The following is a 72,089-nucleotide window of genomic DNA, read 5'->3' on the forward strand; positions in this document are numbered from 1 at the left end:
CTGGCCTAATAGCTAAGGTCTTAGACTCGTACTCTGGCCTAATAGCTAACGTCTTAGACTCGTACTCTGGCCTAATGGTTAAGGTCTTAACTCTTACTCTGGCCTAATAGCTAAGGTCTTAACTCTTACTATGGCCTAATAGTTAAGGTCTTAGACTTGTACTATGGCCTACAGGTTAAGGGCTTAACTATTACTCTGGCCTAATAGCTAAGGTCTTAGACTCGTACTCTCGCCTACTGGTTAAGGTCTTAACTCCTACTCTGGCCTAATAGGTAAGGTCTTAGACTCGTACTCTGGCCTAATGGTTAAGGTCTTAACTCTTATTCTGGCCTACTGGTTAAGGTCTTAACTCTTACTCTGGCCTAATAGCTAAGGTCTTAACTCTTACTCTGGCCTACTGGTTAAGGTCTTAACTCTTACTCTGGCCTAATAGCTAAGGTCTTAGACTCGTACTATGGCCTACAGGTTAAGGTCTTAACTCGTACTCTGGCCTAATGGTTAAGGTCTTAACTCTTACTCTGGCCTAATAGCTAAGGTCTTAGACTTGTACTCTGGCCTACTGGTTAAGGTCTTAACTCTTACACTGGCCTACTGGTTAAGGTCTTAACTCTTACTCCGGCCTAATAGATAAGGTCTTAACACTTACTATGGCCTAATAGCTAAGGTCTTAGACTCGTACTATGGCCTACAGGTTAAGGTCTTAACTCTTACTCTGGCCTAATAGCTAAGGTCTTAGACTTGTACTCTGGCCTACTGGTTAAGGTCTTAACTCTTACTCTGGCCTAATAGCTAAGGTCTTAGACTCGTACTCTGGCCTACTGGTTAAGGTCTTAACTCTTACTCTGGCCTAATTGCTAAGGTCTTAACTCTTACTCTGGCCTAATAGATAAGGTCTTAACACTTAGTCTGGCCTAATAGCTAAGGTCTTAGACTCGTACTCTGGCCTAATAGCTAACGTCTTAGACTCGTACTCTGGCCTAATAGATAAGGTCTTAACACTTAGTCTGGCCTAATAGCTAAGGTCTTAGACTTGTAATATGGCCTACAGGTTAAGGTCTTAACTCTTACTCTGGCATAACAGCTAAGGTCTGAACTCTTACTCTGACCTAATAGCTAAGGTCTTAGACTCGTACTCTGGCCTAATGGTTAAGGTCTTTTCTCTTACTCTGGCCTAATAGCTAAGGTCTTAACTCTTACTCTGGCCTACTGGTTAAGGTCTTAACTCTTACTCTGGCCTAATAGCTAAGGTCTTAGACTCGTACGCTGGCCTAATAGTTAAGGTCTTAACTCTTACTCTGGCCTAATAGCTAAGGTCTTAGACTCGTACTCTGGCCTACTGGTTAAGGTCTTAACTCTTACTCTGGCCTAATAGCTAAGGTCTTAACTCTTACTCTGGCCTAATAGATAAGGTCTTAACTCTTAGTCTGGCCTAATAGATAAGGTCTTAGACTCGTACTCTGGCCTAATAGCTAACGTCTTAGACTCGTACTCTGGCCTAATGGTTAAGGTCTTAACTCTTACTCTGCCCTAATAACTAAGGTCTTAACTCTTACTCTGGCCTAATAGCTAAGGTCTTAGACTCGTACTATGGCCTACAGGTTAAGGTCTTAACTCTTACTCTGGCCTAATAGCTAAGGTCTTAGACTCGCACTCTGGCCTACTGGTTAAGGTCTTAACTCTTACTCTGGCCTAATAGCTAAGGTCTTAGACTCGTACTCTGGCCTACTGGTTAAGGTCTTAACTCTTACTCTGGCCTAATTGCTAAGGTCTTAACTCTTACTCTGGCCTAATAGATAAGGTCTTAACACTTAGTCTGGCCTAATAGCTAAGGTCTTAGACTCGTACTCTGGCCTAATAGCTAACGTCTTAGACTCGTACTCTGGCCTAATAGTGAAGGTCTTAACTCTTACTCTGGCCTAATAGCTAAGGTCTTAGACTCGTACTCTGGCCTACTGGTTAAGGTCTTAACTCTTACTCTGGCCTAATAGCTAAGGTCTTAACTCTTACTCTGGCCTAATAGATAAGGTCTTAACACTTAGTCTGGCCTAATAGCTAAGGTATTAGGCTCGTACTCTGGCCTAATAGCTAACGTCTTAGACTCGTACTCTGGCCTAATGGTGAAGGTCTTAACTCTTACTCTGGCCTAATAGCTAAGGTCTTAACTCTTACTCTGGCCTAATAGCTAAGGTCTTAGACTCGTACTCTGGCCTACTGGTTAAGGTCTTAACTCTTACTCTGGCCTAATGGCTAAGGTCTTAACTCTTACTCTGGCCTACTGGTTAATGTCTTAACTCTTACTCTGGCCTAATAGCTAAGGTCTTAACTCTTACTCTGGCCTAGTGGTTAAGGTCTTAACTCTTACTCTGGCCTAATAGCTAAGGTCTTAGACTTGTAATATGGCCTACAGGTTAAGGTCTTAAATCTTACTCTGGCATAACAGCTAAGGTCTGAACTCTTACTCTGACCTAATAGCTAAGGTCTTAGACTCGTACTCTGGCCTAATGGTTAAGGTCTTTTCTCTTACTCTGGCCTAATAGCTAAGGTCTTAACTCTTACTCTGGCCTACTGGTTAAGGTCTTAACTCTTACTCTGGCCTAATAGCTAAGGTCTTAGACTCGTACGCTGGCCTAATAGTTAAGGTCTTAACTCTTACTCTGGCCTAATAGCTAAGGTCTTAGACTCGTACTCTGGCCTACTGGTTAAGGTCTTAACTCTTACTCTGGCCTAATAGCTAAGGTCTTAACTCTTACTCTGGCCTAATAGATAAGGTCTTAACTCTTAGTCTGGCCTAATAGCTAAGGTCTTAGACTCGTACTCTGGCCTAATAGCTAACGTCTTAGACTCGTACTCTGGCCTAATGGTTAAGGTCTTAACTCTTACTCTGCCCTAATAACTAAGGTCTTAACTCTTACTCTGGCCTAATAGCTAAGGTCTTAGACTTGTACTATGGCCTACAGGTTAAGGGCTTAACTCTTACTCTGGCCTAATAGCTAAGGTCTTAGACTCGTACTCTCGCCTACTGGTTAAGGTCTTAACTCCTACTCTGGCCTAATAGCTAAGGTCTTAGACTCGTACTCTGGCCTAATGGTTAAGGTCTTATCTCTTATTCTGGCCAACTGGTTAAGGTCTTAACTCTTACTCTGGCCTAATAGCTAAGGTCTTAACTCTTACTCTGGCCTACTGGTTAAGGTCTTAACTCTTACTCTGGCCTACTTGTTAAGGTCTTAACTCTTACTCCAGCCTAATAGCTAAGGTCTTAGACTCGTACTCTGGCCTAATGGTTAAGGTCTTAACTCTTACTCTGGCCTAATAGCTAAGGTCTGAGACTCGTACTATGGCCTACAGGTTAAGGTCTTAACTCTTACTCTGGCCTAATAGCTAAGGTCTTAACTCTTACTCTGGCCTAATAGCTAAGGTCTTAGACTCGTACTCTGGCCTAATGGTTAAGGTCTTAACTCTTACTCTGGCCTAATAGCTAAGGTCTTAGACTCGTACTATGGCCTAATGGTTAAGGTCTTAACTCTTATTCTGGCCTACTGGTTAAGGTCTTAACTCTTACTCTGGCCTACTGGTTAAGGTCTTAACTCTTATTCTGGCCTAATAGCTAAGGTCTTAGACTCGTACTCTGGCCTACTGGTTAAGGTCTTAACTCATACTCTGGCCTAATAGCTAAGGTCTTAGACTCGTACTATAGCCTAGCGGTTAAGGTCTTAACTCTTACTCTGGCCTACTGGTTAAGGTCTTAACTCTTACTCTGGCCTACTGGTTAAGGTCTTAACTCTTAATCTGGCCTAATAGCTAAGGTATTAACTCTTTCTCTGGCCTACTGGTTAAGGTCTTAACTCTTACTCTGGCCTAATAGCTAAGGTCTTAGACTCGTACTATGGCCTACAGGTTAAGGTCTTAACTCGTACTCTGGCCTAATGGGTAAGGTCTTAACTCTCACTCTGGCCTACTGGTTAAGGTCTTAACTCTTACTCTGGCCTAATAGCTAAGGTCTTAGACTCGTACTATGGCCTACAGGTTAAGGTCTTAACTCGTACTCTGGCCTAATGGTTAAGGTCTTAACTCTTACTCTGGCCTAATAGCTAAGGTCTTAGACTTGTACTCTGGCCTACTGGTTAAGGTCTTAACTCTTACACTGGCCTACTGGTTAAGGTCTTAACTCTTACTCCGGCCTAATAGATAAGGTCTTAACACTTACTATGGCCTAATAGCTAAGGTCTTAGACTCGTACTATGGCCTACAGGTTAAGGTCTTAACTCTTACTCTGGCCTAATAGCTAAGGTCTTAGACTCGTACTCTGGCCTACTGGTTAAGGTCTTAACTCTTACTCTGGCCTAATAGCTAAGGTCTTAGACTCGTACTCTGGCCTACTGGTTAAGGTCTTAACTCTTACTCTGGCCTAATTGCTAAGGTCTTAACTCTTACTCTGGCCTAATAGATAAGGTCTTAACACTTAGTCTGGCCTAATAGCTAAGGTCTTAGACTCGTACTCTGGCCTAATAGCTAACGTCTTAGACTCGTACTCTGGCCTAATAGTGAAGGTCTTAACTCTTACTCTGGCCTAATAGCTAAGGTCTTAGACTCGTACTCTGGCCTACTGGTTAAGGTCTTAACTCTTACTCTGGCCTAATAGCTAAGGTCTTAACTCTTACTCTGGCCTAATAGATAAGGTCTTAACACTTAGTCTGGCCTAATAGCTAAGGTATTAGGCTCGTACTCTGGCCTAATAGCTAACGTCTTAGACTCGTACTCTGGCCTAATGGTGAAGGTCTTAACTCTTACTCTGGCCTAATAGCTAAGGTCTTAACTCTTACTCTGGCCTAATAGCTAAGGTCTTAGACTCGTACTCTGGCCTACTGGTTAAGGTCTTAACTCTTACTCTGGCCTAATGGCTAAGGTCTTAACTCTTACTCTGGCCTACTGGTTAATGTCTTAACTCTTACTCTGGCCTAATAGCTAAGGTCTTAACTCTTACTCTGGCCTAGTGGTTAAGGTCTTAACTCTTACTCTGGCCTAATAGCTAAGGTCTTAGACTTGTAATATGGCCTACAGGTTAAGGTCTTAACTCTTACTCTGGCATAACAGCTAAGGTCTGAACTCTTACTCTGACCTAATAGCTAAGGTCTTAGACTCGTACTCTGGCCTAATGGTTAAGGTCTTTTCTCTTACTCTTGCCTAATAGCTAAGGTCTTAACTCTTACTCTGGCCTACTGGTTAAGGTCTTAACTCTTACTCTGGCCTAATAGCTAAGGTCTTAGACTCGTACGCTGGCCTAATAGTTAAGGTCTTAACTCTTACTCTGGCCTAATAGCTAAGGTCTTAGACTCGTACTCTGGCCTACTGGTTAAGGTCTTAACTCTTACTCTGGCCTAATAGCTAAGGTCTTAACTCTTACTCTGGCCTAATAGATAAGGTCTTAACTCTTAGTCTGGCCTAATAGCTAAGGTCTTAGACTCGTACTCTGGCCTAATAGCTAACGTCTTAGACTCGTACTCTGGCCTAATGGTTAAGGTCTTAACTCTTACTCTGTCCTAATAACTAAGGTCTTAACTCTTACTCTGGCCTAATAGCTAAGGTCTTAGACTCGTACTATGGCCTACAGGTTAAGGTCTTAACTCTTACTCTGGCCTAATAGCTAAGGTCTTAGACTCGTACTCTGGCCTACTGGTTAAGGTCTTAACTCTTACTCTGGCCTAATAGCTAAGGTCTTAGACTCGTACTCTGGCCTACTGGTTAAGGTCTTAACTCTTACTCTGGCCTAATTGCTAAGGTCTTAACTCTTACTCTGGCCTAATAGCTAAGGTCTTAACTCTTACTCTGGCCTAATAGCTAAGGTCTTAGACTCGTACTCTGGCCTACTGGTTAAGGTCTTAACTCTTACTCTGGCCTAATGGCTAAGGTCTTAACTCTTACTCTGGCCTACTGGTTAATGTCTTAACTCTTACTCTGGCCTAATAGCTAAGGTCTTAACTCTTACTCTGGCCTAGTGGTTAAGGTCTTAACTCTTACTCTGGCCTAATAGCTAAGGTCTTAGACTTGTAATATGGCCTACAGGTTAAGGTCTTAACTCTTACTCTGGCATAACAGCTAAGGTCTGAACTCTTACTCTGACCTAATAGCTAAGGTCTTAGACTCGTACTCTGGCCTAATGGTTAAGGTCTTTTCTCTTACTCTGGCCTAATAGCTAAGGTCTTAACTCTTACTCTGGCCTACTGGTTAAGGTCTTAACTCTTACTCTGGCCTAATAGCTAAGGTCTTAGACTCGTACGCTGGCCTAATAGTTAAGGTCTTAACTCTTACTCTGGCCTAATAGCTAAGGTCTTAGACTCGTACTCTGGCCTACTGGTTAAGGTCTTAACTCTTACTCTGGCCTAATAGCTAAGGTCTTAACTCTTACTCTGGCCTAATAGATAAGGTCTTAACTCTTAGTCTGGCCTAATAGCTAAGGTCTTAGACTCGTACTCTGGCCTAATAGCTAACGTCTTAGACTCGTACTCTGGCCTAATGGTTAAGGTCTTAACTCTTACTCTGCCCTAATAACTAAGGTCTTAACTCTTACTCTGGCCTAATAGCTAAGGTCTTAGACTTGTACTATGGCCTACAGGTTAAGGGCTTAACTCTTACTCTGGCCTAATAGCTAAGGTCTTAGACTCGTACTCTCGCCTACTGGTTAAGGTCTTAACTCCTACTCTGGCCTAATAGCTAAGGTCTTAGACTCGTACTCTGGCCTAATGGTTAAGGTCTTATCTCTTATTCTGGCCAACTGGTTAAGGTCTTAACTCTTACTCTGGCCTAATAGCTAAGGTCTTAACTCTTACTCTGGCCTACTGGTTAAGGTCTTAACTCTTACTCTGGCCTACTTGTTAAGGTCTTAACTCTTACTCCAGCCTAATAGCTAAGGTCTTAGACTCGTACTCTGGCCTAATGGTTAAGGTCTTAACTCTTACTCTGGCCTAATAGCTAAGGTCTGAGACTCGTACTATGGCCTACAGGTTAAGGTCTTAACTCTTACTCTGGCCTAATAGCTAAGGTCTTAACTCTTACTCTGGCCTAATAGCTAAGGTCTTAGACTCGTACTCTGGCCTAATGGTTAAGGTCTTAACTCTTACTCTGGCCTAATAGCTAAGGTCTTAGACTCGTGCTATGGCCTAATGGTTAAGGTCTTAACTCTTATTCTGGCCTACTGGTTAAGGTCTTAACTCTTACTCTGGCCTACTGGTTAAGGTCTTAACTCTTATTCTGGCCTAATAGCTAAGGTCTTAGACTCGTACTCTGGCCTACTGGTTAAGGTCTTAACTCATACTCTGGCCTAATAGCTAAGGTCTTAGACTCGTACTATAGCCTAGCGGTTAAGGTCTTAACTCTTACTCTGGCCTACTGGTTAAGGTCTTAACTCTTACTCTGGCCTACTGGTTAAGGTCTTAACTCTTAATCTGGCCTAATAGCTAAGGTATTAACTCTTTCTCTGGCCTACTGGTTAAGGTCTTAACTCTTACTCTGGCCTAATAGCTAAGGTCTTAGACTCGTACTATGGCCTACAGGTTAAGGTCTTAACTCGTACTCTGGCCTAATGGGTAAGGTCTTAACTCTCACTCTGGCCTACTGGTTAAGGTCTTAACTCTTACTCTTGCCTAATAGCTAAGGTCTTAACTCTTACTCTGGCCTAATGGTTAAGGTCTTAGCTCTTACTCTGGCCTAATAGCTAAGGTCTTAGACTCTTACTCTGGCCCACTGGTTAAGGTCTTAACTCTTAATCTGGCCTAATAGCTAAGGTCTTAACTCTTACTCTGGCCTAATAGCTAAGGTTTTATCTCCTACTCTGGCCTAATGGCTAAGGTCTTAACTCTTACTCTGGCATACTGGTTAAGGTCTTAACTCTTACTCTGGCCTAATAGCTAAGGTCTTAACTCATACTCTGACCTTATAGCTAAGGTCTTAGACTCGTACTCTGGCCTACTGGTTAAGGTCTTAACTCTTCCTCTGGCCTACTGGTTAAGGTCTTAACTCTTACTCTGGCCTAATAGCTAAGGTCTTAGACTAGTACTATGGCCTACAGGTTAAGGTCTTAACTCTTACTCTGGCCTACAGGTTAAGGTCTTAACTCTTACTCTGGCCTAATAGCTAAGGTCTTAGACTCGTACTATGGCCTACAGGTTAAGGTCTTAACTCTTACTCTGGCCTAATAGCCAAGGTCTTAGACTCGTACTCTGGCCTACTGGTTAAGGTCTTAACTCTTACTCTGGCCTAATAGCTAAGGTCTTAACTCTTACTCTGGCCTAATAGCTAAGGTCTTAACTCTTACTCTGGCCTAATAGCTAAGGTCTTAGACTCTTACTCTGGCCTACTGGTTAAGGTCTTAACTCTTACTCTGGCATACTGGTTAAGGTCTTAACTCTTAGTCTGGCCTAATATCTAAGGTCTTAGAATCCTACTCTGGCCTAATAGCTAAGGTCTTAGACTCGTACTATGGCCTACAGGTTAAGGTCTTAACTCTTACTCTGGCCTTATAGCTAAGGTCTTAGACTCGTACACTGGCCTAATGGTTAAGGTCTTAACTCTTACTCTGGCATAATAGCTAAGGTCTTAACTCTTACTCTGGCCTACTGGTTAAAGTCTTAACTCTTACTCTGGCCTAATAGCTAAGGTCTTAACTCTTACTCTGGCCTAGTGGTTAAGGTCTTAACTCTTACTCTGGCCTAATAGCTAAGGTCTTAACTCTTACTCTGGCCTAATAGCTAAGGTCTGAACTCTTACTCTGGCCTAATAGCTAAGGTCTTAGACTCGCACTCTGGCCTAATGGTTAAGGTCTTAACTCTTACTCTGGCCTAATAGCTAAGGTCTTAACTCTTACTCTGGCCTACTGGTTAAGGTCTTAACTCTTACTCTGGCCTAATAGCTAAGGTCTTAACTCTTACTCTGGCCTACTGGTTAAGGTCTTAACTCTTACTCTGGCCTAATAGCTAAGGTCTTAGACTCGTACGCTGGCCTAATAGTTAAGGTCTTAACTCTTACTCTGGCCTAATAGCTAAGGTCTTAGACTCGTACTCTGGCCTACTGGTTAAGGTCTTAACTCTTACTCTGGCCTAATAGCTAAGGTCTTAGACTCGTACTCTGGCCTAATAGCTAACGTCTTAGACTCGTACTCTGGCCTAATGGTTAAGGTCTTAACTCTAACTCTGGCCTAATAGCTAAGGTCTTAACTCTTACTCTGGCCTAATAGCTAAGGTCTTAGACTTGTACTATGGCCTACAGGTTAAGGGCTTAACTCTTACTCTGGCCTAATAGCTAAGGTCTTAGACTCGTACTCTCGCCTACTGGTTAAGGTCTTAACTCCTACTCTGGCCTAATAGCTAAGGTCTTAGATTCGTACTCTGGCCTAATGGTTAAGGTCTTAACTCTTATTCTGGCCTACTGGTTAAGGTCTTAACTCTTACTCTGGCCTAATAGCTAAGGTCTTAACTCTTACTCTGGCCTACTGGTTAAGGTCTTAACTCTTACTCTGGCCTACTTGTTAAGGTCCTAACTCTTACTCTGGCCTAATAGCTAAGGTCTTAGACTCGTACTCTGGCCTAATGGTTAAGGTCTTAACTCTTACTCTGGCCTAATAGCTAAGGTCTGAGACTCGTACTATGGCCTACAGGTTAAGGTCTTAACTCTTACTCTGGCCTAATAGCTAAGGTCTTAACTCTTACTCTGGCCTAATAGCTAAGGTCTTAGACTCTTACTCTGGCCTAATGGTTAAGGTCTTAACTCTTACTCTGGCCTAATGGTTAAGGTCTTAACTCTTACTCTGGCCTAATAGCTAAGGTCTTCGACTCGTACTATGGCCTAATGGTTAAGGTCTTAACTCTTATTCTGGCCTACTGGTTAAGGTCTTAACTCTTACTCTGGCCTACTGGTTAAGGTCTTAACTCTTATTCTGGCCTAATAGCTAAGGTCTTAGACTCGTACTCTGGCCTACTGGTAAAGGTCTTAACTCTTACTCTGGCCTACTGGTTAAGGTCTTAACTCTTACTCTGGCCTAATAGCTAAGGTCTTAACTCTTACTCTGGCCTAATAGATAAGGTCTTAACTCTTAGTCTGGCCTAATAGCTAAGGTCTTAGACTCGTACTCTGGCCTAATAGCTAACGTCTTAGACTCGTACTCTGGCCTAATGGTTAAGGTCTTAACTCTTACTCTGCCCTAATAACTAAGGTCTTAACTCTTACTCTGGCCTAATAGCTAAGGTCTTAGACTTGTACTATGGCCTACAGGTTAAGGGCTTAACTCTTACTCTGGCCTAATAGCTAAGGTCTTAGACTCGTACTCTCGCCTACTGGTTAAGGTCTTAACTCCTACTCTGGCCTAATAGCTAAGGTCTTAGACTCGTACTCTGGCCTAATGGTTAAGGTCTTATCTCTTATTCTGGCCAACTGGTTAAGGTCTTAACTCTTACTCTGGCCTAATAGCTAAGGTCTTAACTCTTACTCTGGCCTACTGGTTAAGGTCTTAACTCTTACTCTGGCCTACTTGTTAAGGTCTTAACTCTTACTCCAGCCTAATAGCTAAGGTCTTAGACTCGTACTCTGGCCTAATGGTTAAGGTCTTAACTCTTACTCTGGCCTAATAGCTAAGGTCTGAGACTCGTACTATGGCCTACAGGTTAAGGTCTTAACTCTTACTCTGGCCTAATAGCTAAGGTCTTAACTCTTACTCTGGCCTAATAGCTAAGGTCTTAGACTCGTACTCTGGCCTAATGGTTAAGGTCTTAACTCTTACTCTGGCCTAATAGCTAAGGTCTTAGACTCGTACTATGGCCTAATGGTTAAGGTCTTAACTCTTATTCTGGCCTACTGGTTAAGGTCTTAACTCTTACTCTGGCCTACTGGTTAAGGTCTTAACTCTTATTCTGGCCTAATAGCTAAGGTCTTAGACTCGTACTCTGGCCTACTGGTTAAGGTCTTAACTCATACTCTGGCCTAATAGCTAAGGTCTTAGACTCGTACTATAGCCTAGCGGTTAAGGTCTTAACTCTTACTCTGGCCTACTGGTTAAGGTCTTAACTCTTACTCTGGCCTACTGGTTAAGGTCTTAACTCTTAATCTGGCCTAATAGCTAAGGTATTAACTCTTTCTCTGGCCTACTGGTTAAGGTCTTAACTCTTACTCTGGCCTAATAGCTAAGGTCTTAGACTCGTACTATGGCCTACAGGTTAAGGTCTTAACTCGTACTCTGGCCTAATGGGTAAGGTCTTAACTCTCACTCTGGCCTACTGGTTAAGGTCTTAACTCTTACTCTGGCCTAATAGCTAAGGTCTTAACTCTTACTCTGGCCTAATGGTTAAGGTCTTAGCTCTTACTCTGGCCTAATAGCTAAGGTCTTAGACTCTTACTCTGGCCCACTGGTTAAGGTCTTAACTCTTAATCTGGCCTAATAGCTAAGGTCTTAACTCTTACTCTGGCCTAATAGCTAAGGTTTTAACTCCTACTCTGGCCTAATGGCTAAGGTCTTAACTCTTACTCTGGCATACTGGTTAAGGTCTTAACTCTTACTCTGGCCTAATAGCTAAGGTCTTAACTCATACTCTGACCTTATAGCTAAGGTCTTAGACTCGTACTCTGGCCTACTGGTTAAGGTCTTAACTCTTCCTCTGGCCTACTGGTTAAGGTCTTAACTCTTACTCTGGCCTAATAGCTAAGGTCTTAGACTAGTACTATGGCCTACAGGTTAAGGTCTTAACTCTTACTCTGGCCTACAGGTTAAGGTCTTAACTCTTACTCTGGCCTAATAGCTAAGGTCTTAGACTCGTACTATGGCCTACAGGTTAAGGTCTTAACTCTTACTCTGGCCTAATAGCCAAGGTCTTAGACTCGTACTCTGGCCTACTGGTTAAGGTCTTAACTCTTACTCTGGCCTAATAGCTAAGGTCTTAACTCTTACTCTGGCCTAATAGCTAAGGTCTTAACTCTTACTCTGGCCTAATAGCTAAGGTCTTAGACTCTTACTCTGGCCTACTGGTTAAGGTCTTAACTCTTACTCTGGCATACTGGTTAAGGTCTTAACTCTTAGTCTGGCCTAATATCTAAGGTCTTAGAATCCTACTCTGGCCTAATAGCTAAGGTCTTAGACTCGTACTATGGCCTACAGGTTAAGGTCTTAACTCTTACTCTGGCCTTATAGCTAAGGTCTTAGACTCGTACACTGGCCTAATGGTTAAGGTCTTAACTCTTACTCTGGCATAATAGCTAAGGTCTTAACTCTTACTCTGGCCTACTGGTTAAAGTCTTAACTCTTACTCTGGCCTAATAGCTAAGGTCTTAACTCTTACTCTGGCCTAGTGGTTAAGGTCTTAACTCTTACTCTGGCCTAATAGCTAAGGTCTTAACTCTTACTCTGGCCTAATAGCTAAGGTCTTAACTCTTACTCTGGCCTACTGGTTAAGGTCTTAACTCTTACTCTGGCCTAATAGCTAAGGTCTTAGACTCGTACGCTGGCCTAATAGTTAAGGTCTGAACTCTTACTCTGACCTAATAGCTAAGGTCTTAGACTCGTACTCTGGCCTAATGGTTAAGGTCTTTTCTCTTACTCTGGCCTAATAGCTAAGGTCTTAACTCTTACTCTGGCCTACTGGTTAAGGTCTTAACTCTTACTCTGGCCTAATAGCTAAGGTCTTAGACTCGTACGCTGGCCTAATAGTTAAGGTCTTAACTCTTACTCTGGCCTAATAGCTAAGGTCTTAGACTCGCACTCTGGCCTAATGGTTAAGGTCTTAACTCTTACTCTGGCCTAATAGCTAAGGTCTTAACTCTTACTCTGGCCTACTGGTTAAGGTCTTAACTCTTACTCTGGCCTAATAGCTAAGGTCTTAACTCTTACTCTGGCCTACTGGTTAAGGTCTTAACTCTTACTCTGGCCTAATAGCTAAGGTCTTAGACTCGTACGCTGGCCTAATAGTTAAGGTCTTAACTCTTACTCTGGCCTAATAGCTAAGGTCTTAGACTCGTACTCTGGCCTACTGGTTAAGGTCTTAACTCTTACTCTGGCCTAATAGCTAAGGTCTTAGACTCGTACTCTGGCCTAATAGCTAACGTCTTAGACTCGTACTCTGGCCTAATGGTTAAGGTCTTAACTCTAACTCTGGCCTAATAGCTAAGGTCTTAACTCTTACTCTGGCCTAATAGCTAAGGTCTTAGACTTGTACTATGGCCTACAGGTTAAGGGCTTAACTCTTACTCTGGCCTAATAGCTAAGGTCTTAGACTCGTACTCTCGCCTACTGGTTAAGGTCTTAACTCCTACTCTGGCCTAATAGCTAAGGTCTTAGATTCGTACTCTGGCCTAATGGTTAAGGTCTTAACTCTTATTCTGGCCTACTGGTTAAGGTCTTAACTCTTACTCTGGCCTAATAGCTAAGGTCTTAACTCTTACTCTGGCCTACTGGTTAAGGTCTTAACTCTTACTCTGGCCTACTTGTTAAGGTCCTAACTCTTACTCTGGCCTAATAGCTAAGGTCTTAGACTCGTACTCTGGCCTAATGGTTAAGGTCTTAACTCTTACTCTGGCCTAATAGCTAAGGTCTGAGACTCGTACTATGGCCTACAGGTTAAGGTCTTAACTCTTACTCTGGCCTAATAGCTAAGGTCTTAACTCTTACTCTGGCCTAATAGCTAAGGTCTTAGACTCTTACTCTGGCCTAATGGTTAAGGTCTTAACTCTTACTCTGGCCTAATGGTTAAGGTCTTAACTCTTACTCTGGCCTAATAGCTAAGGTCTTCGACTCGTACTATGGCCTAATGGTTAAGGTCTTAACTCTTATTCTGGCCTACTGGTTAAGGTCTTAACTCTTACTCTGGCCTACTGGTTAAGGTCTTAACTCTTATTCTGGCCTAATAGCTAAGGTCTTAGACTCGTACTCTGGCCTACTGGTAAAGGTCTTAACTCTTACTCTGGCCTACTGGTTAAGGTCTTAACTCTTATTCTGGCCTACAGGTTAAGGTCTTAACTCGTACTCTGTCCTAATGGTTAATGTCTTAACTCTCACTCTGGCCTACTGGTTAAGGTCTTATCTCTTACTCTGGCCTAATAGCTAAGGTCTTAACTCTTACCCTGGCCAAATGGTTAAGGTCTTAGCTCTTACTCTGGCCTAATAGCTAAGGTCTTAGACTCTTACTCTGGCCTACTGGTTAAGGTCTTAACTCTTAATCTGGCCTAATAGCTAAGGTCTTAATTCTTACTCTGGCCTAATAGCTAAGGTTTTAACTCTTACTCTGGCCTAATGGCTAAGGTCTTAACTCTTACTCTGGTCTACTGGTTAAGGTCTTAACTCTTACTCTGGCCTAATAGCTAAGGTCTTAACTCTTACTCTGGCCTAATAGCTAAGGTCTTAGAGTCGTACTCTGGCCTACTGGTTAAGGTGTGGTAAATAAAATAAATATTACCGGACTGAATTTCATGCGGAATCTTAAATTAAAGTAAAATAGCTCAAAATAACGAGAGGCAGAATCCGTGGTATAAGAGGTTTCTAATGGGCTTTATTCCATTCAAAATGGCCGACTCGAGTCGCGGCCCTCAGGTTCCGTCACCACGAAGGTTCAGGAAGTGAAGTACAATAATTTATTAACAGACATGTATTTTTATAATAAGTACATTACAATGAAACGAATGTAGAAGGCGTAACATTTGATAAGAAAAATGACGTGACAGTGACATAATCGAAACTAGGCGTAATAAGGAATAAAAGAAACATGATTGGTTAGAATTATCAGACATAGGTGGATCTATAAGATAATACTTGGCATAGATGCGCGCGCGGCAGCATGACGTGTAATTGACGTGCAACTAGGGGGTGAAGGGGACTTGACATTTAGCTCTACATGTGGAGACGAGAAGTCTGGGGTCAAGTCATCCTAATCCCAAATCATATCTAACATCCTATGTTTAAAGAACTATGTTATCCACAAGGAAGAGACTCTCGGACAGAATCTATTCTATACTGACTGTGTGCGTGTACAAGCGTCTAAGTGTCTATATGAGATGCGAGGGGCAGAAAACTTTCCATGGCAACAGGGCTATGAATCACTTGCAGGAGGACGGAAAGGCTGAGTCCTTTGCTTGTGAGCTAAAGGAAATGTTTACCTAAATCACTGGACAGGAATGCATCGGCTGAAGAGCAAAATAGATAATTCGAAGGTGAAATACAACTTCTTGGCAGACAGGCGAAAACTAGCCGAGGCAGGCACCGTTAGCTGCACAGGGAGTAGGACAAAGTTCATGGATACAGATGCGAGCTCAAGCTGAAGCTGTCAGAGACAGAGAGCAGGGAAAGGCTTTGAGGACAGAATCGGGCCTACTCGCCTGAACTGTAAAGATGAAGTAACTTAGCCATATAAAGTCGGTGGCCTTTTATACTTAGGAATGGAATATCCAGCCCATTGATGGCGGATCTGACAGAGAACATGTTGACGGTAGACACACATATGTTTGCGTCTTAGAAACTGGAACTGGAGGGAACATACATGTACTTGTAACATGCATATAGAACCGTTGGGGTCCAAGATAGGGGACATAACTGATCAGGAAAATCCACATTTCCACATTCCCTCCTTGTCCCCTTCTTGCCCTTCACGAGACATCAATCTTCATCATTCCATTGATTTGCTCATGGAGCATCATTTCTTCTTCTTTCTTCTTCCGGGATCTTGAGCGAAAACCTTGATGTGGGATACACGATGTGGCACACAGACCACAAATCGCTGGTCCACATTGTAGGCATAGACAACAACTGAAGAGCATAAGAAGGCCAATACCTAGGAAGGATAGAACTCTCCATCCCCAGGCTGATATCACACTCCAAAACCACCCGGACCACGTCCAAGTGCCTGTATTCTCGTGTATCTGGCTTACAATCTTATGAAGGCGTGTTATAGCTTTATATACAGATGGCGAATTTTCTGGTATGAATATGCAGCAGCTGGATCCGATGACCCTGCAAGCTCCGCCCCTATCGGCCAGGATGACGTCAAGGACAAGACGATTCTGGAGAACAACAATTCTCATCACTGATTGTTCCTCTGTCAGATTGCCTAGGGCGGCTATAGTCTCGTTTACTACAGCTTCAAGAGTCTTGGTGAGTCTGCGTATCAGCTTACTATTTGATATAGTACCTATATAGGGAAAGATACCTTTATTGAAATCTACATACTTGTCCCATGATGTCTCAGTATAATCGACAACTGGGAGATCTCTTTGCTCTCTATTGTGTACTAAATGAATATTTCGATAATAATCAGGGGGAGCTAGGAAAACAGGTGGCAAAAGGAATGCTATGTAACAGGTACCATCCCAATCTAGAGGCAGACGCATATATGCAGTCTGACCACATATGAAGTAGGAATGGCGAGAAGCTCTAAATGAAGATTTACCTTGATCACTATATTCTACTGTAGTAACGCATTGGCTATGGCCCATGTGTTTGGAACCAACTTTTCTAACACATAATTCACCTTTAACTGGAAATACTGACATAGTGGGCAGAATTAGTTCAACTTCGGATTTGACATTCAAAATCATAAGATTAGGTGTAAAATTACCTAATTTATACACTTCATTTTCTAGATCAGTTCCTGTTCTACTGAGGTGACCCTCCTTATTAGGGTGACAGACTTTGAATAAAACTAGATTCAGATTTCCCCATATCCAATGTTGTTGATAAACTGCTGTGTCTGGGTCTATGGAATTTAATAAACTAAACCATGCTCCACAGGAGCCATTGTGTGTGAACGGATGTGGAAAGAAAGGCAGAACTCCTTTGTTATTCTGATAGGGAGGGAGTCGGCCACACACCCAACAATTGGTCGCATTACTAGTCTGATGGGAATGATGTAACATACTAATAAATGTGTTATTGCGCAGCGCAAGTCTATAGGATAATTCATGTGGCGGTAGGTCACTAAAAGAATGTTCATCAGTTATATTGAAAACACGTTTAGAAACAGGATAATACATATGCAACAATATACTTGCAGTAACTATTAAAAAACTCAATAAAAACAAAATTAATAATGTCACAATACAGTGGTTACGCAGTAATTTACAATAAGCATGTCGTTTCATTATGATTCTGGACTCTACATGATTCAGACCTAAGGGGTACATGTCGGGACAGATTCAACCGCTTCACCTTGGAGAGGACTTAAACAATCAAATCGTCCGACAGTTTAGATCTGGACCTGAGTTTCTGTTTATAGAGTTCGGTGCTACTGGCCTCAGCCAAAGGTAGCTTTGAGTCTATGGGGGAAGACACACGGGCAGTACTGTCTGTGTCAGGAGGAAGTCCATGAAATTTTTTTACGTGACTGGAATGAATCCACCCTTTTCGTCCCTCGATCTTCACGGCTGTTCTTGTGGTCAACAGGACCAACTTGGGTGCTTTCCACCTGGGCTCCAATTGACTCTTCCTGTCGAAATTTCTCACAAAGACAAGATTACCCGGAACAACGTCATGGGGTTTCGCCTCAGTGTTGTCGGGAAAGGCTGCAGCTACCTGTGAACGAGAAGATTGTAGTGCAGACATCAAGGAAGCCAGGTAATCTGTCAGCATATTACAGTCAACATCAGTTATTTTACGTGGTATAGGCGTCCCCCACATATTCGGCGGTCTACCAAAGATCACCTCATACGGGGATAGCCCTGTTCTAGAGTGTGCTACCATTCTCATGTAAAAGAGTGCAACTGGTAATGCTACTATCCAGTCGACACCTTTCTCTCTACATATTTTGGACAGTCTGATTTTCAGTGTCTGGTTATGTCTTTCTACGAGACCTGCTGCTTCGGGGTGTCGGACACAGTGGAATTTCCACTGATATCCCAACAGGAGTGAGACATGTTTCATTAATTCGGATGAAAAAGGCTGACCGTTATCTGAATATACAACACGTGGTAAACCGTACCGTGGGAAGAATTCTCGAACTAGCTGCTTGGCAGTAGTCGAGGCAGTGTAATCTGATACGGGATACGCCTCTGTCCAACGGGAGAGAGCGCAGACAACTACGAGAACATATTTGAATCCTCGACAACGTTCCATCTGAATATAATCCATCTGGAGGACTTCAAAAGGATGGTCAGGAGGCTGAAATCCACCCTGCTCTACGGGAACACTCTTTCCTGGATTAAACTGACAACATATCATACAGGTACGAACTTTTTGTTTAGCTGCTGCTCGTAAATGTTTGTTGAACCAAATGTGCTGAATGCTGTCTAGCATAGCCTTCTCTCCTAAATGTGCTGGACTGTGAACTGTAGCTATAATGGCTTGAACCATGGAATCGGGGAGAAACCATACAGATTTCTCCTTCGTCATCCATCCTTGATCTGTCTGGATCCCTCCTAGTTCAGTCCATTTCTTTATTTCTTCTGCTGTGGCATGTGTCTGTATGTCAATTACGTCAAGTGTGGGATCCTTAATTGTCATACACTGTGTTGGTGTCTGAACTATTGGCTTTGTCATGTCTAATGTGCGATTCTGAGCAGTCTGTTTAGCTGTTCTGTCAGCTAAATCATTGCCTTGAGAAATGGTATCAGTAACCTTCGTGTGTGCTTTACATTTCATAATCGATATAGCAGTGGGTAGATGTATTGCGTCTAACAAGGCATGAATGAGGGGTCCGTGCTGAATGTGGGCACCATGGGACGTTAGATAACCTCTCTCTCGCCACAGCACACCGAAGTCGTGTACAACTCCGAATGCATAACGTGAGTCAGTGTATACATTAACTTTCTTATTTGTGGCTTGAATACAGGCTTGTGTTAGAGCAATAAGTTCTGCTGCTTGGGCTGACAGAATATCTATACAATGTGTCTCAATAACTTCAGTGTCTGTTGTGACTGCATACGCGGCCACTAAATCTCCTGTACTTGCTCTCATGCATGATCCGTCTACATACAACGTCAGGTCTGGATCTAACAATGGAACGTCTGTCAAGTCTTGTCTAGGTTTCGTCTTTATTTCAATGATTTCAACACAATCATGAGCTAGTGGGTCTGTTCCAATTACAGGTAATAGTGTAGCAGGATTCAATGTATTACACCGTCGGATCTCTATGTGTGGTTGAAACAATGTCAGTTCATAACCGGTAAGTCTTGCTATGGTCAAGTGTTGTGTTTGTGTTCGGTTCACAAGAACCTCTACTGCATGTGGTACTTGAACTGTCAATGGGTGTCCCAATACTATGGCATCGCTTTGTCTGATTGCTAAAGCTGTCGCTGCCACTGATTTCAGGCATGCAGGCAAAGCCTGAGCTACGGGATCTAATGTACTGGAAAAATAAGCACATGGCTTGCGTGATCCTGCTTGATCCTGAGTGAGTACTGACAAGGCAGTACCTTCGCGTTCTGTAACAAAGAGTGTAAAAGGTTTGCTATAACATGGTGTTGCTAAAACAGGTGCTTGGCATAAAGCTTCCTTTAGGCTTTCAAAAGCTTGTGTATGTTCCTGAGTCCAAGGGAGAACAGTCGATGTGGCTGCCTCCTGTGTGGTTAACTGAATGAGTGGTTTTGCTAGAAATGCGTACTGAGGGATCCACTGCCTACAATATGAAGTGAGGCCTATGAAAGCCCGCACCTCCTTCTGTGTCTGGGGTATTGACATGTTAGCAATTAACTGGATACGATCTGGTGTAAGCTGCCTTCCCTCCTTGGACAGCGAGTGACCAAGATAAATAACTCGCTGAACACAGAATTGCAGCTTAGAAGGGGACACCTTGTGCCCCTTGTCGGCTAGGAAATGTAAAACTGTCAGAGAAGCTTTTTCACATTCTGGCTCGCTTCTCGCGGTGATCAGCAGATCATCGACATATTGAAGCAGTGCAGTATTGACTGGCATGTGTATACTGTCAAGTTCTCGTTTCAGTGCTTGGCTGTAGATGCTGGGGCTTTCTGTAAATCCTTGGGGAGCGCGTGAGAATTTAAAGCTGCGCCCATTTAAACTGAATCCGAACAAGTATTGGCTTTCCGGATCTATTGGGACGCTGAAAAAGGCATTCTTGAGATCGATTACAGTAAAGAATGTTGCTTCGGAATCAATTGCTGTCAACAATGATGATATATCAGGGACCACAGGGAATTGTGGTACAATACACTTGTTTAGTTCACGCAAATCAATAACCAATCGGTATACTGGCGGAGCAGTAGGATCAGTTCGTTTAAGAATCGGAATTATCGGTGAATTACATACATTGGAGTCTGTTTCTACAACTACTCCCTGGGCAATTAGTTCATCAATGATTTTCAACAAAGCCACTACAGCATCATGCGGTAACTTGTATTGTCGCATTCGTGGTAGTACCACTCCTGCTTTCAATGTAACTCGATAGGGTGTAATGTTCATGCAGCCAACATCCGTAGGGCCTTGTGCCCATAGATGTGCTGGTAAAATCTGTAGTCGGGGATCCATGTCTCTAGACACATAGTGACCTTTAAAATCACGCAAAAACAACCTTACTCCTTCCGGAGAACAACATATTATGGCTCCTAGTGCTTTCAGAGTTTTAATTCCTAACAAATTTTCTGGGCATGATTTAGTAAGCAATAAATCTGTAATTCGTGTCAAAGGTCCTATCGTAAGTGGTAGAGGCTGTGATACTTCATTAACAATAGGTTTTCCTGAAAAACCAAGGGAAACATTTTGAGAGCCTGAGAGGGGTGCCCCTGGAACTTCACTACGTTTTATGGTTGTTCGACTTGCCCCTGTATCGAGTAAGAATTTTCTATCTTGACCTAATAATTCACTATGTACATAAGGTCCTTCTTGATCTACCGGAATCTCGATAAGCGGTAAGTCAACTTCCCTCTCTAGGCTGGTTCATGTGTAACGCTGATACTCAGGGTATTCATACTGTGCAGTCTGATACATTTGTTGTGTTGTGGTTTGTGTGGCAGTAGCAGGCAACGGTGGTGCAGCTGGCACAAACTGTATGGGTTGCTGTGAGGCTGGCATAGACTGTTGCTGAACTGGCACGGACTGTCCATGCTGCATAGCTCCTTTTTCATCCTGATCTTGTCTAACTAATCGTGGTCTCTCTTTTGCAATACCTATAGCTATATTTCGTTTCAGGACTTGACAATCATGTACATAATGGCCTAGTTGTTTACAGTAATTGCAGGTTCCTTTTACAGGAACTGCAGAATCACCAGAATGTGTCACACCCTTTTTGTGACCATCTGCTGGTACTGTCTGAGAAACTAGCATTTTCATTTTTGTATCCCTCATGCGTCTATGCTCGTGTTCTTGTTCATCCCTAATTCTATTGTGATGATACTGTAACATTTGTAGCATTTGCGACGGAGTGTTACTTTGCCAGGTACTCTCGAATTTCAATATTCTATTCTTCACTGGAGGCAATGCATTTTCCACTAATTTTGTCACAAATAAATGTGGATATGAGTCACTACTTGCTTTTATACCACTATTTATACCAAAACATTTTTCAAATCGAGCATAATAATCGCTTGTGTCTTCATCTTGCTTTTGTTTACAGGCTGTGATTGCACCCCAATCTTCCTTTTTTGTAGTTAATAAACGTGGCAGTACCTGTACTAGTAAACCTGGTAATAGTTTAACTTTATCTCCGAGCCCTGAACCTGCGGCTCGGCCCCTTTCTTCCTCTGCTAATGCTGTCCAGTCTATCTTTTGGTCTCCCACTTCCCACTCTTTTTCTTTCAGTTTTTCATATATGCCAGCAGGTAAAAGCACTTTTAAAATCGTCATAATATCAGGAAAGGTGTACTCTCCCATCAGTAACATGTCTTTAATTTCTCGGTGGAAACCCGCTGGGTCTTTGTCATGACTAGGTACTACTTTCTTCATTTCTAATAATTCCATTTTTGATATGGGTGTGTAAACAAATACACGGTGAAACTCATTGTCTTCGCCTTTTATTGGGTGCACTTCCCGTAAAGGATTTTGTCTATCCATGTAATACGGTGCTCTTTCTCTGGGGGGCAGGGAGAGAGAATCTGGATTTACAAAAAAGACGTACTGCTTACGTGACACTAATATCTCTTTAATTAGCTTATTACTAGAACCTCTCCATCTGTTTGTGAGTAGTTCCGTTAATATATCAGGTAAAGGACCAGGGTCAGCATGTTGGCTCTTATATAATATGAGGAGTTGCTGAATCATATAGATTCCAGCTAAACGTTGTTCATCTGTACTGAGGTTGAGAAACGTGTGTGCTACGGTCTCATCACCGTATTTTTCAGGACTAACAATCCAGTGAACGGCTGATCTGGCTAATTCTTGCTCATCCATGGAATCGAGGAGGTGATAACCCCTTCGTTCTCGTAGTATTTTATCTGCGGCTTGAAACGAATGTTCAGGAGATTTCAGATTTATTACAGGCGTCGGATACGTTCTGCTATTATTTGGACATACAGAGTGTATTGGATCAGAAAAACATCTAGTATTTTCACAAGATCTTCCTCTGCCTACATAGGCTATGGTCTCTGACTGTCTTGCAGAGTCCCCTGATTCGGACACTTCATCTTGCTCAAACTCGTCTGTTCCCAATCTCTCTTCATGAATACGCTCTATTTCTTTACGTATTTTTCGGCACATGGCTATTATACAATTTTGCTTATCGTGTCTCCCTTCTGATATATTCTGACTCCATCTTGTAAGAATAAGCATTGCATTCCGGTCTACCCCCGGACGATCTTGATTTCTGATCACACAGTTTATGAGGAAACGTAACAGTTCCCCTTGTATCTCTACTTTCTGGAATTCCATAGCTCTGTTAATACATCCTGGATCTCGTCCTGTTTGAACAAAATGATATATGTTATCTAGATGCGTAGCCATCCCTGGTAACCTTGCTAAATACTCTGCGGCTCGTCTGATACGTAATGATGCCAGGACCATTTCGTCCTCTTTACCAACCACCGGGTCATATCTACAATTTACAAGAAGTTCCTTAAGCGTACGTTCATTTACGAACTTAGGTGTACGTGAATGTGCTGACTCTTGAAAAACAAGTTTATTTATTCTAGGTGGTGTAAAAATACTGCTAGCACCTCCCGTGGCCCCATCTGGGGCGTCGGGTGTGAAAGGGTTCGTCGAACGTGATACAGCAACTATGGGCGTCGATACCCCTGTAGAGTCGACTGCGGAGACAGATGCGGAAACAGATGTGCTTGCCGAAGCTTGCGTCGGGACTTGCTGTTGCACGGGGACAGATACCTGATCCTGACGTTGAACCCCTCCGCCAGACGTTCTATGTGGTGTGGCGTTAGCATACTCGGGGGCTGCATCGTCTAGATATGAGGAAAGAAAAACATCTTCTGCGGTTCTGGGATGCCCCTTTGGATGTACCTTAATTGGAAATAATGGGGGTGGCAAGTCTTTTGGCACCTCCGTAACAGCCTTAGGTAGTCCTTCGGCTAGAAGGGGATACATACCATTCATAAGAGCATTTCTTTGTCTATTTACTTGTTCTGATTTCACTCGGATACCTTCCTCAATTAATAGATTTTCTTGAACTTTATTTGAACTTTCTTTACTCCTCTCTTCTTGTCTACGTGCTTTTTCTGTTCGTCTATGAGATTCTTTACGCCATAACTCAACAGCGTCTTTCTGTGACTGTCTGACCTTTCTTTTCCATAACTCTTCCTCCACTTTCATGATGCACTCTGCATCCCAGGTTCCCGCTATGGGCCACCTTTGACTTTCCGGTAATCCTTTGGTATAATCTACCCATAGATCAAGAAACAATATGGCATCTAAGCCATGTTTATGGTACATGAAATGTCCTGGAGTGTCTCTAGGAGGAATAGGAACTGCTTCTTCAAGCACCCCTTTTCTGGTAGTAATCTGTCTTAACTTCGAGAAGAGCGGCATATTGACAACTGACCTGATACTTACTCTTGAACTTGCTTAATACAAGAAACACAATAATGAACAGTGAACAATGAACAGTCATTCATACCACAATATGCAAGACATTTTCTGAATACTTTAAACATTAAACATTAAACATTATAACAATGATCGACAATGATGACAGTCTGCCTGACTAATCACCACGCTGAATTCTTGACAATAACTGAATACTTCGGAATACTTGATATACTGCTAAACAGTACATATACACTGCTAAACAGTGCAGACCGGATTTGTGTACCCAAATCCGTCTTGACCGGCACAAACTATGTGCGCGTCAACACGCCTCCCCGGCGATGGTACTCACCGAGTAGCTCCTTGAAACGGAAGGCCTCAGAGAATGGACAGGACTCGATAACTGCGGACATCGGACCCTCTGGACGTCGGAATTTCGGAAAACCTGGTGGGCCTCTGTATACCTCGGATCTTGCTCTCTCAGCTAGGCTCTGGTCGGGATACTTCGCACTTCTCACCGCCTCGTCTGGGTTGATCGCAGCCTCAGTCGCCCCCGCTTGACCGGAGGGAGCTTACAGGAAATCCTGCTGGTACGCGTTTATGGTCCGTCCAGCTGTGGCAGGAGACCGGGCCTGCAACGCACCGCCGGCGCGTGAGATGAGAAAGTGTCCCTGTTCGGGCGCCATTATGTGGTAAATAAAATAAATATTACCGGACTGAATTTCATGCGGAATCTTAAATTAAAGTAAAATAGCTCAAAATAACGAGAGGCAGAATCCGTGGTATAAGAGGTTTCTAATGGGCTTTATTCCATTCAAAATGGCCGACTCGAGTCGCGGCCCTCAGGTTCCGTCACCACGAAGGTTCAGGAAGTGAAGTACAATAATTTATTAACAGACATGTATTTTTATAATAAGTACATTACAATGAAACGAATGTAGAAGGCGTAACATTTGATAAGAAAAATGACGTGACAGTGACATAATCGAAACTAGGCGTAATAAGGAATAAAAGAAACATGATTGGTTAGAATTATCAGACATAGGTGGATCTATAAGATAATACTTGGCATAGATGCGCGCGCGGCAGCATGACGTGTAATTGACGTGCAACTAGGGGGTGAAGGGGACTTGACATTTAGCTCTACATGTGGAGACGAGAAGTCTGGGGTCAAGTCATCCTAATCCCAAATCATATCTAACATCCTATGTTTAAAGAACTATGTTATCCACAAGGAAGAGACTCTCGGACAGAATCTATTCTATACTGACTGTGTGCGTGTACAAGCGTCTAAGTGTCTATATGAGATGCGAGGGGCAGAAAACTTTCCATGGCAACAGGGCTATGAATCACTTGCAGGAGGACGGAAAGGCTGAGTCCTTTGCTTGTGAGCTAAAGGAAATGTTTACCTAAATCACTGGACAGGAATGCATCGGCTGAAGAGCAAAATAGATAATTCGAAGGTGAAATACAACTTCTTGGCAGACAGGCGAAAACTAGCCGAGGCAGGCACCGTTAGCTGCACAGGGAGTAGGACAAAGTTCATGGATACAGATGCGAGCTCAAGCTGAAGCTGTCAGAGACAGAGAGCAGGGAAAGGCTTTGAGGACAGAATCGGGCCTACTCGCCTGAACTGTAAAGATGAAGTAACTTAGCCATATAAAGTCGGTGGCCTTTTATACTTAGGAATGGAATATCCAGCCCATTGATGGCGGATCTGACAGAGAACATGTTGACGGTAGACACACATATGTTTGCGTCTTAGAAACTGGAACTGGAGGGAACATACATGTACTTGTAACATGCATATAGAACCGTTGGGGTCCAAGATAGGGGACATAACTGATCAGGAAAATCCACATTTCCACAAAGGTCTTAACTCTTACTCTGGCCTACTGGTTAAGGTCTTAACTCTTACTCTGGCCTAATAGCTAAGGTCTTAGACTCGTACTCTGGCCTACTGGTTAAGGTCTTAACTCTTACTCTGGCGTACTGGTTAAGGTCTTAACTCTTACTCTGACCTAATAGCTAAGGTCTTAGACTCGTACCCTGGCCTAATGGTTAAGGTCTTAATTCGTACTCTGGCCTAATGGTTAAGGTCTTAACTCTTACTCTGGCCTAATAGCTAAGGTCTTAACTCTTACTCTGGCCTAATAGCTAAGGTCTTAGACTTGTACTCTGGCCTACTGGTTAAGGTCTTAACTCTTACACTGGCCTACTGGTTAAGGTCTTAACTCTTACTCTGGCCTAATAGATAAGGTCTTAACTCTTACTATGGCCTAATAGCTAAGGTCTTAGACTTGTACTATGGCCTACAGGTTAAGGTCTTAACTCTTACTCTGGCCTAATAGCTAAGAACTTAGACTCGTACTCTGGCCTACTGGTTAAGGTCTTAACTCTTACTCTGGCCTACTGGTTAAGGTCTTAACTATTACTCTGGCCTACTGGTTAAGGTCTTAACTCTTACTCTGGTCTGATAGCTAAGGTCTTAGACTCGTACTCTGGCCTAATGGTTAAGGTCTTAACTCGTACTCTGGCCTAATGGTTAAGCTCTTAACTCTTACTCTGGCCTAATAGCTAAGGTCTTAACTCTTACTCTGGCCTAATAGCTAAGGTCTTAACTCTTACTCTGGCCTAATAGCTAAGGTCTTAGACGCGTAGTCTGGCCTACTGGTTAAGGTCTTAACTCTTACTCTGGCCTCCTCGTTAAGGTCTTAACTCTTACTGTGGCCTAATAGCTAAGGTCTTAACTCTTACTCAGGCCTAATAGCTAAGGTCTTAACTCTTACTCTGGCCTACTGGTTAAGGTCTTAACTCTTACTCTGGCCTAATAGCTAAGGTCTTAGACTCGTATTCTGGCCTACTGGTTAAGGTCTTAACTCTTACTCTGGCCTAATAGCTAAGGTCTTAACTCTTACTCTGGCCTAATAGCTAAGGTCTTGGACCCGTACTATGGCCTACTGGTTAAGTTCTTCACTCTTACTCTGGCCTAATAGCTAAGGTCCTAACTCTTACTCTGGTCTAAAAGCTAAGGTCTTAGATTCGTACTATGGCCTACAGGTTAAGGTCTTAACTCTTACTCTGGCCTAATATCTAAGGTCTTAACTCTTACTCTGGCCTAATAGCTAAGGTCTTAGACTAGTAAAATGGCCTACAGGTTAAGGTCTTAACTCTTACTCTGGCCTCCAGGTTAAGGTCTTAACTCTTACTCTGGCCTAATAGCTAAGGTCTTAGACTCGTACTATGGCCTACATGTTAAGGTCTTAACTCTTGCTCTGGCCTAATAGCCAAGGTCTTAGACTCGTACTCTGGCCTACTGGTTAAGGTCTTAACTCTTACTCTGGCCTAATAGCTAAGGTCTTAACTCTTACTCTGGCCTAATAGCTAAGGTCTTAGACTCGTACTCTGGCCTAATAGCTAACGTCTTAGACTCGTACTCTGGCCTACTGGTTAAGGTCTTAACTCTTAGTCTGGCCTAATAGCTAAGGTCTTAGACTCGTACTCTGGCCTAATAGCTAACGTCTTAGACTCGTACTCTGGCCTAATGGTTAAGGTCTTAACTCTTACTCTGGCCTAATAGCTAAGGTCTTAGACTCATACTCTGGCCTAATAGCTAACGTCTTAGACTCGTACTCTGGCCTAATGGTGAAGGTCTTAACTCTTACTCTGGCCTAATAGCTAAGGTCTTAACTCTTACTCTGGCCTAATAGCTAAGGTCTGAACTCTTACTCTGGCCTAATAGCTAAGGTCTTAGACTCGTACTCTGGCCTAATGGTTAAGGCTTTAACTCTTACTCTGGCCTAATAGCTAAGGTCTTAACTCTTACTCTGGCCTACTGGTTAAGGTCTTAACTCTTACTCTGGCCTAATAGCTAAGGTCTTAGACTCGTACGCTGGCCTAATAGTTAAGGTCTTAACTCTTACTCTGGCCTAATAGCTAAGGTCTTAGACTCGTACTCTGGCCTACTGGTTAAGGTCTTAACTCTTACTCTGGCCTAATAGATAAGGTCTTAACTCTTAGTCTGGCCTAATAGCTAAGGTCTTAGACTCGTACTCTGGCCTAATAGCTAACGTCTTAGACTCGTACTCTGGCCTAATGGTTAAGGTCTTAACTCTTACTCTGGCCTAATAGCTAAGGTCTTAACTCTTACTATGGCCTAATAGTTAAGGTCTTAGACTTGTACTATGGCCTACAGGTTAAGGGCTTAACTCTTACTCTGGCCTAATAGCTAAGGTCTTAGACTCGTACTCTCGCCTACTGGTTAAGGTCTTAACTCCTACTCTGGCCTAATAGCTAAGGTCTTAGACTCGTACTCTGGCCTAATGGTTAAGGTCTTAACTCTTATTCTGGCCTACTGGTTAAGGTCTTAACTCTTACTCTGGCCTAATAGCTAAGGTCTTAACTCTTACTCTGGCCTACTGGTTAAGGTCTTAACTCTTACTCTGGCCTAATAGCTAAGGTCTTAGACTCGTACTATGGCCTACAGGTTAAGGTCTTAACTCGTACTCTGGCCTAATGGTTAAGGTCTTAACTCTTACTCTGGCCTAATAGCTAAGGTCTTAGACTTGTACTCTGGCCTACTGGTTAAGGTCTTAACTCTTACACTGGCCTACTGGTTAAGGTCTTAACTCTTACTCCGGCCTAATAGATAAGGTCTTAACACTTACTATGGCCTAATAGCTAAGGTCTTAGACTCGTACTCTGGCCTACTGGTTAAGGTCTTAACTCTTACTCTGGCCTAATAGCTAAGGTCTTAGACTCGTACTCTGGCCTACTGGTTAAGGTCTTAACTCTTACTCTGGCCTAATTGCTAAGGTCTTAACTCTTACTCTGGCCTAATAGATAAGGTCTTAACACTTAGTCTGGCCTAATAGCTAAGGTCTTAGACTCGTACTCTGGCCTAATAGCTAACGTCTTAGACTCGTACTCTGGCCTAATAGTGAAGGTCTTAACTCTTACTCTGGCCTAATAGCTAAGGTCTTAGACTCGTACTCTGGCCTACTGGTTAAGGTCTTAACTCTTACTCTGGCCTAATAGCTACGGTCTTAACTCTTACTCTTGCCTAATAGCTAAGGTCTTAACTCTTACTCCGGCCTAATAGATAAGGTCTTAACACTTAGTCTGGCCTAATAGCTAAGGTATTAGGCTCGTACTCTGGCCTAATAGCTAACGTCTTAGACTCGTACTCTGGCCTAATGGTGAAGGTCTTAACTCTTACTCTGGCCTAATAGCTAAGGTCTTAACTCTTACTCTGGCCTAATAGCTAAGGTCTTAGACTCGTACTCTGGCCTACTGGTTAAGGTCTTAACTCTTACTCTGGCCTAATGGCTAAGGTCTTAACTCTTACTCTGGCCTACTGGTTAATGTCTTAACTCTTACTCTGGCCTAATAGCTAAGGTGTTAACTCTTACTCTGGCCTAGTGGTTAAGGTCTTAACTCTTACTCTGGCCTAATAGCTAAGGTCTTAGACTTGTAATATGGCCTACAGGTTAAGGTCTTAACTCTTACTCTGGCATAACAGCTAAGGTCTGAACTCTTACTCTGACCTAATAGCTAAGGTCTTAGACTCGTACTCTGGCCTAATGGTTAAGGTCTTTTCTCTTACTCTGGCCTAATAGCTAAGGTCTTAACTCTTACTCTGGCCTACTGGTTAAGGTCTTAACTCTTACTCTGGCCTAATAGCTAAGGTCTTAGACTCATACGCTGGCCTAATAGTTAAGGTCTTAACTCTTACTCTGGCCTAATAGCTAAGGTCTTAGACTCGTACTCTGGCCTACTGGTTAAGGTCTTAACTCTTACTCTGGCCTAATAGCTAAGGTCTTAACTCTTACTCTGGCCTAATAGATAAGGTCTTAACTCTTAGTCTGGCCTAATAGCTAAGGTCTTAGACTCGTACTCTGGCCTAATAGCTAACGTCTTAGACTCGTACTCTGGCCTAATGGTTAAGGTCTTAACTCTTACTCTGCCCTAATAACTAAGGTCTTAACTCTTACTCTGGCCTAATAGCTAAGGTCTTAGACTTGTACTATGGCCTACAGGTTAAGGGCTTAACTCTTACTCTGGCCTAATAGCTAAGGTCTTAGACTCGTACTCTCGCCTACTGGTTAAGGTCTTAACTCCTACTCTGGCCTAATAGCTAAGGTCTTAGACTCGTACTCTGGCCTAATGGTTAAGGTCTTATCTCTTATTCTGGCCAACTGGTTAAGGTCTTAACTCTTACTCTGGCCTAATAGCTAAGGTCTTAACTCTTACTCTGGCCTACTGGTTAAGGTCTTAACTCTTACTCTGGCCTACTTGTTAAGGTCTTAACTCTTACTCCAGCCTAATAGCTTAGGTCTTAGACTCGTACTCTGGCCTAATGGTTAAGGTCTTAACTCTTACTCTGGCCTAATAGCTAAGGTCTGAGACTCGTACTATGGCCTACAGGTTAAGGTCTTAACTCTTACTCTGGCCTAATAGCTAAGGTCTTAACTCTTACTCTGGCCTAATAGCTAAGGTCTTAGACTCATACTATGGCCTACAGGTTAAGGTCTTAACTCTTACTCTGGCCTACTGGTTAAGTTCTTAACTCTTACTCTGGCCTAAAAGCTAAGGTCTTAGACTCGTACTCTGGCCTAATGGTTAAGGTCTTAACTCTTACTCTGGCCTAATAGCTAAGGTCTTAGACTCGTACTATGGCCTAATGGTTAAGGTCTTAACTCTTATTCTGGCCTACTGGTTAAGGTCTTAACTCTTACTCTGGCCTACTGGTTAAGGTCTTAACTCTTATTCTGGCCTAATAGCTAAGGTCTTAGACTCGTACTCTGGCCTACTGGTTAAGGTCTTAACTCATACTCTGGCCTAATAGCTAAGGTCTTAGACTCGTACTATAGCCTAGCGGTTAAGGTCTTAACTCTTACTCTGGCCTACTGGTTAAGGTCTTAACTCTTACTCTGGCCTACTGGTTAAGGTCTTAACTCTTAATCTGGCCTAATAGCTAAGGTATTAACTCTTTCTCTGGCCTACTGGTTAAGGTCTTAACTCTTACTCTGGCCTAATAGCTAAGGTCTTAGACTCGTACTATGGCCTACAGGTTAAGGTCTTAACTCGTACTCTGGCCTAATGGGTAAGGTCTTAACTCTCACTCTGGCCTACTGGTTAAGGTCTTAACTCTTACTCTGGCCTAATAGCTAAGGTCTTAACTCTTACTCTGGCCTAATGGTTAAGGTCTTAGCTCTTACTCTGGCCTAATAGCTAAGGTCTTAGACTCTTACTCTGGCCCACTGGTTAAGGTCTTAACTCTTAATCTGGCCTAATAGCTAAGGTCTTAACTCTTACTCTGGCCTAATAGCTAAGGTTTTAACTCCTACTCTGGCCTAATGGCTAAGGTCTTAACTCTTACTCTGGCATACTGGTTAAGGTCTTAACTCTTACTTTGGCCTAATAGCTAAGGTCTTAACTCATACTCTGACCTTATAGCTAAGGTCTTAGACTCGTACTCTGGCCTACTGGTTAAGGTCTTAACTCTTACTCTGGCCTACTGGTTAAGGTCTTAACTCTTACTCTGGCCTAATAGCTAAGGTCTTAGACTAGTACTATGGCCTACAGGTTAAGGTCTTAACTCTTACTCTGGCCTACAGGTTAAGGTCTTAACTCTTACTCTGGCCTAATAGCTAAGATCTTAGACTCGTACTATGGCCTACAGGTTAAGGTCTTAACTCTTAGTCTGGCCTAATAGCTAAGGTCTTAGACTCGTACTCTGGCCTAATAGCTAACGTCTTAGACTCGTACTCTGGCCTAATGGTTAAGGTCTTAACTCTTACTCTGGCCTAATAGCTAAGGTCTTAACTCTTACTCTGGCCTAATAGCTAAGGTCTTAGACTTGTACTATGGCCTACAGGTTAAGGGCTTAACTCTTACTCTGGCCTAATAGCTAAGGTCTTAGACTCGTACTCTCGCCTACTGGTTAAGGTCTTAACTCCTACTCTGGCCTAATAGCTAAGGTCTTAGATTCGTACTCTGGCCTAATGGTTAAGGTCTTAACTCTTATTCTGGCCTACTGGTTAAGGTCTTAACTCTTACTCTGGCCTAATAGCTAAGGTCTTAACTCTTACTCTGGCCTACTGGTTAAGGTCTTAACTCTTACTCTGGCCTACTTGTTAAGGTCCTAACTCTTACTCTGGCCTAATAGCTAAGGTCTTAACTCGTACTCTGGCCTAATGGTTAAGGTCTTAACTCTTACTCTGGCCTAATAGCTAAGGTCTGAGACTCGTACTATGGCCTACAGGTTAAGGTCTTAACTCTTACTCTGGCCTAATAGCTAAGGTCTTAACTCTTACTCTGGCCTAATAGCTAAGGTCTTAGACTCGTACTCTGGCCTAATGGTTAAGGTCTTAACTCTTACTCTGGCCTAATGGTTAAGGTCTTAACTCTTACTCTGGCCTAATAGCTAAGGTCTTCGACTCGTACTATGGCCTAATGGTTAAGGTCTTAACTCTTATTCTGGCCTACTGGTTAAGGTCTTAACTCTTACTCTGGCCTACTGGTTAAGGTCTTAACTCTTATTCTGGCCTAATAGCTAAGGTCTTAGACTCGTACTCTGGCCTACTGGTAAAGGTCTTAACTCTTACTCTGGCCTACTGGTTAAGGTCTTAACTCTTATTCTGGCCTACAGGTTAAGGTCTTAACTCGTACTCTGTCCTAATGGTTAATGTCTTAACTCTCACTCTGGCCTACTGGTTAAGGTCTTATCTCTTACTCTGGCCTAATAGCTAAGGTCTTAACTCTTACCCTGACCAAATGGTTAAGGTCTTAGCTCTTACTCTGGCCTAATAGCTAAGGTCTTAGACTCTTACTCTGGCCTACTGGTTAAGGTCTTAACTCTTAATCTGGCCTAATAGCTAAGGTCTTAATTCTTACTCTGGCCTAATAGCTAAGGTTTTAACTCTTACTCTGGCCTAATGGCTAAGGTCTTAACTCTTACTCTGGTCTACTGGTTAAGGTCTTAACTCTTACTCTGGCCTAATAGCTAAGGTCTTAACTCTTACTCTGGCCTAATAGCTAAGGTCTTAGAGTCGTACTCTGGCCTACTGGTTAAGGTCTTAACTCTTACTCTGGCCTACTGGTTAAGGTCTTAACTCTTACTCTGGCCTAATAGCTAAGGTCTTAGACTCGTACTCTGGCCTACTGGTTAAGGTCTTAACTCTTACTCTGGCGTACTGGTTAAGGTCTTAACTCCTACTCTGACCTAATAGCTAAGGTCTTAGACTCGTACCCTGGCCTAATGGTTAAGGTCTTAATTCGTACTCTGGCCTAATGGTTAAGGTCTTAACTCTTACTCTGGCCTAATAGCTAAGGTCTTAACTCTTACTCTGGCCTAATAGATAAGGTCTTAACTCTTACTATGGCCTAATAGCTAAGGTCTTAGACTTGTACTCTGGCCTACTGGTTAAGGTCTTAACTCTTACACTGGCCTACTGGTTAAGGTCTTAACTCTTACTCTGGCCTAATAGATAAGGTCTTAACTCTTACTATGGCCTAATAGCTAAGGTCTTAGACTTGTACTATGGCCTACAGGTTAAGGTCTTAACTCTTACTCTGGCCTAATAGCTAAGAACTTAGACTCGTACTCTGGCCTACTGGTTAAGGTCTTAACTCTTACTCTGGCCTACTGGTTAAGGTCTTAACTATTACTCTGGCCTACTGGTTAAGGTCTTAACTCTTACTCTGGTCTGATAGCTAAGGTCTTAGACTCGTACTCTGGCCTAATGGTTAAGGTCTTAACTCGTACTCTGGCCTAATGGTTAAGCTCTTAACTCTTACTCTGGCCTAATAGCTAAGGTCTTAACTCTTACTCTGGCCTAATAGCTAAGGTCTTAACTCTTACTCTGGCCTAATAGCTAAGGTCTTAGACGCGTAGTCTGGCCTACTGGTTAAGGTCTTAACTCTTACTCTGGCCTCCTCGTTAAGGTCTTAACTCTTACTGTGGCCTAATAGCTAAGGTCTTAACTCTTACTCAGGCCTAATAGCTAAGGTCTTAACTCTTACTCTGGACTACTGGTTAAGGTCTTAACTCTTACTCTGGCCTAATAGCTAAGGTCTTAGACTCGTATTCTGGCCTACTGGTTAAGGTCTTAACTCTTACTCTGGCCTAATAGCTAAGGTCTTAACTCTTACTCTGGCCTAATAGCTAAGGTCTTGGACCCGTACTATGGCCTACTGGTTAAGTTCTTCACTCTTACTCTGGCCTAATAGCTAAGGTCCTAACTCTTACTCTGGTCTAAAAGCTAAGGTCTTAGATTCGTACTATGGCCTACAGGTTAAGGTCTTAACTCTTACTCTGGCCTAATATCTAAGGTCTTAACTCTTACTCTGGCCTAATAGCTAAGGTCTTAGACTCGTACTATGGCCTACAGGTTAAGGTCTTAACTCTTGCTCTGGCCTAATAGCCAAGGTCTTAGACTCGTACTTTGGCCTACTGGTTAAGGTCTTAACTCTTACTCTGGCCTAATAGCTAAGGTCTTAACTCTTACTCTGGCCTAATAGCTAAGGTCTTAGGCTCTTACTCTAGCCTACTGGTTAAGGTCTTAACTCTTACTCTGGCCTACTGGTTAAGGTCTTATCTCTTAGTCTGGCCTAATAGCTAAGGTCTTAGAATCCTACTCTGGCCTAATAGCTAAGGTCTTAGACTCGTACTATGGCCTACAGGTTAAGGTCTTAACTCTTACTCTAGCCTAATAGCCAAGGTCTTAGACTCATACTCTGGCCTACTGGTTAAGGTCTTAACTCTTACTCTGGCCTAATAGCTAAGGTCTTAACTCTTACTCTGGCCTAATAGCTAAGGTCTTAACTCTTACTCCGGCCTAATAGCTAAGGTCTTAGACTCTTACTCTGGCCTACTGGTTAAGGTCTTAACTCTTACTCTGGCCTACTGGTTAAGGTCCTAACTCTTAGTCTGGCCTAATAGCTAAGGTCTTAGAATCCTACTCTGGCCTAATAGCTAAGGTCTTAGACTCGTACTATGGCCTACAGGTTAAGGTCTTAACTCTTACTCTGGCCTAATAGCTAAGGTCTTAGAGTCATACTCTGGCCTACTGGTTAAGGTCTTAACTCTTACTCTGGCCTACTGGTTAAGGTCTTAACTCTAACTCTGGCCTAATAGCTAAGGTCTTAACTCTCACTCTGGCCTAATAGCTAAGGTCTTAGACTCGTACTCTGGCCTATTGGTTAAGGTCTTAACTCTTACTCTGGCCTACTGGTTAAGGTCTTAACTCTTACTCTGGCCTAATAGCTAAGGTCTTAACTCTTACTCTGGCCTAATAGCTAAGGTCTTAGACTTGTACTCTGGCCTACGGGTTAAGGTCTTAACTCTTACACTGGCCTACTGGATAAGGTCTTAACTCTTACTCTGGCCTAATAGATAAGGTCTTAACTCTTACTATGGCCTAATAGCTAAGGTCTTAGACTTGTACTATGGCCTACAGGTTAAGGTCTTAACTCTTACTCTGGCCTAATAGCTAAGAACTTAGACTCATACTCTGGCCTACTGGTTAAGGTCTTAACTCTTACTCTGGCCTAATAGCTAAGGACTTAGACTCGTACTCTGGCCTAATGGTTAAGGTCTTAACTCTTACTCTGGCCTACTGGTTAAGGTCTTAACTATTACTCTGGCCTACTGGTTAAGGTCTTAACTCTTACTCTGGTCTGATAGCTAAGGTCTTAGACTCGTACTCTGGCCTAATGGTTAAGGTCTTAACTCGTACTCTGGCCTAATGGTTAGGCTCTTAACTCTTACTCTGGCCTAATAGCTAAGGTCTTAACTCTTACTCTGGCCTAATAGCTAAGGTCTTAGACTCGTAGTCTGGCCTACTGGTTAAGGTCTTAACTCTTACTCTGGCCTCCTCGTTAAGGTCTTACCTCTTACTGTGGCCTAATAGCTAAGGTCTTAACTCTTACTCAGGCCTAATAGCTAAGGTCTTAACTCTTACTCTGGCCTACTGGTTAAGGTCTTAACTCTTACTCTGGCCTAATAGCTAAGGTCCTAGACTCGTACTCTGGCCTACTGGTTAAGGTCTTAACTCTTACTCTGGCCTAATAGCTAAGGTCTTAACTCTTACTCTGGCCTAATAGCTAAGGTCTTGGACCCGTACTATGGCCTACTGGTTAAGTTCTTAACTTTTACTCTGGCCTACTGGTTAAGGTCTTCACTCTTACTCTGGCCTAATAGCTAAGGTCCTAACTCTTACTCTGGTCTAAAAGCTAAGGTCTTAGATTCGTACTATGGCCTACAGGTTAAGGTCTTAACTCTAACTCTGGCCTAATATCTAAGGTCTTAACTCTTACAATGGCCTAATAGCTAAGGTCTTAGACTAATAAAATGGCCTACAGGTTAAGGTCTTAACTCTTACTCTGGCCTCCAGGTTAAGGTCTTAACTCTTACTCTGGCCTAATAGCTAAGGTCTTAGACTCGTACTATGGCCTACAGGTTAAGGTCTTAACTCTTGCTCTGGCCTAATAGCCAAGGTCTTAGACTCGTACTCTGGCCTACTGGTTAAGGTCTTAACTCTTACTCTGGCCTACTGGTTAAGGTCCTAACTCTTAGTCTGGCCTAATAGCTACGGTCTTAGAATCCTACTCTGGCCTAATAGCTAAGGTCTTAGACTCGTACTATGGCCTACAGGTTAAGGTCTTAACTCTTACTCTGGCCTTATAGCTAAGGTCATAGACTCGTACACTGGCCTAATGGTTAATGTCTTAACGCTTACTCTGGCCTAATAGCTAAGGTCTTAGACTCGTACTCTGGCCTACTGGTTAAGGTCTTAACTCTTACTCTGGCCTAATTGCTAAGGTCTTAACTCTTACTCTGGCCTAATAGATAAGGTCTTAACACTTAGTCTGGCCTAATAGCTAAGGTCTTAGACTCGTACTCTGGCCTAATAGCTAACGTCTTAGACTCGTACTCTGGCCTAATGGTGAAGGTCTTAACTCTTACTCTGGCCTAATAGTTAAGGTCTTAGACTCGTACTCTGGCCTACTGGTTAAGGTCTTAACTCTTACTCTGGCCTAATAGCTAAGGTCTTAACTCTTACTCTGGCCTAATAGATAAGGTCTTAACACTTAGTCTGGCCTAATAGCTAAGGTCTTAGACTCGTACTCTGGCCTAATAGCCAACGTCTTAGACTCGTACTCTGGCCTAATGGTGAAGGTCTTAACTCTTACTCTGGCCTAATAGCTAAGGTCTTAACTCTTAATCTGGCCTAATAGCTAAGGTCTTAGACTCGTACTCTGGCCTACTGGTTAAGGTCTTAACTCTTACTCTGGCCTAATAGCTAAGGTCTTAACTCTTACTCTGGCCTACTGGTTAAAGTCTTAACTCTTACTCTGGCCTAATAGCTAAGGTCTTAACTCTTACTCTGGCCTAGTGGTTAAGGTCTTAACTCTTACTCTGGCCTAATAGCTAAGGTCTTAGACTTGTAATATGGCCTACAGGTTAAGGTCTTAACTCTTACTCTGGCATAACAGCTAAGGTCTGAACTCTTACTCTGGCCTAATAGCTAAGGTCTTAGACTCATACTCTGGCCTAATGATTAAGGTCTTTTCTCTTACTCTGGCCTAATAGCTAAGGTCTTAACTCTTACTCTGGCCTACTGGTTAAGGTCTTAACTCTTACTCTGGCCTAATATCTAAGGTCTTAGACTCGTACGCTGGCCTAATAGTTAAGGTCTTAACTCTTACTCTGGCCTAATAGCTAAGGTCTTAGACTCGTACTCTGGCCTACTGGTTAAGGTCTTAACTCTTACTCTGGCCTAATAGCTAAGGTCTTAACTCTTACTCTGGCCTAATAGCTAAGGTCTTAGGCTCTTACTCTAGCCTACTGGTTAAGGTCTTAACTCTTACTCTGGCCTACTGGTTAAGGTCTTATCTCTTAGTCTGGCCTAATAGCTAAGGTCTTAGAATCCTACTCTGGCCTAATAGCTAAGGTCTTAGACTCGTACTATGGCCTACAGGTTAAGGTCTTAACTCTTACTCTAGCCTAATAGCCAAGGTCTTAGACTCATACTCTGGCCTACTGGTTAAGGTCTTAACTCTTACTCTGGCCTAATAGCTAAGGTCTTAACTCTTACTCTGGCCTAATAGCTAAGGTCTTAACTCTTACTCCGGCCTAATAGCTAAGGTCTTAGACTCTTACTCTGGCCTACTGGTTAAGGTCTTAACTCTTACTCTGGCCTACTGGTTAAGGTCCTAACTCTTAGTCTGGCCTAATAGCTAAGGTCTTAGAATCCTACTCTGGCCTAATAGCTAAGGTCTTAGACTCGTACTATGGCCTACAGGTTAAGGTCTTAACTCTTACTCTGGCCTAATAGCTAAGGTCTTAGAGTCATACTCTGGCCTACTGGTTAAGGTCTTAACTCTTACTCTGGCCTACTGGTTAAGGTCTTAACTCTAACTCTGGCCTAATAGCTAAGGTCTTAGACTCGTACTCTGGCCTATTGGTTAAGGTCTTAACTCTTACTCTGGCCTACTGGTTAAGGTCTTAACTCTTACTCTGGCCTAATAGCTAAGGTCTTAACTCTTACTCTGGCCTAATAGCTAAGGTCTTAGACTTGTACTCTGGCCTACGGGTTAAGGTCTTAACTCTTACACTGGCCTACTGGATAAGGTCTTAACTCTTACTCTGGCCTAATAGATAAGGTCTTAACTCTTACTATGGCCTAATAGCTAAGGTCTTAGACTTGTACTATGGCCTACAGGTTAAGGTCTTAACTCTTACTCTGGCCTAATAGCTAAGAACTTAGACTCATACTCTGGCCTACTGGTTAAGGTCTTAACTCTTACTCTGGCCTAATAGCTAAGGACTTAGACTCGTACTCTGGCCTAATGGTTAAGGTCTTAACTCTTACTCTGGCCTACTGGTTAAGGTCTTAACTATTACTCTGGCCTACTGGTTAAGGTCTTAACTCTTACTCTGGTCTGATAGCTAAGGTCTTAGACTCGTACTCTGGCCTAATGGTTAAGGTCTTAACTCGTACTCTGGCCTAATGGTTAAGCTCTTAACTCTTACTCTGGCCTAATAGCTAAGGTCTTAACTCTTACTCTGGCCTAATAGCTAAGGTCTTAGACTCGTAGTCTGGCCTACTGGTTAAGGTCTTAACTCTTACTCTGGCCTCCTCGTTAAAGTCTTAACTCTTACTGTGGCCTAATAGCTAAGGTCTTAACTCTTACTCAGGCCTAATAGCTAAGGTCTTAACTCTTACTCTGGCCTACTGGTTAAGGTCTTAACTCTTACTCTGGCCTAATAGCTAAGGTCTTAGACTCGTACTCTGGCCTACTGGTTAAGGTCTTAACTCTTACTCTGGCCTAATAGCTAAGGTCTTAACTCTTACTCTGGCCTAATAGCTAAGGTCTTGGACCCGTACTATGGCCTACTGGTTAAGTTCTTAACTTTTACTCTGGCCTACTGGTTAAGGTCTTCACTCTTACTCTGGCCTAATAGCTAAGGTCCTAACTCTTACTCTGGTCTAAAAGCTAAGGTCTTAGATTCGTACTATGGCCTACAGGTTAAGGTCTTAACTCTAACTCTGGCCTAATATCTAAGGTCTTAACTCTTACAATGGCCTAATAGCTAAGGTCTTAGACTAGTAAAATGGCCTACAGGTTAAGGTCTTAACTCTTACTCTGGCCTCCAGGTTAAGGTCTTAACTCTTACTCTGGCCTAATAGCTAAGGTCTTAGACTCGTACTATGGCCTACAGGTTAAGGTCTTAACTCTTGCTCTGGCCTAATAGCCAAGGTCTTAGACTCGTACTCTGGCCTACTGGTTAAGGTCTTAACTCTTACTCTGGCCTACTGGTTAAGGTCCTAACTCTTAGTCTGGCCTAATAGCTACGGTCCTAGAATCCTACTCTGGCCTAATAGCTAAGTTCTTAGACTCGTACTATGGCCTACAGGTTAAGGTCTTAACTCCTACTCTGGCCTTATAGCTAAGGTCGTAGACTCGTACACTGGGCTAATGGTTAATGTCTTAACGCTTACTCTGGCCTAATAGCTAAGGTCTTAGACTCGTACTCTGGCCTACTGGTTAAGGTCTTAACTCTTACTCTGGCCTAATTGCTAAGGTCTTAACTCTTACTCTGGCCTAATAGATAAGGTCTTAACACTTAGTCTGGCCTAATAGCTAAGGTCTTAGACTCGTACTCTGGCCTAATAGCTAACGTCTTAGACTTGTACTCTGGCCTAATGGTGAAGGTCTTAACTCTTACTCTGGCCTAATAGGTAAGGTCTTAGACTCGTACTCTGGCCTACTGGTTAAGGTCTTAACTCTTACTCTGGCCTAATAGCTAAGGTCTTAACTCTTACTCTGGCCTAATAGATAAGGTCTTAACACTTAGTCTGGCCTAATAGCTAAGGTCTTAGACTCGTACTCTGGCCTAATAGCCAACGTCTTAGACTCGTACTCTGGCCTAATGGTGAAGGTCTTAACTCTTACTCTGGCCTAATAGCTAAGGTCTTAACTCTTAATCTGGCCTAATAGCTAAGGTCTTAGACTCGTACTCTGGCCTACTGGTTAAGGTCTTAACTCTTACTCTGGCCTAATAGCTAAGGTCTTAACTCTTACTCTGGCCTACTGGTTAAAGTCTTAACTCTTACTCTGGCCTAATAGCTAAGGTCTTAACTCTTACTCTGGCCTAGTGGTTAAGGTCTTAACTCTTACTCTGGCCTAATAGCTAAGGTCTTAGACTTGTAATATGGCCTACAGGTTAAGGTCTTAACTCTTACTCTGGCATAACAGCTAAGGTCTGAACTCTTACTCTGGCCTAATAGCTAAGGTCTTAGACTCATACTCTGGCCTAATGGTTAAGGTCTTTTCTCTTACTCTGGCCTAATAGCTAAGGTCTTAACTCTTACTCTGGCCTACTGGTTAAGGTCTTAACTCTTACTCTGGCCTAATATCTAAGGTCTTAGACTCGTACGCTGGCCTAATAGTTAAGGTCTTAACTCTTACTCTGGCCTAATAGCTAAGGTCTTAGACTCGTACTCTGGCCTACTGGTTAAGGTCTTAACTCTTACTCTGGCCTAATAGCTAAGGTCTTAACTCTTACTCTGGCCTAATAGATAAGGTCTTAACTCTTAGTCTGGCCTAATAGCTAAGGTCTTAGACTCGTACTCTGGCCTAATAGCTAACGTCTTAGACTCGTACTCTGGCCTAATGGTTAAGGTCTTAACTCTTACTCTGGTCTAATAGCTAAGGTCTTAACTCTTACTCTGGCCTAATAGCTAAGGTCTTAGACTTGTACTATGGCCTACAGGTTAAGGGCTTAAGTCTTACTCTGGCCTAATAGCTAAGGTCTTAGACTCGTACTCTCGCCTACTGGTTAAGGTCTTAACTCCTACTCTGGCCTAATAGCTAAGGTCTTAGACTCGTACTCTGGCCTAATGGTTAAGGTCTTAACTCTTATTCTGGCCTACTGGTTAAGGTCTTAACTCTTACTCTGGCCTAATAGCTAAGGTCTTAACTCTTACTCTGGCCTACTGGTTAAGGTCTTAACTCTTACTCTGGCCTAATAGCTAAGGTCTTAGACTCGTACTCTGGCCTAATGGTTAAGGTCTTAACTCTTACTCTGGCCTAATAGCTAAAGTCTTAGACTCGTACTATGGCCTAATGGTTAAGGTCTTAACTCTTACTCTGGCCTACTGGTTAAGGTCTTAACTCTTAATCTGGCCTAATGGCTAAGGTCTTAACTCTTACTCTGGCCTACTGGTTAAGGTCTTAACTCTTACTCTGGCCTACTTGTTAAGGTCTTAACTCTTACTCTGGCCTAATAGCTAAGGTCTGAGACTCGTAATATGGCCTACAGGTTAAGGTCTTAACTCTTACTCTGGCCTAATAGCTAAGGTCTTAACTCTTACTCTGGCCTAATAGCTAAGGTCTTAGACTCGTACTCTGGCCTAATAGCTAACGTCTTAGACTCGTACTCTGGCCTAATGGTGAAGGTCTTAACTCTTACTCTGGCCTAATAGCTAAGGTCTTAACTCTTACTCTGGCCTAATAGCTAAGGTCTTAGACTCGTACTCTGGCCTACTGGTTAAGGTCTTAACTCTTACTCTGGCCTAATAGCTAAGGTCTTAACTCTTACTCTGGCCTACTGGTTAAAGTCTTAACTCTTACTCTGGCCTAATATCTAAGGTCTTAACTCTTACTCTGGCCTAGTGGTTAAGGGCTTAACTCTTACTCTGGCACAATAGCTAAGGTCTTAGACTTGTAATATGGCCTACAGGTTAAGGTCTTAACTCTTACTCTGGCCTAATGGTTAAGGTCTTAACTCTTACTCTGGCCTAATAGCTAAGGTCTTAGACTCGTACTATGGCCTACTGGTTAAGGTCGTAACTCTTACTCTGGCCTAATAGCTAAGTCTTAGGCTCTTACTCTGGCCTACTGGTTAAGGTCTTAACTCTTACTCTGGCCTACTGGTTAAGGTCTTATCTCTTAGTCTGGCCTAAAAGCTAAGGTCTTAGAATCCTACTCTGGCCTAATAGCTAAGGTCTTAGACTCGTACTATGGCCTACAGGTTAAGGTCTTAACTCTTACTCTAGCCTAATAGCCACGGTCTTAGACTCATACTCTGGCCTACTGGTTAAGGTCTTAACTCTTACTCTGGCCTAATAGCTAAGGTCTTAACTCTTACTCCGGCATAATAGCTAAGGTCTTAGACTCTTACTCTGGCCTACTGGTTAAGGTCTTAACTCTTACTCTGGCCTACTGGTTAAGGTCCTAACTCTTAGTCTGGCCTAATAGCTAAGGTCTTAGAATCCTACTCTGGCCTAATAGCTAAGGTCTTAGACTCGTACTATGGCCTACAGGTTAAGGTCTTAACTCTTACTCTGGCCTAATAGCTAAGGTCTTAGAGTCGTACTCTGGCCTACTGGTTAAGGTCTTAACTCTTACTCTGGCCTACTGGTTAAGGTCTTAACTCTTACTCTGGCCTAATAGCTAAGGTCTTAGACTCGTACTCTGGCCTACTGGTTAAGGTCTTAACTCTTACTCTGGCCTACTGGTTAAGGTCTTAACTCTTACTCTGACCTAATAGCTAAGGTCTTAGACTCGTACCCTGGCCTAATGGTTAAGGTCTTAATTCGTACACTGGCCTAATGGTTAAGGTCTTAACTCTTACTCTGGCCTAATAGCTAAGGTCTTAACTCTTACTCTGGCCTAATAGCTAAGGTCTTAGACTTGTACTCTGGCCTACTGGTTAAGGTCTTAACTCTTACACTGGCCTACTGGTTAAGGTCTTAACTCTTACTCTGGCCTAATAGATAAGGTCTTAACTCTTACTATGGCCTAATAGCTAAGGTCTTAGACTTGTACTATGGCCTACAGGTTAAGGTCTTAACTCTTACTCTGGCCTAATAGCTAAGAACTTAGACTCGTACTCTGGCCTACTGGTTAAGGTCTTAACTCTTACTCTGGTCTGATAGCTAAGGTCTTAGACTCGTACTCTGGCCTAATGGTTAAGGTCTTAACTCGTACTCTGGCCTAATGGTTAAGCTCTTAACTCTTACTCTGGCCTAATAGCTAAGGTCTTAACTCTTACTCTGGCCTAATAGCTAAGGTCTTAACTCTTACTCTGGCCTAATAGCTAAGGTCTTAGACTCGTAGTCTGGCCTACTGGTTAAGGTCTTAACTCTTACTCTGGCCTCCTCGTTAAGGTCTTAACTCTTACTGTGGCCTAATAGCTAAGGTCTTAACTCTTACTCAGGCCTAATAGCTAAGGTCTTAACTCTTACTCTGGCCTACTGGTTAAGGTCTTAACTCTTACTCTGGCCTAATAGCTAAGGTCTTAGACTCGTACTCTGGCCTACTGGTTAAGGTCTTAACTCTTACTCTGGCCTAATAGCTAAGGTCTTAACTCTTACTCTGGCCTAATAGCTAAGGTCTTAACTCTTACTCTGGCCTAATATCTAAGGTCTTAACTCTTACTCTGGCCTAATAGCTAAGGTCTTAGACTAGTAAAATGGCCTACAGGTTAAGGTCTTAACTCTTACTCTGGCCTCCAGGTTAAGGTCTTAACTCTTACTCTGGCCTAATAGCTAAGGTCTTAGACTCGTACTATGGCCTACAGGTTAAGGTCTTAACCCTTGCTCTGGCCTAATAGCCAAGGTCTTAGACTCGTACTCTGGCCTACTGGTTAAGGTCTTAACTCTTACTCTGGCCTAATAGCTAAGGTCTTAACTCTTACTCTGGCCTAATAGCTAAGGTCTTAACTCTTACTCTGGCCTAATAGCTAAGGTCTTAGGCTCTTACTCTGGCCTACTGGTTAAGGTCTTAACTCTTACTCTGGCCTACTGGTTTAGGTCTTATCTCTTAGTCTGGCCTAATAGCTAAGGTCTTAGAATCCTACTCTGGCCTAATAGCTAAGGTCTTAGACTCGTACTATGGCCTTCAGGTTAAGGTCTTAACTCTTACTCTAGCCTAATAGCCAAGGTCTTAGACTCATACTCTGGCCTACTGGTTAAGGTCTTAATTCTTACTCTGGACTAATAGCTAAGGTCTTAACTCTTACTCTGGCCTAATAGCTAAGGTCTTAACTCTTACTCCGGCCTAATAGCTAATGTCTTAGAATCCTACTCTGGCCTAATAGCTAAGGTCTTAGACTCGTACTATGGCCTACAGGTTAATGTCTTAACTCTTACTCTGGCCTTATAGCTAAGGTCTTAGACTCGTACACTGGCCTAATGGTTAATGTCTTAACGCTTACTCTGGCCTAATAGCTAAGGTCTTAGACTCGTACTCTGTCCTACTGGTTAAGGTCTTAACTCTTACTCTGGCCTAATTGCTAAGGTCTTAACTCTTACTCTGGCCTGATAGATGAGGTCTTAACACTTAGTCTGGCCTAATAGCTATGGTCTTAGACTCGTACTCTGGCCTAATAGCTAACGTCTTAGACTCGTACTCTGGCCTAATGGTGAAGGTCTTAACTCTTACTCTGGCCTAATAGCTAAGGTCTTAGACTCATACTCTGGCCTACTGGTTAAGGTCTTAACTCTTACTCTGGCCTAATAGCTAAGGTCTTAACTCTTACTCTGGCCTAATAGATAAGGTCTTAACACTTAGTCTGGCCTAATAGCTAAGGTCTTAGACTCGTACTCTGGCCTAATAGCTAACGTCTTAGACTCGTACTCTGGCCTAATGGTGAAGGTCTTAACTCTTACTCTGGCCTAATAGCTAAGGTCTTAACTCTTACTCTGGCCTAATAGCTAAGGTCTTAGACTTGTACTCTGGCCTACTGGTTAAGGTCTTAACTCTTACTCTGGCCTAATAGCTAAGGTCTTAACTCTTACTCTGGCCTACTGGTTAAAGTCTTAACTCTTACTCTGGCCTAATAGCTAAGGTCTTAACTCTTTCTCTGGCCTAGTGTTTAAGGTCTTAACTCTTACTCTGGCCTAATAGCTAAGGTCTTAGACTTGTAATATGGCCTACAGGTTAAGGTCTTAACTCTTACTCTGGCATAACAGCTAAGGTCTGAACTCTTACTCTGGCCTAATAGCTAAGGTCTTAACTCTTACTCTGGCCTACTGGTTAAGGTCTTAACTCTTACTCTGGCCTAATAGCTAAGGTCTTAGACTCGTACGCTGGCCTAATAGTTAAGGTCTTAACTCTTACTCTGGCCTAATAGCTAACGTCTTAGACTCGTACTCTGGCCTAATGGTTAAGGTCTTAACTCTTACTCTGGCCTAATAGCTAAGGTCTTAACTCTTACTCTGGCCTAATAGCTAAGGTCTTAGACTTGTACTATGGCCTACAGGTTAAGGGCTTAAGTCTTACTCTGGCCTAATAGCTAAGGTCTTAGACTCGTACTCTCGCCTACTGGTTAAGGTCTTAACTCCTACTCTGGCCTAATAGCTAAGGTCTTAGACTCGTACTCTGGCCTAATGGTTAAGGTCTCAACTCTTATTCTGGCCTACTGGTTAAGGTCTTAACTCTTACTCTGGCCTAATAGCTAAGGTCTTAACTCTTTCTCTGGCCTACTTGTTAAGGTCTTAACTCTTACTCTGGCCTAATAGCTAAGGTCTGAGACTCGTAATCTGGCCTACAGGTTAAGGTCTTAACTCTTACTCTGGCCTAATAGCTAGGGTCTTAACTCTTACTCTGGCCTAATAGCTAAGGTCTTAGACTCATACTATGGCCTACAGGTTAAGGTTTTAACTCTTACTCTGGCCTACTGGTTAAGTTCTTAACTCTTACTCTGGCCTAATAGCTAAGGTCTTAGACTCGTACTCTGGCCTAATAGCTAAGGTCTTAACTCTTACTCTGGCCTAATAGCTAAGGTCTTAGACTCGTACTCTGGCCTAATAGCTAACGTCTTAGACTTGTACTCTGGCCTAATGGTAAAGGTCTTAACTCTTACTCTGGACTAATAGCTAAGGTCTTAACTCTTACTCTGGCCTAATAGCTAAGGTCTTAGACTCGTACTCTGGCCTACTGGTTAAGGTCTTAACTCTTACTCTGGCCTAATAGCTAAGGTCTTAACTCTTACTCTGGCCTACTGGTTAAAGTCTTAACTCTTACTCTGGCCTAATAGCTAAGGTCTTAACTCTTACTCTGGCCTAGTGGTTAAGGTCTTAACTCTTACTCTGGCCTAATAGCTAAGGTCTTAGACTTGTAATATGGCCTACAGGTTTAGGTCTTAACTCTTACTCTGGCCTAATAGCTAAGGTCTTAACTCTTACTCTGGGCTAATAGCTAAGGTCTGAACTCTTACTCTGGCCTAATAGCTAACATCTTAGACTCGTACTCTGGCCTAATGGTGAAGGTCTTAACTCTTACTCTGGCCTAATAGCTAAGGTCTTAGACTCATACTCTGGCCTACTGGTTAAGGTCTTAACTCTTACTCTGGCCTAATAGCTAAGGTCTTAACGCTTACTCTGGCCTAATAGATAAGGTCTTAACACTTAGTCTGGCCTAATAGCTAAGGTCTTAGACTCGTACTCTGGCTAATAGCTAACGTCTTAGACTCGTACTCTGGCCTAATGGTGAAGGTCTTAACTCTTACTCTGGCCTAATAGCTAAGGTCTTAACTCTTACTCTGGCCTAATAGCTAAGGTCTTAGACTCGTACTCTGGCCTACTGGTTAAGGTCTTAACTCTTACTCTGGCCTAATAGCTAAGGTCTTAACTCTTACTCTGGCCTACTGGTTAAAGTCTTAACTCTTACTCTGGCCTAATAGCTAAGGTCTTAACTCTTACTCTGGCCTAGTGTTTAAGGTCTTAACTCTTACTCTGGCCTAATAGCTAAGGTCTTAGACTTGTAATATGGCCTACAGGTTAAGGTCTTAACTCTTACTCTGGCATAACAGCTAAGGTCTGAACTCTTACTCTGGCCTAATAGCTAAGGTCTTAGACTCGTACTCTGGCCTAATAGTTAAGGTCTTTTCTCTTACTCTGGCCTAATAGCTAAGGTCTTAACTCTTACTCTGGCCTACTGGTTAGGGTCTTAACTCTTACTCTGGCCTAATAGCTAAGGTCTTAACTCTTACTCTGGCCTAATAGCTAAGGTCTTAGACTTGTACTATGGCCTACAGGTTAAGGGCTTAAGTCTTACTCTGGCCTAATAGCTAAGGTCTTAGACTCGTACTCTCGCCTACTGGTTAAGGTCTTAACTCCTACTCTGGCCTAATAGCTAAGGTCTTAGACTCGTACTCTGGCCTAATGGTTAAGGTCTTAACTCTTATTCTGGCCTAATAGCTAAGGTCTTAGACTCGTATTCTGGCCTACTGGTTAAGGTCTTAACTCTTACTCTGGCCTAATAGCTAAGGTCTTAACTCTTACTCTGGCCTAATAGATAAGGTCTTAACTCTTAGTCTGGCCTAATAGCTAAGGTCTTAGACTCGTACTCTGGCCTAATAACTAACGTCTTAGACTCGTACTCTGGCCTAATGGTTAAGGTCTTAACTCTTACTCTGGCCTAATAGCTAAGGTCTTAACTCTTACTCTGGCCTAATAGCTAAGGTCTTAGAATTGTACTATGGCCTACAGGTTAAGGGCTTAAGTCTTACTCTGGCCTAATAGCTAAGGTCTTAGACTCGTACTCTCGCCTACTGGTTAAGGTCTTAACTCCTACTCTGGCCTAATAGCTAAGGTCTTAGACTCGTACTCTGGCCTAATGGTTAAGGTCTTAACTCTTATTCTGGCCTACTGGTTAAGGTCTTAACTCTTACTCTGGCCTAATAGCTAAGGTCTTAACTCTTACTCTGGCCTACTGGTTAAGGTCTTAACTCTTTCTCTGGCCTACTTGTTAAGGTCTTAACTCTTACTCTGGCCTAATAGCTAAGGTCTGAGACTCGTACTCTGGCCTACAGGTTAAGGTCTTAACTCTTACTCTGGCCTAATAGCTAAGGTCTTAACTCTTACTCTGGCCTAATAGCTAAGGTCTTAAACTCATATTATGGCCTACAGGTTAAGGTTTTAACTCTTACTCTGGCCTACTGGTTAAGTTCTTAACTCTTACTCTGGCCTAATAGCTAAGGTCTTAGACTCGTACTCTGGCCTAATGGTTAAGGTCTTAACTCTTACTCTGGCCTAATAGCTAAGGTCTTAGACTTGTACTATGGCCTAATGGTTAAGGTCTTAACTCTTACTCTGGCCTACTGGTTAAGGTCTTAACTCTTAATCTGGCCTAATAGCTAAGGTCTTAACTCTTACTCTGGCCTACTGGTTAAGGTCTTAACTCTTACTCTGGCCTACTTGTTAAGGTCTTAACTCTTACTCTGGCCTAATAGCTAAGGTCTGAGACTCGTACTATGGCCTACAGGTTAAGGTCTTAACTCTTACTCTGGCCTAATAGCTAAGGTCTTAACTCTTACTCTGGCCTAATAGCTAAGGTCTTAGACTCGTACTCTGGCCTAATAGCTAACGTCTTAGACTTGTACTCTGGCCTAATGGTGAAGGTCTTAACTCTTACTCTGGACTAATAGCTAAGGTCTTAACTCTTACTCTGGCCTAATAGCTAAGGTCTTAGACTCGTACTCTGGCCTACTGGTTAAGGTCTTAGCTCTTACTCTGGCCTAATAGCTAAGGTCTTAACTCTTACTCTGGCCTACTGGTTAAAGTCTTAACTCTTACTCTGGCCTAATAGCTAAGGTCTTAACTCTTACTCTGGCCTAGTGGTTAAGGTCTTAACTCTTACTCTGGCCTAATAGCTAAGGTCTTACACTTGTAATATGGCCTACAGGTTAAGGTCTTAACTCTTACTCTGGCCTAATAGCTAAGGTCTTAACTCTTACTCTGGCCTAATAGCTAAGGTCTGAACTCTTACTCTGGCCTAATAGCTAAGGTCTTAGACTCGTACTCTGGCCTAATGGTTAAGGTCTTAACGCTTACTCTGGCCTAATAGCTAAGGTCTTAAACTCGTACTATGGCCTAATGGTTAAGGTCTTAACTCTTACTCTGGCCTACTGGTTAAGGTCTTAACTCTTAATCTGGCCTAATAGCTAAGGTCTTAACTCTTACTCTGGCCTACTGGTTAAGGTGTTAACTCTTACTCTGGCCTAATAGCTAAGGTCTTAGACTCGTACGCTGGCCTAATAGTTAAGGTCTTAACTCTTACTCTGGCCTAATAGCTAAGGTCTTAGACTCGTACTCTGGCCTAATGGTTAAGGTCTTAACTCTTACTCTGGCCTAATAGATAAGGTCTTAACTCTTAGTCTGGCCTAATAGCTAAGGTCTTAGACTCGTACTCTGGCCTAATAGCTAACGTCTTAGACTCGTACTCTGGCCTAATGGTTAAGGTCTTAACTCTTACTCTGGCCTAATAGCTAAGGTCTTAACTCTTACTATGGCCTAATAGTTAAGGTCTTAGACTTGTACTATGGCCTACAGGTTAAGGGCTTAACTCTTACTCTGGCCTAATAGCTAAGGTCTTAGACTCGTACTCTCGCCTACTGGTTAAGGTCTTAACTCCTACTCTGGCCTAATAGCTAAGGTCTTAGACTCGTACTCTGGCCTAATGGTTAAGGTCTTAACTCTTATTCTGGCCTACTGGTTAAGGTCTTAACTCTTACTCTGGCCTAATAGCTAAGGTCTTAACTCTTACTCTGGCCTACTGGTTAAGGTCTTAACTCTTACTCTGGCCTAATAGCTAAGGTCTTAGACTCGTACTATGGCCTACAGGTTAAGGTCTTAACTCGTACTCTGGCCTAATGGTTAAGGTCTTAACTCTTACTCTGGCCTAATAGCTAAGGTCTTAGACTTGTACTCTGGCCTACTGGTTAAGGTCTTAACTCTTACACTGGCCTACTGGTTAAGGTCTTAACTCTTACTCTGGCCTAATAGATAAGGTCTTAACTCTTACTATGGCCTAATAGCTAAGGTCTTAGACTCGTACTATGGCCTACAGGTTAAGGTCTTAACTCTTACTCTGGCCTAATAGCTAAGGTCTTAGACTCGTACTCTGGCCTACTGGTTAAGGTCTTAACTCTTACTCTGGCCTAATAGCTAAGGTCTTAGACTCGTACTCTGGCCTACTGGTTAAGGTCTTAACTCTTACTCTGGCCTAATAGCTAAGGTCTTAACTCTTACTCTGGCCTAATATATAAGGTCTTAACTCTTAGTCTGGCCTAATAGCTAAGGTCTTAGACTCGTACTCTGGCCTAATAGCTTACGTCTTAGACTCGTACTCTGGCCTAATGGTTAAGGTCTTAACTCTTACTCTGGCCTAATAGCTAAGGTCTTAACTCTTACTCTGGCCTAATAGCTAAGGTCTTAGACTTGTACTATGGCCTACAGGTTAAGGGCTTAACTCTTACTCTGGCCTAATAGCTAAGGTCTTAGACTCGTACTCTCGCCTACTTGTTAAGGTCTTAACTCCTACTCTGGCCTAAGAGCTAAGGTCTTAGACTCGTACTCTGGCCTAATGGTTAAGGTCTTAACTCTTATTCTGGCCTACTGGTTAAGGTCTTAACTCTTACTCTGGCCTAATAGCTAAGGTCTTAACTCTTACTCTGGCCTACTGGTTAAGGTCTTAACTCTTACTCTGGCCTACTTGTTAAGGTCTTAACTCTTACTCTGGCCTAATAGCTAAGGTCTTAACTCTTACTCTGGCCTAGTGGTTAAGGTCTTCACGCTTACTCTGGCCTAATAGCTAAGGTCTTAGACTTGTAATATGGCCTACAGGTTAAGGTCTTAACTCTTACTCTGGCCTAATAGCTAAGGTCTGAACTCTCACTCTGGCCTAATAGCTAAGGTCTTAGACTCGTACTCTGGCCTAATGGTTAAGGTCTTAACTCTTACTCTGGCCTAATAGCTAAGGTCTTAACTCTTACTCTGGCCTACTGGTTAAGGTCTTAACTCTTACTCTGGCCTAATAGCTAAGGTCTTAGACTCGTACTCTGGCCTACTGGTTAAGGTCTTAACTCTTACTCTGGCCTAATAGATAAGGTCTTAACTCTTAGTCTGGCCTAATAGCTAAGGTCTTAGACTTGTACTCTGGACTAATAGCTAACGTCTTAGATTTGTACTCTGGCCTAATGGTTAAGGTCTTAACTCTTACTCTGGCCTAATAGCTAAGGTCTTAACTCTTACTCTGGCCTACTGGTTAAGGTCTTAACTCTTACTCTGGCCTAATAGCTAATGTCTTAGACTCGTACTCTCGCCTACTGGTTAACATCTTAACTCCTACTCTGGCCTAATAGCTAAGGTCTTAGACTCGTACTCTGGCCTAATGGTTAAGGTCTTAACTCTTATTCTGGCCTACTGGTTAAGGTCTTAACTCTTACTCTGGCCTAATAGCTAAGGTCTTAACTCTTACTCTGGCCTACTGGTTAAGGTCTTAACTCTTACTCTGGCCTACTTGTTAAAGTCTTAACTCTTACTCTGGCCTAATAGCTAAGGTCTTAGACTCGTACTCTGGCCTAATGGTTAAGGTCTTAACTCTTACTCTGGCCTAATAGCTAAGGTCTGAGACTCGTACTATGGCCTACAGGTTAAGGTCTTAACACTTACTCTGGCCTAATAGCTAAGGTCTTAAATCTTACTCTGGCCTAATAGCTAAGGTCTTAGACTCATACTATGGCCTACAGGTTAAGGTCTTAACTCTTACTCTGGCCTACTGGTTAAGTTCTTAACTCTTACTCTGGCCTAATAGCTAAGGTCTTAGACTTGTACTCTGGCCTAATGGTTAAGGTCTTAACTCTTACTCTGGCCTAATAGCTAAGGTCTTAGACTCGTACTATGGCCTAATGGTTAAGGTCTTAACTCTTACTCTGGCCTACTGGTTAAGGTCTTAACTCTTACTCTGGCCTACTTGTTAAGGTCTTAACTCTTACTCTGGCCTAATAGCTAAGGTCTTAACTCTTACTCTGGCCTAGTGGTTAAGGTCTTAACGCTTACTCTGGCCTAATAGCTAAGGTCTTAGACTTGTAATATGGCCTACAGGTTAAGGTCTTAACTCTTACTCTGGCCTAATAGCTAAGGTCTGAACTCTTACTCTGGCCTAATAGCTAAGGTCTTAGACTCGTACTCTGGCCTAATGGTTAAGGTCTTAACTCTTACTCTGGCCTAATAGCTAAGGTCTTAACTCTTACTCTGGCCTACTGGTTAAGGTCTTAACTCTTACTCTGGCCTAATAGCTAAGGTCTTAGACTTGTACGCTGGCCTAATAGTTAAGGTCTTAACTCTTACTCTGGCCTAATAGCTAAGGTCTTAGACTCGTACTCTGGCCTAATGGTTAAGGTCTTAACACTTACTCTGGCCTAATAGATAAGGTCTTAACTCTTAGTCTGGCCTAATAGCTAAGGTCTTAGACTCGTACTCTGGATTAATAGCTAACATCTTAGACTCGTACTCTGGCCTAATGGTGAAGGTCTTAACTCTTACTCTGGCCTAATAGCTAAGGTCTTAGACTCATACTCTGGCCTACTGGTTAAGGTCTTAACTCTTACTCTGGCCTAATAGCTAAGGTCTTAACTCTTACTCTGGCCTAATAGATAAGGTCTTAACACTTAGCCTGGCCTAATAGCTAAGGTCTTAGACTCGTACTCTGGCCTAATAGCTAACGTCTTAGACTCGTACTCTGGCCTAATGGTGAAGGTCTTAACTCTTACTCTGGCCTAATAGCTAAGGTCTTAACTCTTACTCTGGCCTAATAGCTAAGGTCTTAGACTCGTACTCTGGCCTACTGGTTAAGGTCTTAACTCTTACTCTGGCCTAATAGCTAAGGTCTTAACTCTTACTCTGGCCTACTGGTTAAAGTCTTAACTCTTACTCTGGCCTAATAGCTAAGGTCTTAACTCTTACTCTGGCCTAGTGTTTAAGGTCTTAACTCTTACTCTGGCCTAATAGCTAAGGTCTTAGATTTGTAATATGGCCTACAGGTTAAGGTCTTAACTCTTACTCTGGCATAACAGCTAAGGTCTGAACTCTTACTCTGGCCTAATAGCTAAGGTCTTAGACTCGTACTCTGGCCTAATGGTTAAGGTCTTTTCTCTTACTCTGGCCTAATAGCTAAGGTCTTAACTCTTACTCTGGCCTACTGGTTAGGGTCTTAACTCTTACTCTGGCCTAATAGCTAAGGTCTTAGACTCGTACGCTGGCCTAATAGTTAAGGTCTTAACTCTTACTCTGGCCTAATAGCTAAGGTCTTAGACTCGTACTCTGGCCTACTGGTTAAGGTCTTAACTCTTACTCTGGCCTAATAGCTAAGGTCTTAACTCTTACTCTGGCCTAATAGATAAGGTCTTAACTCTTAGTCTGGCCTAATAGCTAAGGTCTTAGACTCGTACTCTGGCCTAATGGTTAAGGTCTTAACTCTTACTATGGCCTAATAGCTAAGGTCTTAACTCTTACTCTGGCCTAATAGCTAAGGTCTTAGACTTGTACTATGGCCTACAGGTTAAGGGCTTAAGTCTTACTCTGGCCTAATAGCTAAGGTCTTAGACTCGTACTCTCGCCTACTGGTTAAGGTCTTAACTCCTACTCTGGCCTAATAGCTAAGGTCTTAGACTCGTACTCTGGCCTAATGGTTAAGGTCTTAACTCTTATTCTGGCCTACTGGTTAAGGTCTTAACTCTTACTCTGGCCTAATAGCTAAGGTCTTAACTCTTACTCTGGCCTACTGGTTAAGGTCTTAACTCTTACTCTGGCCTAATAGCTAAGGTCTTAGACTCGTACGCTGGCCTAATAGTTAAGGTCTTAACTCTTACTCTGGCCTAATAGCTAAGGTCTTAGACTCGTACTCTGGCCTACTGGTGAAGGTCTTAACTCTTACTCTGGCCTAATAGATAAGGTCTTAACTCTTAGTCTGGCCTAATAGCTAAGGTCTTAGACTCGTACTCTGGCCTAATAGCTAACGTCTTAGACTCGTACTCTGGCCTAATGGTTAAGGTCTTAACTCTTACTCTGGCCTAATAGCTAAGGTCTTAACTCTTACTATGGCCTAATAGTTAAGGTCTTAGACTTGTACTATGGCCTACAGGTTAAGGGCTTAACTCTTACTCTGGCCTAATAGCTAAGGTCTTAGACTCGTACTCTCGCCTACTGGTTAAGGTCTTAACTCCTACTCTGGCCTAATAGCTAAGGTCTTAGACTCGTACTCTGGCCTAATGGTTAAGGTCTTAACTCTTATTCTGGCCTACTGGTTAAGGTCTTAACTCTTACTCTGGCCTAATAGCTAAGGTCTTAACTCTTACTCTGGCCTACTGGTTAAGGTCTTAACTCTTACTCTGGCCTAATAGCTAAGGTCTTAGACTCGTACTATGGCCTACAGGTTAAGGTCTTAACTCGTACTCTGGCCTAATGGTTAAGGTCTTAACTCTTACTCTGGCCTAATAGCTAAGGTCTTAGACTTGTACTCTGGCCTACTGGTTAAGGCCTTAACTCTTACACTGGCCTACTGGTTAAGGTCTTAACTCTTACTCTGGCCTAATAGATAAGGTCTTAACTCTTACTATGGCCTAATAGCTAAGGTCTTAGACTCGTACTATGGCCTACAGGTTAAGGTCTTAACTCTTACTCTGGCCTAATAGCTAAGGTCTTAGACTCGTACTCTGGCCTACTGGTTAAGGTCTTAACTCTTACTCTGGCCTAATAGCTAAGGTCTTAGACTCGTACTCTGGCCTACTGGTTAAGGTCTTAACTCTTACTCTGGCCTAATAGCTAAGGTCTTAACTCTTACTCTGGCCTAATATATAAGGTCTTAACTCTTAGTCTGGCCTAATAGCTAAGGTCTTAGACTCGTACTCTGGCCTAATAGCTAACGTCTTAGACTCGTACTCTGGCCTAATGGTTAAGGTCTTAACTCTTACTCTGGCCTAATAGATAAGGTCTTAACTCTTACTCTGGCCTAATAGCTAAGGTCTTAGACTTGTACTATGGCCTACAGGTTAAGGGCTTAACTCTTACTCTGGCCTAATAGCTAAGGTCTTAGACTCGTACTCTCGCCTACTTGTTAAGGTCTTAACTCCTACTCTGGCCTAAGAGCTAAGGTCTTAGACTCGTACTCTGGCCTAATGGTTAAGGTCTTAACTCTTATTCTGGCCTACTGGTTAAGGTCTTAACTCTTACTCTGGCCTAATAGCTAAGGTCTTAACTCTTACTCTGGCCTACTGGTTAAGGTCTTAACTCTTACTCTGGCCTACTTGTTAAGGTCTTAACTCTTACTCTGGCCTAATAGCTAAGGTCTTAACTCTTACTCTGGCCTAGTGGTTAAGGTCTTCACGCTTACTCTGGCCTAATAGCTAAGGTCTTAGACTTGTAATATGGCCTACAGGTTAAGGTCTTAACTCTTACTCTGGCCTAATAGCTAAGGTCTGAACTCTTACTCTGGCCTAATAGCTAAGGTCTTAGACTCGTACTCTGGCCTACTGGTTAAGGTCTTAACTCTTACTCTGGCCTAATAGATAAGGTCTTAACTCTTAGTCTGGCCTAATAGCTAAGGTCTTAGACTTGTACTCTGGACTAATAGCTAACGTCTTAGATTTGTACTCTGGCCTAATGGTTAAGGTCTTAACTCTTACTCTGGCCTAATAGCTAAGGTCTTAACTCTTACTCTGGCCTACTGGTTAAGGTCTTAACTCTTACTCTGGCCTAATAGCTAATGTCTTAGACTCGTACTCTCGCCTACTGGTTAACGTCTTAACTCCTACTCTGGCCTAATAGCGACGGTCTTAGACTCGTACTCTGGCCTAATGGTTAGGTCTTAACTCTTATTCTGGCCTACTGGTTAAGGTCTTAACTCTTACTCTGGCCTAATAGCTAAGGTCTTAACTCTTACTCTGGCCTACTGGTTAAGGTCTTAACTCTTACTCTGGCCTACTTGTTAAAGTCTTAACTCTTACTCTGGCCTAATAGCTAAGGTCTTAGACTCGTACTCTGGCCTAATGGTTAAGGTCTTAACTCTTACTCTGGCCTAATAGCTAAGGTCTGAGACTCGTACTATGGCCTACAGGTTAAGGTCTTAACACTTACTCTGGCCTAATAGCTAAGGTCTTAAATCTTACTCTGGCCTAATAGCTAAGGTCTTAGACTCATACTATGGCCTACAGGTTAAGGTCTTAACTCTTACTCTGGCCTACTGGTTCAGTTCTTAACTCTTACTCTGGCCTAATAGCTAAGGTCTTAGACTTGTACTCTGGCCTAATGGTTAAGGTCTTAAATCTTACTCTGGCCTAATAGCTAAGGTCTTAGACTCGTACTATGGCCTAATGGTTAAGGTCTTAACTCTTACTCTGGCCTACTGGTTAAGGTCTTAACTCTTACTCTGGCCTACTTGTTAAGGTCTTAACTCTTACTCTGGCCTAATAGCTAAGGTCTTAACTCTTACTCTGGCCTAGTGGTTAAGGTCTTAACGCTTACTCTGGCCTAATAGCTAAGGTCTTAGACTTGTAATATGGCCTACAGGTTAAGGTCTTAACTCTTACTCTGGCCTAATAGCTAAGGTCTGAACTCTTACTCTGGCCTAATAGCTAAGGTCTTAGACTCGTACTCTGGCCTAATGGTTAAGGTCTTAACTCTTACTCTGGCCTAATAGCTAAGGTCTTAACTCTTACTCTGGCCTACTGGTTAAGGTCTTAACTCTTACTCTGGCCTAATAGCTAAGGTCTTAGACTCGTACGCTGGCCTAATAGTTAAGGTCTTAACTCTTACTCTGGCCTAATAGCTAAGGTCTTAGACTCGTACTCTGGCCTAATGGTTAAGGTCTTAACACTTACTCTGGCCTAATAGATAAGGTCTTAACTCTTAGTCTGGCCTAATAGCTAAGGTCTTAGACTCGTACTCTGGACTAATAGCTAACGTCTTAGACTCTTACTCTGGCCTAATGGTTAGGGTCTTAACTCTTACTCTGGCCTAATAGCTAAGGTCTTAACTCTTTCTCTGGCCTACTGGTTAAGGTCTTAACTCTTACTCTGGCCTAATAGCTAATGTCTTAGACTCGTACTCTCGCCTACTGGTTAAGGTCTTAACTCCTACTCTGGCCTAATAGCTAAGGTCTTAGACTCGTACTCTGGCCTAATGGTTAAGGTCTTAACTCTTATTCTGGCCTACTGGTTAAGGTCTTAACTCTTACTCTGGCCTAATAGCTAAGGTCTTAACTCTTACTCTGGCCTACTGGTTAAGGTCTTAACTCTTACTCTGGCCTACTTGTTAAGGTCTTAACTCTTACTCTGGCCTAATAGCTAAGGTCTTAGACTCGTACTCTGGCCTAATGGATAAGGTCTTAACTCTTACTCTGGCCTAATAGCTAAGGTCTGAGACTCGTACTATGGCCTACAGGTTAAGGTCTTAACACTTACTCTGGCCTAATAGCTAAGGTCTTAACTCTTACTCTGGCCTAATAGCTAAGGTCTAAGACTCATACTATGGCCTACAGGTTAAGGTCTTAACTCTTACTCTGGCCTACTGGTTAAGTTCTTAACTCTTACTCTGGCCTAATAGCTAAGGTCTTAGACTCGTACTCTGGCCTAATGGTTAAGGTCTTAACTCTTACTCTGGCCTAATAGCTAAGGTCTTAGACTCGTACTATGGCCTAATGGTTAAGGTCTTAACTCTTACTCTGGCCTACTGGTTAAGGTCATAACTCTTACTCTGGCCTAATAGCTAAGGTCTTAACTCTTACTCTGGCCTAATAGCTAAGGTCTTAGACTCGTACTCTGGCCTACTGGTTAAGGTCTTAACTCTTACTCTGGCCTACTTGTTAAGGTCTTAACTCTTACTCTGGCCTAATAGCTAAGGTCTTAGACTCGTACTCTGGCCTAATGGTTAAGGTCTTAACTCTTACTCTGGCCTAATAGCTAAGGTCTGAGACTCGTACTATGGCCTACAGGTTAAGGTCTTAACTCTTACTCTGGCCTAATAGCTAAGGTCTTAACTCTTACTCTGGCCTAATAGCTAAGGTCTTAGACTCATACTATGGCCTACAGGTTAAGGTCTTAACTCTTACTCTGGCCTACTGGTTAAGTTCTTAACTCTTACTCTGGCCTAATAGCTAAGGTCTTAGACTCGTACTCTGGCCTAATGGTTAAGGTCTTAACTCTTACTCTGGCCTAATAGCTAAGGTCTTAGACTCGTACTATGGCCTAATGGTTAAGGTCTTAACTCTTATTCTGGCCTACTGGTTAAGGTCTTAACTCTTACTCTGGCCTACTGGTTAAGGTCTTAACTCTTATTCTGGCCTAATAGCTAAGGTCTTAGACTCGTACTCTGGCCTACTGTTTAAGGTCTTAACTCATACTCTGGCCTAATAGCTAAGGTCTTAGACTCGTACTATAGCCTAATGGTTAAGGTCTTAACTCTTACTCTGGCCTACTGGTTAAGGTCTTAACTCTTACTCTGGCCTACTGGTTAAGGTCCTAACTCTTAATCTGGCCTAATAGCTAAGGTCTTAACTCTTACTCTGGCCTACTGGTTAAGGTCTTAACTCTTACTCTGGCCTAAAAGCTAAGGTCTTAGACTCGTACTATGGCCTACAGGTTAAGGTCTTAACTCGTACTCTGGCCTAATGGTTAAGGTCTTAACTCTCACTCTGGCCTACTGGTTAAGGTCTTAACTCTTACTCTGGCCTAATAGCTAAGGTCTTAACTCTTACTCTGGCCTAATGGTTAAGGTCTTAGCTCTTACTCTGGCCTAATAGCTAAGGTTTTAGACTCTTACTCTGGCCTACTGGTTAAGGTCTTAACTCTTAATCTGGCCTAATAGCTAAGGTCTTAACTCTTACTCTAACCTAATAGCTAAGGTTTTAACTCTTACTCTGGCCTAATGGCTAAGGTCTTAACTCTTACTCTGGCCTACTGGTTAAGGTCTTAACTCTTACTCTGGCCTAATAGCTAAGGTCTTAACTCATACTCTGGCCTAATAGCTAAGGTCTTAGACTTGTACTCTGGCCTACTGGTTAAGGTCTTAACTCTTACTCTGGCCTACTGGTTAAGGTCTTAACTCTTACTCTGGCCTAATAGCTAAGGTCTTAGACTCGTACTATGGCCTACAGGTTAAGGTCTTAACTCTTACTCTGGCCTAATAGCCAAGGTCTTAGACTCGTACTCTGGCCTACTGGTTAAGGTCTTAACTCTTACTCTGGCCTAATAGCTAAGGTCTTAACTCTTACTCTGGCCTAATAGCTAAGGTCTTAGACTCTTACTCTGGCCTACTGGTTAAGGTCTTAACTCTTACTCTGGCCTACTGGTTAAGGTCTTAAATCTTAGTCTGGCCTAATATCTAAGGTCTTAGAATCCTACTCTGGCCTAATAGCTAAGGTCTTAGACTCGTACTATGGCCTACAGGTTAAGGTCTTACCTCTTACTCTGGCCTTATAGCTAAGGTCTTACACTCGTACACTGGCCTATTGGTTAAGGTCTTAACTCTTACTCTGGCCTAATAGCTAAGGTCTTAGACTCGTACTCTGGCCTACTAGTTAAGGTCTTAACTCTTACTCTGGCCTAATAGCTAAGGTCTTAACTCTTACTCTGGCCTAATAGATAAGGTCTTAACACTTAGTCTGGCCTAATAGCTAAGGTCTTAGACTCGTACTCTGGCCTAATAGCTAACGTCTTAGACTCGTACTCTGGCCTAAGGGTGAAGGTCTTAACTCTTAATCTGGCCTAATAGCTAAGGTCTTAACTCTTACTCTTGCCTAATAGCTAAGGTCTTAGACTCGTACTCTGGCCTACTGGTTAAGGTCTTAACTCTTACTCTGGCCTAATAGCTATGGTCTTAACTCTTACTCTGGCCTACTGGTTAAAGTCTTAACTCTTACTCTGGCCTAATAGCTAAGGTCTTAACTCTTACTCTGGCCTAGTGGTTAAGATCTTAACTCTTACTCTGGCCTAATAGCTAAGGTCTGAACTCTTACTCTGGCCTAATAGCTAAGGTCTTAGACTCGCACTCTGGCCTAATGGTTAAGGTCTTAACTCTTACTCTGGCCTAATAGCTAAGGTCTTAACTCTTACTCTGGCCTACTGGTTAAGGTCTTAACTCTTACTCTAGCCTAATAGCTAAGGTCTTAACTCTTACTCTGGCCTACTGGTTAAGGTCTTAACTCTTACTCTGGCCTAATAGCTAAGGTCTTAGACTCGTACGCTGGCCTAATAGTTAAGGTCTTAGCTCTTACTCTGGCCTAATAGCTAAGGTCTTAGACTCGTACTCTGGCCTACTGGTTAGGGTCTTAACTCTTACTCTGGCCTAATAGCTAAGGTCTTAACTCTTACTCTGGCCTAATAGATAAGGTCTTAACTCTTAGTCTGGCCTAATAGCTAAGGTCTTAGACTCGTACTCTGGCCTAATAGCTAACGTCTTAGACTCGTACTCTGGCCTAATGGTTAAGGTCTTAACTCTTACTCTGGCCTAATAGCTAAGGTCTTAACTCTTACTCTGGCCTAATAGCTAAGGTCTTAGACTCGTACTCTGGCCTACTGGTTAAGGTCTTAACTCTTACTCTGGCCTAATAGCTATGGTCTTAACTCTTACTCTGGCCTACTGGTTAAAGTCTTAACTCTTACTCTGGCCTAATAGCTAAGGTCTTAACTCTTACTCTGGCCTAGTGGTTAAGATCTTAACTCTTACTCTGGCCTAATAGCTAAGGTCTGAACTCTTACTCTGGCCTAATAGCTAAGGTCTTAGACTCGCACTCTGGCCTAATGGTTAAGGTCTTAACTCTTACTCTGGCCTAATAGCTAAGGTCTTAACTCTTACTCTGGCCTACTGGTTAAGGTCTTAACTCTTACTCTAGCCTAATAGCTAAGGTCTTAACTCTTACTCTGGCCTACTGGTTAAGGTCTTAACTCTTACTCTGGCCTAATAGCTAAGGTCTTAGACTCGTACGCTGGCCTAATAGTTAAGGTGTTAGCTCTTACTCTGGCCTAATAGCTAAGGTCTTAGACTCGTACTCTGGCCTACTGGTTAGGGTCTTAACTCTTACTCTGGCCTAATAGCTAAGGTCTTAACTCTTACTCTGGCCTAATAGATAAGGTCTTAACTCTTAGTCTGGCCTAATAGCTAAGGTCTTAGACTCGTACTCTGGCCTAATAGCTAACGTCTTAGACTCGTACTCTGGCCTAATGGTTAAGGTCTTAACTCTTACTCTGGCCTAATAGCTAAGGTCTTAACTCTTACTCTGGCCTAATAGCTAAGGTCTTAGACTTGTACTATGGCCTACAGGTTAAGGGCTTAACTCTTACTCTGGCCTACTGGTTAAGGTCTTAACTCTTACTCTGGCCTAATAGCTAAGGTCTTAACTCTTACTCTGGCCTACTGGTTAAGGTCTTAACTCTTACTCTGGCCTACTTGTTAAGGTCCCAACTCTTTCTCTGGCCTAATAGCTAAGGTCTTAGACTCGTACTCTGGCCTAATGGTTAAGGTCTTACCTCTTACTCTGGCCTAATAGCTAAGGTCTGAGACTCGTACTATGGCCTACAGGTTAAGGTCTTAACTCTTACTCTGGCCTAATAGCTAAGGTCTTAACTCTTACTCTGGCCTAATAGCTAAGGTCTTAGACTCATACTATGGCCTACAGGTTAAGGTCTTAACTCTTACTCTGGCCTACTGGTTAAGTTCTTAACTCTTACTCTGGCCTAATAGCTAAGGTCTTAGACTCGTACTCTGGCCTAATGGTTAAGGTCTTAACTCTTACTCTGGCCTAATAGCTAAGGTCTTAGACTCGTACTATGGCCTAATGGTTAAGGTCTTAACTCTTATTCTGGCCTACTGGTTAAGGTCTTAACTCTTACTCTGGCCTACTGGTTAAGGTCTTAACTCTTATTCTGGCCTAATAGCTAAGGTCTTAGACTCGTACTCTGGCCTACTGGTTAAGGTCTTAACTCTTACTCTGGCCTACTGGTTAAGGTCTTAACTCTTAATCTGGCCTAATAGCTAAGGTCTTAACTCTTACTCTGGCCTACTGGTTAAGGTGTTAACTCTTACTCTGGCCTAATAGCTAAGTCTTAGACTCGTACTATGGCCTACAGGTTAAGGTCTTAAATCGTACTCTGGCCTAATGGTTAATGTCTTAACTCTCACTCTGGCCTACTGGTTAAGGTCTTAACTCTTACTCTGGCCTAATAGCTAAGGTCTTAACTCTTACCCTGGCCTAATGGTTAAGGTCTTAGCTCTTACTCTGGCCTAATAGCTAAGGTCTTAGACTCTTACTCTGGCCTACTGGTTAAGGTCTTAACTCTTACTCTGGTCTACTGGTTAAGGTCTTAACTCTTACTCTGGCCTAATAGCTAAGGTCTTAACTCTTACTCTGGCCTAATAGCTAAGGTCTTAGAGTCGTACTCTGGCCTACTGGTTAAGGTCTTAACTCTTACTCTGGCCTACTGGTTAAGGTCTTAACTCTTACTCTGGCCTAATAGCTAAGGTCTTAGACTCGTACCCTGGCCTAACGGTTAAGGTCTTAATTCGTACTCTGGCCTAATGGTTAAGGTCTTAACTCCTACTCTGGCCTAATAGCGAAGGTCTTAACTCTTACTCTGGCCTAATAGCTAAGGTCTTAGACTTGTACTCTGGCCTACTGGTTAAGGTCTTAACTCTTACACTGGCCTACTGGTTAAGGTCTTAACTCTTACTCTGGCCTAATAGATAAGGTCTTAACTCTTACTATGGCCTAATAGCTAAGGTCTTAGACTCGTACTATGGCCTACAGGTTAAGGTCTTAACTCTTACTCTGGCCTAATAGCTAAGAACTTAGACTCGTACTCTGGCCTACTGGTTAAGGTCTTAACTCTTACGCTGGCCTAATAGCTAAGGTCTAAGACTTGTACTCTGGCCTAATGGTTAAGGTCTTAACTCTTACTCTGGCCTACTGGTTAGGTCTTAACTACTACTCTGGCCTACTGGTTAAGGTCTTAACTCTTACTCTGGTCTGATAGCTAAGGTCTTAGACTCGTACTCTGGCCTAATGGTTAAGGTCTTAACTCGTACTCTGGCCTAATGGTTAAGCTCTTAACCCTTACTCTGGCCTAATAGCTAAGGTCTTAACTCTTACTCTGGCCTAATAGCTAAGGTCTTAACTCTTACTCTGGCCTAATAGCTAAGTTCTTAGACTCGTAGTCTGGCCTACTGGTTAAGGTTTAACTCTTACTCTGGCCTCCTCGTTAAGGTCTTAACTCTTACTGTGGCCTAATAGCTAAGGTCTTAACTCTTACTCAGGCCTAATAGCTAAGGTCTTAACTCTTACTCTGGCCTACTGGTTAAGGTCTTAACTCTTACTCTGGCCTAATAGCTAAGGTCTTAGACTCGTACTCTGGCCTACTGGTTAAGGTCTTAACTCTTACTCTGGCCTAATAGCTAAGGTCCTAACTCTTACTCTGGCCTAATAGCTAAGGTCTTGGACCCGTACTATGGCCTACTGGTTAAGTTCTTAACTTTTACTCTGGCCTACTGGTTAAGGTCTTCACTCTTAATCTGGCCTAATAGCTAAGGTCTTAACTCTTACTCTGGTCTAAAAGCTAAGGTCTTAGATTCGTACTACGGCCTACAGGTTAAGGTCTTAACTCTTACTCTGGCCTAATATCTAAGGTCTTAACTCTTACTCTGGCCTAATAGCTAAGGTCTTAGACTAGTAAAATGGCCTACAGGTTAAGGTCTTAACTCTTACTCTGGCCTCCAGGTTAAGGTCTTAACTCTTACTCTGGCCTATCAGCTAAGGTCTTAGACTCGTACTATGGCCTACAGGTTAAGGTCTTAACTCTTGCTCTGGCCTAATAGCCAAGGTCTTAGACTCGTACTCTGGCCTACTGGTTAAGGTCTTAACTCTTACTCTGGCCTAATAGCTAAGGTCTTAACTCTTACTCTGGCCTAATAGCTAAGGTCTTAACTCTTACTCTGGCCTAATAGCTAAGGTCTTAGGCTCTTACTCTGGCCTGCAGGTTAAGGTCTTAACTCTTACTCTGGCCTACTGGTTAAGGTCTTAACTCTTAGTCTTGCCTAATAGCTAAGGTCTTAGACTCGTACTATGGCCTAATGGTTAAGGTCTTAACTCTTATTCTGGCCTACTGGTTAAGGTCTTAACTCTTACTCTGGCCTACTGGTTAAGGTCTTAACTCTTATTCTGGCCTAATAGCTAAGGTCTTAGACTCGTACTCTGGCCTACTGGTTAAGGTCTTAACTCTTACTCTGGCCTACTGGTTAAGGTCTTAACTCTTAATCTGGCCTAATAGCTAAGGTCTTAACTCTTACTCTGGCCTACTGGTTAAGGTGTTAACTCTTACTCTGGCCTAATAGCTAAGTCTTAGACTCGTACTATGGCCTACAGGTTAAGGTCTTAAATCGTACTCTGGCCTAATGGTTAATGTCTTAACTCTCACTCTGGCCTACTGGTTAAGGTCTTAACTCTTACTCTGGCCTAATAGCTAAGGTCTTAACTCTTACCCTGGCCTAATGGTTAAGGTCTTAGCTCTTACTCTGGCCTAATAGCTAAGGTCTTAGACTCTTACTCTGGCCTACTGGTTAAGGTCTTAACTCTTAATCTGGCCTAATAGCTAAGGTCTTAATTCTTACTCTGGCCTAATAGCTAAGGTTTTAACTCTTACTCTGGCCTAATAGCTAAGGTCTTAACTCTTACTCTGGTCTACTGGTTAAGGTCTTAACTCTTACTCTGGCCTAATAGCTAAGGTCTTAACTCTTACTCTGGCCTAATAGCTAAGGTCTTAGAGTCGTACTCTGGCCTACTGGTTAAGGTCTTAACTCTTACTCTGGCCTACTGGTTAAGGTCTTAACTCTTACTCTGGCCTAATAGCTAAGGTCTTAGACTCGTACTCTGGCCTACTGGTTAAGGTCTTAACTCTTACTCTGGCCTACTGGTTAAGGTCTTAACTCTTACTCTGACCTAATAGCTAAGGTCTTAGACTCGTACCCTGGCCTAACGGTTAAGGTCTTAATTCGTACTCTGGCCTAATGGTTAAGGTCTTAACTCTTACTCTGGCCTAATAGCTAAGGTCTTAACTCTTACTCTGGCCTAATAGCTAAGGTCTTAGACTTGTACTCTGGCCTACTGGTTAAGGTCTTAACTCTTACACTGGCCTACTGGTTAAGGTCTTAACTCTTACTCTGGCCTAATAGATAAGGTCTTAACTCTTACTATGGCCTAATATCTAAGGTCTTAGACTCGTACTATGGCCTACAGGTTAAGGTCTTAACTCTTACTCTGGCCTAATAGCTAAGAACTTAGACTCGTACTCTGGCCTACTGGTTAAGGTCTTAACTCTTATGCTGGCCTAATAGCTAAGGTCTAAGACTCGTACTCTGGCCTAATGGTTAAGGTCTTAACTCTTACTCTGGCCTACTGGTTAGGTCTTAACTACTACTCTGGCCTACTGGTTAAGGTCTTAACTCTTACTCTGGTCTGATAGCTAAGGTCTTAGACTCGTACTCTGGCCTAATGGTTAAGGTCTTAACTCGTACTCTGGCCTAATGGTTAAGCTCTTAACCCTTACTCTGGCCTAATAGCTAAGGTCTTAACTCTTACTCTGGCCTAATAGCTAAGGTCTTAACTCTTACTCTGGCCTAATAGCTAAGTTCTTAGACTCGTAGTCTGGCCTACTGGTTAAGGTTTAACTCTTACTCTGGCCTCCTCGTTAAGGTCTTAACTCTTACTGTGGCCTAATAGCTAAGGTCTTAACTCTTACTCAGGCCTAATAGCTAAGGTCTTAACTCTTACTCTGGCCTACTGGTTATGGTCTTAACTCTTACTCTGGCCTAATAGCTAAGGTCTTAGACTCGTACTCTGGCCTACTGGTTAAGGTCTTAACTCTTACTCTGGCCTAATAGCTAAGGTCCTAACTCTTACTCTGGCCTAATAGCTAAGGTCTTGGACCCGTACTATGGCCTACTGGTTAAGTTCTTAACTTTTACTCTGGCCTACTGGTTAAGGTCTTCACTCTTACTCTGGCCTAATAGCTAAGGTCTTAACTCTTACTCTGGTCTAAAAGCTAAGGTCTTAGATTCGTACTACGGCCTACAGGTTAAGGTCTTAACTCTTACTCTGGCCTAATATCTAAGGTCTTAACTCTTACTCTGGCCTAATAGCTAAGGTCTTAGACTAGTAAAATGGCCTACAGGTTAAGGTCTTAACTCTTACTCTGGCCTCCAGGTTAAGGTCTTAACTCTTACTCTGGCCTAATAGCTAAGGTCTTAGACTCGTACTATGGCCTACAGGTTAAGGTCTTAACTCTTGCTCTGGCCTAATAGCCAAGGTCTTAGACTCGTACTCTGGCCTACTGGTTAAGGTCTTAACTCTTACTCTGGCCTAATAGCTAAGGTCTTAACTCTTACTCTGGCCTAATAGCTAAGGTCTTAACTCTTACTCTGGCCTAATAGCTAAGGTCTTAGGCTCTTACTCTGGCCTACTGGTTAAGGTCTTAACTCTTACTCTGGCCTACTGGTTAAGGTCTTAACTCTTAGTCTTGCCTAATAGCTGAGGTCTTAGAATCCTACTCTGGCCTAATAGCTAAGGTCTTAGACTCGTACTATGGCCTACAGGTTAAGGTCTTAACTCTTACTCTGGCCTTATAGCTAAGGTCTTAGACTCGTACACTGGCCTAATGGTTAATGTCTTAACGCTTACTCTGGCCTAATAGCTAAGGTCTTAGACTCGTACTCTGGCCTACTGGTTAAGGTCTTAACTCTTACTCTGGCCTAATTGCTAAGGTCTTAACTCTTACTCTGGCCTAATAGATAAGGTCTTAACACTTAGTCTGGCCTAATAGCTAAGGTCTTAGACTCGTACTCTGGCCTAATAGCTAATGTCTTAGACTCGTACTCTGGCCTAATGGTGAAGGTCTTAACTCTTACTCTGGCCTAATAGCTAAGGTCTTAACTCTTACTCTGGCCTAATAGATAAGGTCTTAACACTTAGTCTGGCCTAATAGCTAAGGTCTTAGACTCGTACTCTGGCCTAATAGCTAACGTCTTAGACTCGTACTCTGGCCTAATGGTGAAGGTCTTAACTCTTACTCTGGCCTAATAGCTAAGGTCTTAACTCTTACTCTGGCCTAATAGCTAAGGTCTTAGACTCGTACTCTGGCCTACTGGTTAAGGTCTTAACTCTTACTCTGGCCTAATAGCTAAGGTCTTTACTCTTACTCTGGCCTACTGGTTAAAGTCTTAACTCTTACTCTGGCCTAATAGCTAAGGTCTTAACTCTTACTCTGGCCTAGTGAATAAGGTCTTAACTCTTACTCTGGCCTAATAGCTAAGGTCTTAGACTTGTAATATGGCCTACATGTTAAGGTCTTAACTCTTACTCTGGCATAACAGCTAAGGTCTGAACTCTTACTCTGGCCTAATAGCTAAGGTCTTAGACTCGTACTCTGGCCTAATGGTTAAGGTCTTTTCTCTTACTCTGGCCTAATAGCTAAGGTCTTAACTCTTACTCTGGCCTACTGGTTAAGGTCTTAACTCTTACTCTGGCCTAATAGCTAAGGTCTTAGACTCGTACGCTGGCCTAATAGTTAAGGTCTTAACTCTTACTCTGGCCTAATAGCTAAGGTCTTAGACTCGTACTCTGGCCTACTGGTTAAGGTCTTAACTCTTACTCTGGCCTAATAGCTAAGGTCTTAACTCTTACTCTGGCCTAATAGATAAGGTCTTAACTCTTAGTCTGGCCTAATAGCTAAGGTCTTAGACTCGTACTCTGGCCTAATAGCTAACGTCTTAGACTCGTACTCTGGCCTAATGGTTAAGGTCTTAACTCTTACTCTGGCCTAATAGCTAAGGTCTTAACTCTTACTCTGGCCTAATAGCTGAGGTCTTAGACTTGTACTATGGCCTACAGGTTAAGGGATTAAGTCTTACTCTGGCCTAATAGCTAAGGTCTTAGACTCGTACTCTCGCCTACTGGTTAAGGTCTTAACGCCTACTCTGGCCTAATTGCTAAGGTCTTAACTCTTACTCTGGCCTAATAGATAAGGTCTTAACACTTAGTCTGGCCTAATAGCTAAGGTCTTAGACTCGTACTCTGGCCTAATAGCTAACGTCTTAGACTCGTACTCTGGCCTAATGGTGCAGGTCTTAACTCTTACTCTGGCCTAATAGCTAAGGTCTTAGACTCGTACTCTGGCCTACTGGTTAAGGTCTTAACTCTTACTCTGGCCTAATAGCTAAGGTCTTAACTCTTACTCTGGCCTAATAGATAAGGTCTTAACATTTAGTCTGGCCTAATAGCTAAGGTCTTAGACTCGTACTCTAGCCTAATACCTAACGTCTTAGACTCGTACTCTGGCCTAATGGTGAAGGTCTTAACTCTTACTCTGGCCTAATAGCTAAGGTCTTAACTCTTACTCTGGCCTAATAGCTAAGGTCTTAGACTCGTACTCTGGCCTACTGGTTAAGGTCTTAACTCTTACTCTGGCCTAATAGCTAAGGTCTTAACTCTTACTCTGGCCTAATGGTTAAAGTCTTAACTCTTACTCTGGCCTAATAGCTAAGGTCTTAACTCTTACTCTGGCCTAGTGGTTAAGGTCTTAACTCTTACTCTGGCCTAATAGCTAAGGTCTTAGACTTGTAATATGGCCCACAGGTTAAGGTCTTACCTCTTACTCTGGCATAACAGCTAAGGTCTGAACTCTTACTCTGGCCTAATAGCTAAGGTCTTAGACTCGTACTCTGGCCTAATGGTTAAGGTCTTTTCTCTTACTCTGGCCTAATAGCTAAGGTCTTAACTCTTACTCTGGCCTACTGGTTAAGGTCTTAACTCTTACTCTGGCCTAATAGCTAAGGTCTTAGACTCGTACGCTGGCCTAATAGTTAAGGTCTTAACTCTTACTCTGGCCTAATAGCTAAGGTCTTAGACTCGTACTCTGGCCTACTGGTTAAGGTCTTAACTCTTACTCTGGCCTAATAGCTAAGGTCTTAACTCTTACTCTGGCCTAATAGATAAGGTCTTAACACTTAGTCTGGCCTAATAGCTAAGGTCTTAGACTCGTACTCTGGCCTAATAGCTAACGTCTTAGACTCGTACTCTGGCCTAATGGTGAAGGTCTTAACTCTTACGCTGGCCTAATAGCTAAGGTCTTAACTCTTACTCTGGCCTAATTGCTAAGGTCTTAGACTCGTACTCTGGCCTACTGGTTAAGGTCTTAACTCTTACTCTGGCCTAATAGCTAAGGTCTTAACTCTTACTCTGGCCTACTGGTTAAAGTCTTAACTCTTACTCTGGCCTAATAGCAAAGGTCTTAACTCTTACTCTGGCCTAGTGGTTAAGGTCTTAACTCTTACTCTGGCCTAATAGCTAAGGTCTTAGACTTGTAATATGGCCTACAGGTTAAGGTCTTAACTCTTACTCTGGCATAACAGCTAAGGTCTGAACTCTTACTCTGGCCTAATAGCTAAGGTCTTAGACTCGTACTCTGGCCTAATGGTTAAGGTCTTTTCTCTTACTCTGGCCTAATAGCTAAGGTCTTAACTCTTACTCTGGCCTACTGGTTAAGGTCTTAACTCTTACTCTGGCCTAATAGCTAAGGTCTTAGAGTCGTACTCTGGCCTACTGGTTAAGGTCTTAACTCTTACTCTGGCCTACAGGTTAAGGTCTTAACTCTTTCTCTGGCCTAATAGCTAAGGTCTTAACTCTTACTCTGGCCTAATAGCTAAGGTCTTAGACTCATACTATGGCCTACAGGTTAAGGTCTTAACTCTTACTCTGGCCTACTGGTTAAGTTCTTAACTCTTACTCTGGCCTAATAGCTAAGGTCTTAGACTCGTACTCTGGCCTACTGGTTAAGGTCTTAACTCTTACTCTGGCCTAATTGCTAAGGTCTTAACTCTTACTCTGGCCTAATAGATAAGGTCTTAACACTTAGTCTGGCCTACTAGCTAAGGTCTTAGACTCGTACTCTGGCCTAATAGCTAACGTCTTAGACTCGTACTCTGGCCTAATGGTGAAGGTCTTAACTCTTACTCTGGCCTAATAGCTAAGGTCTTAGACTCGTACTCTGGCCTACTGGTTAAGGTCTTAACTCTTACTCTGGCCTAATAGATAAGGTCTTAACACTTAGTCTGGCCTAATAGCTAAGGTCTTAGACTCGTACTCTGGCCTAATAGCTAACGTCTTAGACTCGTACTCTGGCCTAATGGTGAAGGTCTTAACTCTTACTCTGGCCTAATAGCTAAGGTCTTAACTCTTACTCTGGCCTAATAGCTAAGGTCTTAGACTCGTACTCTGGCCTACTGGTTAAGGTCTTAACTCTTACTCTGGCCTAATAGCTAAGGTCTTTACTCTTACTCTGGCCTACTGGTTAAAGTCTTAACTCTTACTCTGGCCTAATAGCTAAGGTCTTAACTCTTACTCTGGCCTAGTGGTTAAGGTCTTAACTCTTACTCTGGCCTAATAGCTAAGGTCTTAGACTTGTAATATGGCCTACAGGTTAAGGTCTTAACTCTTACTCTGGCATAACAGCTAAGGTCTGAACTCTTACTCTGGCCTAATAGCTAAGGTCTTAGACTCGTACTCTGGCCTAATGGTTAAGGTCTTTTCTCTTACTCTGGCCTAATAGCTAAGGTCTTAACTCTTACTCTGGCCTACTGGTTAAGGTCTTAACTCTTACTCTGGCCTAATAGCTAAGGTCTTAGACTCGTACGCTGGCCTAATAGTTAAGGTCTTAACTCTTACTCTGGCCTAATAGCTAAGGTCTTAGACTCGTACTCTGGCCTACTGGTTAAGGTCTTAACTCTTACTCTGGCCTAATAGCTAAGGTCTTAACTCTTACTCTGGCCTAATAGATAAGGTCTTAACTCTTAGTCTGGCCTAATAGCTAAGGTCTTAGACTCGTACTCTGGCCTAATAGCTAACGTCTTAGACTCTTACTCTGGCCTAATGGTTATGGTCTTAACTCTTACTCTGGCCTAATAGCTAAGGTCTTAACTCTTACTCTGGCCTAATAGCTAAGGTCTTAGACTTGTACTATGGCCTACAGGTTAAGGGCTTAAGTCTTACTCTGGCCTAATAGCTAAGGTCTTAGACTCGTACTCTCGCCTACTTGTTAAGGTCTTAACTCCTACTCTGGCCTAATTGCTAAGGTCTTAACTCTTACTCTGGCCTAATAGATAAGGTCTTAACACTTAGTCTGGCCTAATAGCTAAGGTCTTAGACTCGTACTCTGGCCTAATAGCTAACGTCTTAGACTCGTACTCTGGCCTAATGGTGAAGGTCTTAACTCTTACTCTGGCCTAATAGCTAAGGTCTTAGACTCGTACTCTGGCCTACTGGTTAAGGTCTTAACTCTTACTCTGGCCTAATAGCTAAGGTCTTAACTCTTACTCTGGCCTAATAGATAAGGTCTTAACACTTAGTCAGGCCTAATAGCTAAGGTCTTAGACTCGTACTCTGGCCTAATAGCTAACGTCTTAGACTCGTACTCTGGCCTAATGGTGAAGGTCTTAACTCTTACTCTGGCCTAATAGCTAAGGTCTTAACTCTTACTCTGGCCTAATAGCTAAGGTCTTAGACTCGTACTCTGGCCTACTGGTTAAGGTCTTAACTCTTACTCTGGCCTAATAGCTAAGGTCTTAACTCTTACTCTGGCCTAATAGCTAAGGTCTTAACTCTTACTCTGGCCTACTGGTTAAAGTCTTAACTCTTACTCTGGCCTAATAGCTAAGGTCTTAACTCTTACTCTGGCCTAGTGGTTAAGGTCTTAACTCTTACTCTGGCCTAATAGCTAAGGTCTTAGACTTGTAATATGGCCTACAGGTTAAGGTCTTACCTCTTACTCTGGCATAACAGCTAAGGTCTGAACTCTTACTCTGGCCTAATAGCTAAGGTCTTAGAC

The sequence above is a fragment of the Triturus cristatus genome, chromosome 9 (genome assembly GCF_964204655.1).
Source record: "Triturus cristatus chromosome 9, aTriCri1.1, whole genome shotgun sequence".
NCBI classification, from domain to species: Eukaryota; Metazoa; Chordata; class Amphibia; order Caudata; family Salamandridae; genus Triturus; species Triturus cristatus.